The sequence below is a fragment of the Eumetopias jubatus genome, unplaced genomic scaffold (assembly GCF_037043125.1).
Source record: "Eumetopias jubatus isolate StellerSeaLion01/CBP00866 unplaced genomic scaffold, mEumJub1_p1.0 scaffold_15, whole genome shotgun sequence".
NCBI classification, from domain to species: Eukaryota; Metazoa; Chordata; class Mammalia; order Carnivora; family Otariidae; genus Eumetopias; species Eumetopias jubatus.
In genome coordinates this window covers 16927573-16982579 of record NW_028274821.1, presented here as the reverse complement: position 1 = coordinate 16982579, position 55007 = coordinate 16927573, and the positions used below count along the sequence as shown (strand labels likewise).

The 55007-nt window shown below is 39.1% G+C and overlaps 1 protein-coding gene and 1 pseudogene across 2 annotated transcripts; both read left to right on the top strand.

Moving 5' to 3' along the window:
* Positions 1-8670: 8670 nt before the first annotated feature.
* LOC114202326 (coiled-coil-helix-coiled-coil-helix domain-containing protein 2 pseudogene) lies at positions 8671-9350 on the top strand (annotated as a pseudogene).
* A 3820-nt stretch (positions 9351-13170) lies between these two features.
* On the top strand, positions 13171-53006 carry CARNMT1 (carnosine N-methyltransferase 1). Of its 2 annotated transcripts, none has more exons than XM_028095492.2 (8): positions 13171-13557; positions 20596-20791; positions 21628-21791; positions 38519-38659; positions 39613-39791; positions 42015-42128; positions 49579-49682; positions 50337-53006. In XM_028095492.2, the coding sequence occupies exons 1-8, from the start codon at positions 13322-13324 to the stop codon at positions 50436-50438; spliced, it is 1236 nt and encodes a 411-aa protein (XP_027951293.1). In that variant the 5' UTR covers positions 13171-13321; the 3' UTR covers positions 50439-53006. The 2 variants fall into 2 exon arrangements, with proteins under 2 accessions (XP_027951293.1, XP_027951294.1); XM_028095493.2 differs by lacking the exon at positions 13171-13557 and adding an exon at positions 13702-14140.
* Positions 53007-55007: the final 2001 nt, after the last annotated feature.

Genomic DNA, 55007 nt, shown 5'->3' with positions numbered 1-55007 from the left:
AGTAATAAGAAACAATAAATCCTTCTTTCTGTTTGGCTTAAACCAATTTAAATTTGTTTGCAAAGAGCATTCCCACCTCTTTACCTCTTCAAGTTAAATTCATCCTTTGAGATCTACCTCTCATGCCACTTTTGAACTGTCCTTCCATTTCCTTAATTCCCATTACACCTTACTTCATCTATACTACATTAACACTAAATCATCCCAGTTGTGCAGTATTTTCTAGTTTTGCTCCCCTGCTGTACTTAAAAGCTTGGACCATGAATTACATTCCTCTTGTGTCCATCACCCTGAAGAATCTTTCACACATAAGATGCAGACTGACTGATAACTTCTTGATTAAATTACTTTGCTCTAGGAAGTCAACAGTCAGAATCTCAAAGAGTAAATGAAAAGTGGGCAAATTGTTGCCAATCAGAGCCCTGCTCTGTGGATAATTCTGTTCCCATCTTCCTGATTATGGAATCATGGTTATATATGGGAGGAAGAGAAGAAGAGAACGCACATCAGTGACCTTGGTATAAAGTCACACTTTGCACCACCTTCTGAAGCTATCTGTTCAGGCCTTTGGAGGGGCCCCATAACACCTACCTGTTCTAGAATGTGGGTTTGGTTTTTATTCAGGAATAGTAAAACCAATAAATCAGGAGGTGACTGCCACTGAAAAGATAGTTACTCACAGTTCCCAAGAGGAGGGGGCACACCACACCATGCAGGACCACATGGGGAAGCACAGCGGTGGTTCTGCAGATAAAAAGAGCAAGGGGAAAGTCTATCACGGTCTCCAAAGGAAAGGCAAGGCAAGCAAAGCAAGGCAGAGTAAGCAGGTTCAGGATTGGCTAGTTTGAATAATTTCAGCGGGCTCTAGGGTGTACAGGCAGTCCCAAATTATCTGGTTCCTGGTCCTGGATTGACTAGGGGAGGGGAATATTGGTTTAGTGTGTAAGAGTTTGATAAAGGAGACAGTTGGGGAGATGTGGGTTCTGGATTTGTCAGTTTGCATATGAAAGGTTCTAGAGAGTTATTTGTGGTCTCCGGGAATTAGCTAGCCCTGCAGGGGCAGTCTAGCCCCAGTCAATGAGGTCCTGGATGGCAGAGTATCACGAAACCCAGAAAATAAGAACATATAGTTGACCCACACCCTTCTTTTCCACCCGAGTTCAGAACACATTGAACAATAAGACAAAGGAGAGGCAGATGGTGGACAAAATATCCCCTCTATTACTGAGAAAGCCTACATGTGAGAATGTGACTTAATGTGAGAGTCAAACAGGCCTTCTAATCCCATCCAGAATTAGTCAGACTTACTCATGTGGTCAAAGGCAGCATTGGATCAGGACACCTTTCCCAAGTGGGAAGAACTTTACAGCATGAGCAACAGAGAAGAAATTGTGCTTACTGCCAGCAAATTTACTTCCAAGACGGGGGGGGAGAAATCAGGTCAGGAGATGAGTCAAGCACACCCAGTTTATTCTTCCCAAATGTATCAATCAGACAAGACAACCCACCTTGCCCGGGCAGAGTGAGTAGAGTAGGGAATGTCAAGGGGATATTGCTTGACTAAACTCCCTTTTCATGGAGGGACACAAAAACCAGATTTTTCTAGAGATCTAGGAAGACTGAAATTTTGGCACTTTCATAACCATGATTCCAGCTTCGTGTTTTATATTTTAAAGCAGAAGTTTCAGCTAGTTGATACTACAGGTTGATTCAATTCCCCCACCGTTCTCTGTAGAAGTTTGCCAACATTTGCTCTATATATGCTCGTTGAATGCTTATAGATTTACCTACACATCCTGGGAGCAGGGCCAGTCTGTGCCTTAAATGAGCTATATATATATATATAGTATTTATTTATGTCTTTTATTTTTTAATTTTTAAAAAAATTTTTAAGGGCGCCTGGGTGGCTCAGTTGGTTGAGCGACTGCCTTCGGCTCAGGTCATGATCCTGGAGTCCCTGGATCGAGTCCCGCATCGGGCTCCCCGCTCAGCGGGGAGTCTGCTTCTCCCTCTGACCCTCCCCCCTCTCATGTGCTCTCTCTCTCTCACTCTCTCTGTCTCAAATAAATAAATAAAATCTTTAAAAAAAATTTTTTTTAATTTAAATTCAATAAGCCAACACTAGGGAGCCAGATATTTTAAAAATTACTTATAAAGCAGTGTGAGAAACACAGAACCAGAGGAAGGAGAACTCTGAAGTTGTAAAGGAAGGAATGACTTTTGGGGGTGATAAGGTGAGGGATAGGAGGTGACTCCTGGGACATGACAGGAAAGACTGCCTTTTGCCTACTGGGAAGGATGTTATGTTATGCTCAATAACTTAGACTTTATCTGAAGGGTAGTGGAACACCACTGAGGGATTTGAATCAGAAAAGCAACATTATCAATTTACTTTTGGAAAAGAAAATTATTTATTGAAAAAAGAATCATATGAAATCTCTCCTATATCTAATAGACAGGAGGGAAGTCTGAAGGCTGGCAGATAAGTTAGAAGTATTGCAATAGATCAGATTTTTTTACCTAAGCCAAGGCCTGCCCCAAATAATTTTTATGTAAGCCTATTTATTAGCAAGTAAAATACACATCAGGGTTTCATTTGGCATAGAGCATAGAGTGCAATAAAGTAAACTGAAGCCAAACATTAATTATAGGCACATGTTATGCTTCTAACGTGGGTATATATTAAATCAGCGAGGATTCATTCCTTAGAGAGGATTTCTGTCATCCCTGCTCTATTCTTTTTTTTTCTGTTTACACATGAAGATGAAGTTATTATCAGTTACCCTCCCTGCAAACTCCCCCCTCCCCATCTCCACCCCACCTTCCACCTTTCTTCTTGATAAGAGATAAGAGGCCTGAGTGGTTTAAGGATCAGGTATGTGTTTCAGGATTATGAAGAGGATATTAACTAGTCTAAGCCTGTCAGTTAATTCTGTGTCCTTTGCCTATGGTCATTTTAGAAATGGGAATGTGATGCACTAATGGCAAGTCGTTGGGAGGCTTCCAGGAAAGGTGTACCTACCGAAGAAAAGGGACGGGGCAGGAAACAGACTATCTGCTTTGCTAGATTTGGTGTGATGCCTGGAACTGTGGCAACCATCTTGATTGTGAGGGACTACACTAACCTACTGAAAATTGCAGCGTGAAGGATGGCAGGGACTGGGTTGATGATATGGAGGACTCAACCTGGAGCTGTCTTACTTGGAACTTCATGTTATTTAAGACAGGAAATGTCCTTATTACTGAAGCTTCTTTTAGTTGGGTGTTCTGCTCATTCTGGTGTAGGCTCCCAGAGAGAAAGACACGTATGAGCTTTTGATTTATCAGCAAAAGGATTCATAGATACATGTTCTGTGTTGTTTCTAAAGCAGTACTTGTCAAATTTTAATGTGCCTATGAATCACCTGGGGTCCTTGTTTAAAGGCAGATTCAGATTCAGGAGATATTACATTTCTGAGAAACTCCCAGGAGACTGGATGATACTGGTGCAAGGGCCACACCTTTGAGGAGCAAATGTAGGCAACAGGTGTAGCTCACTGAAGGGTAGACCATGGGAAAACCTCCCAGAAACTGATAGGACTTTTAAAGGGAGAGCCAGGAGTCATGGTGTAATAGTGATTCTGATCATTCAAATAGAATAGGCTGATACTATGTCTTCTTTTTTTTTTTTAAAGATTTTATTTATTTATTTGAGAGAGAGAAACAGCATGAGAGGGGAGAAGGTCAGAGGGAGAAGCAGGCTCCCCGCTGAGCCGGGAGCCCGATGTGGGACTTGATCCCAGGACTCCGGGATCATGACCTGAGCCGAAGGCAGTTGCTTAACCACTGAGCCACCCAGGCACCCCTGATACTATGTCTTCTTAATAATTTCAGAAAGGTTAAGGGACAAATGGTGAAACAAGGACAAGCTTTTAGAGACTGTCTGGGCAGAGAAGAGAGACATAGAAAGTGTCTTTCTTAAGAGGTCCCCAGACAAAGCACAAATCCATGGTTCTGGCAAGGCTTTCAGATGACTGCAGAGGCCTTTCGCCCTGAAAATTTGGTGGCATTCCTATCTTCATCACGGTAGGTAATTTAAACCAACAACAACAACCAAATCTATGAAATAAGTGTCAGGAAGCCCAAACGAACTCTGATTTTTCCTCCCGTGATTACTACTTTGATGCTTTTTTTAAAATTTTTTTAAAGATTTTATTTATTTATTTGAGAGAGAGTGAATGAGAGACAGAGAGCATGAGAGGGAGGAGGGTCAGAGGGAGAAGCAGACTCCCAGCTGAGCCAGATGCTGGACTCAATCCCGGGACTCCAGGATCATGACCTGAGCCAAAGGCAGTTGCTTAACCAACTGAGCCACCCAGGCGCCCCCCTACTTTGATGCTTTCTTTGGAAGTAATAGCTATATAATTCTTCCCAAATGTTTTTGGGGGGTACATTTGCTTGGCTGGTACCTTAATCATGCATGAGTATGCTTATAGGGTAACTGGACCCTAGATTTTAGGATGGGAAAGCTTGGAATAATGTCAGTTCAAAGCATCTCTTTAATTTGAAATGTTCCCCAAAGGCAGCAACAAAAAAGATTTAGAGCTTGTGGGATGGGAAGATAACTTTGTAAGGACTATTTTGTGTTCTTGGGAAGAAACCGTGACTCCTAGCAGTAGATAATCTACGATATATTTTGTAAACCAACTACCACTTGGAATTTACATAAAAATCCATTTTACTTTACTTTTTATTTCAAAAAAATTAATAATAGCAATAGAATTTTCATCCCAATTTTGAGAATAACTATGGGGAACATTAAAAAAATGTGCATACAAATATTACAATTGGCTCCTGGTTCCTGTGATTAACAATATAAGGAATCACAAAAAATACAAGGAAACCATTTATAGGAGTCATATCTCTAGTTTTATAGGGGAGAGTGTGCTTGTTATTTTAAGACCAAGTGATGGTATACTTTGTCTAGATCTAGCTATTAGAAGAAAGAATACAAAGGCAAAACAAGCTAGTTCTGAGACAAAGACTGGACTCATAAAGAGCAGAATTAATAGAGGAATTCCAAGAATAAAAATTATAAATCCTAGAATAAGGATCATTAGTATATGGGAACTCTGTTAGTGAGCCAAGGAAGTCCCAAGTGGCCTTTTCCTTTTTCCATGAGATCCTTAGGTCAATAGCAGTTTGAGTCTGTGTGATATAAAATCAAGATATTTCACATAAAGAGTAAGAAATATTTTGTCTCCACAAACATATTCCTGGGGCAATCTAGTCTCTCAATTCGGGTTAGCAAAATCTGTCTCTCTTCCTGCCCACCTAGAATGTTAAATCTCTGTAAATCATTATTTGCAAGTTAATAAGGTTTTCCAAAGTAAAGGGACTTCATGAAACTTGTCTAAGGAGAAACAAGACCAACTTCACTACAGGCAGTAGATTCAGTGGTTAATAGTTTTTGGGGGCTTTGTAGACTTGTTTCCAAATCAGGGCTTTCCCATCTAATAGCTGCATGACTTGGATAGAGTCACTTGAAGTCTTTATAGTGTTCTCATCTGTTTCTTTTAAAAGGATGGCAACGCTATTGTATTAAGTTATATGCAATTATATATGTGCAGTGTTTAGCATGGTATTGGTAGTTATAAATTCATTTACTTGTTTCACAAAGTGGTTATAGAAAAATCTTTATATGCCAGACACTGTACCGGATGTTGGGGATCTGGGCATGAACAAAACAAATATGCCTCCCACCCTCAAAGGAGTTTTACCTCCAAGTAGGTAAAGCAGCTGATCAAAAGGCAAGCCAATATAATATATAAATATAAACTTCCAATGAAATACCTTCTCATTGTATAAGTATAATCCTGTATACTTAGGCTTAGTAGATGAGTAGGTCCGCAGATTTCTGAGCCTGTATTTTCAAACATTCAATTGTTATGAAACCAACTTGAGAATAATGAGGGAGTAACTTCAATGGCACACTAGGACAACTAAGGGATGCTTTCGTTAACCATTTTACCAAAAGCAGGAAAGGAAGTTTGGACTCTTTGTTCAGATAATAGAGTATGGAATTTCCTTCTTTCAATTCATTGTGTTTATCCACTGTATACTTCAGTGGAAGGTCAGCTTTGGAAATGGTATACAGGAATTCCATGCTGGATCCCAAGGTATTTAAAAAAATAGTTTAATAGGCAAATTGAAAGCACAAGAAAACAACTAAATATAGATAACTGCAGCTAAGGGACACCTGGGTGGCTCAGTGGGTTAAGTGTGTGCCTTTGGCTCAGGTCATGATCCCAAGGTCCTGGGATGGAGCCCCACATCTGGCTCCTTGCTCAGCAGAGAGCCAGCTTCCCCTCTGCCTGTCGCTCCCCCCTGCTTGTGCCCGCTTGCTCTCTGACAGATAAATAAAATCTCAAAAAAAAAAAAACCTGCAGATATAAAAATTGCTGACTGACGGCTTTTTCTTTTTGAAGAAGAAGACTGCTTGAAATCGAAGGATATTGCCTGTTAAATTATTTTTGAATCATAGAATGTTAGAACTAGAAGGATCTTTTAAGAACAGTTGTCCAATTGTTTCATTTTATAGATCAGGACAAAGTCCAGGGAAGTTAAGTGATGTCCCTGAGGTCATATACCTACTCAAGTCAGTGTCAACATTATAACCCAGACCTCCTAAGCCAGATCCGATGTTTTGGCTCCTTGTCACTTGGACCCAGTCAACCAGCGTTGACTACACTGTTGATTTGTGACACGTAGATAGTCATTCTCGCAGTTACATAGATTAGCCCTCTAAAACCACCTCATTCCACTTTCCTGCATGCCTTCCTCTATTTTAGAGGTTAGAAAGCCAAAAAGCACATGCTCCACACTCCTTTGTAACTAAGATTCTAACTTGGAAGGCAGATGTGAGCATGAGTTGGGTGTGGCCGTGAATGGGGAAATTTGATCTTATGGCAGAAGCATTTGTTTTTGTTTTCAGGGTAATTGTAGCACAGGCTTTGTTATCTGTATTTGGTCCTTAACATTATAAGTGATGAATGATGGGCAGTAGTTGGATTAGTGTCCATTGAAACACTTTCCCTTGGAACAACAGGTATAGCATTATGTTATTTCTATATGACATTCAAGCTGGGTTGCCACATTTTCCTAAAAATTTTGTGTGCCAGCATTTTAATAAATCATTTTCTGCTTCAAATAGCTAGAATGGATTCTGTTGTGTGCAGCTAAGAAATCTGACTCGGGTTGAGTAGCTTCCAACAGAATCTTAGTGATAAAAGATAGTCCTTTAGCAGATTCATAATTGAGAAGAAAATTGAAATTAAGCAAATTAAGTCTGAAAGCCTGAGACTAGGGCATTGATGATATACGTCCAGGTCTGAGTCTGACAGGCTTAGAACCAAGAGCTCTGATGTCCAAGGGTGGGAGAAGCTGATTGTTTCAGCTCAGGAAAATTCACCCTTCTTCTGTTTTTTCGTTCTACTCAGTCCCCCAAAGGATTGGATGATGCCCACCTGCATTGGTGAGAATGATCTTCTTTATTCAGGCTACTGATTCATATGCTAATCTGTTGTCGAGACACCCAGAAATAATGTTTTACCAGCCAACTGGTAAAACATTTTTTTTTCTTTTTTCTTTTTTTTTTTTTTTAAGATTTTATTTATTTATTCATGAGAGACACAGAGAGAGAGAGCGAGAGAGAGGCAGAGGGAGAAGCAGGCTCCCAAGGAGCAGGGAGCCCGATGTGGGACTCGATCCCAGGACTCTGGGATCATGACCTGAGCTGAAGGCAGACGCTTAACCATCTGAGCCACCCAGGCACCCACTGGTAAACATTTTTTACCTCTCTCTTTTTTTAAAGATTTTATTTATTTGACAGAGACACAGCAAAAGAGGGAACACAAGCAGGGGGAGTGGGAGAGGGAGAAACAGGCTTCCCGCGGAGCAGGGATCGATCCCAGGCTGGGATCATGACCTGAGCTGAAGGCAGACGCTTAATGACTGAGCCACCCAGGCGCCCCCTAGCTGGACATCTCTTAACCAGTCAAGTTGACATATAAAATTAACCGTTACGGAAGTGCAACGTCAGGTAGTGCTAAGTGCTCTGAAGAAAAATAAAAATGGATAAGGGAGCTGGGGTGTACATTAAAAAAAAAAATAAGATGTCTTCTAACAAAAAATAAATTGTGATATGTTCACCCAAGGACTACCTCATGGGACAAACGATAGCTCTATACAATGTGGATAAAACTTTGAAACATAGTATTGAGTAAAAAAAGCAAGAAATGATGCCATGAGAAAACAATCAGCCAAATCCAAAATATGGAATATTCTGCAGGTCAAAAGATCTAGCTTTCTCAAAAAAAAAGGCAAAAAAGGGCATGATAACAAGAAGAGAAGAGGGGAAGAAGCAACAGTCAACAAGGTGAGGTGAGCTAAAACTAGATTACTAAACTTGAGAATTGGTGAAATGGGGTGAAGGATTATAATAATGTAATAGATTGCTTATGTAATTGTCTCTACTTTTATTTCAGTTTGAAAATTCCCATAATTCAAATTTTTTAAAATGAGAAAAGTAATTTGCTTAGAAACTTCTTCTGGGCTGAAAAGTAAAAATGTATCTATAAGAATAAAGTAGAAGTCACAGGTTTGGCAGAAGCCGCTGGGGTCTCAGCCGAATCTCGGATTTCTAGACCCTGAGCTGCTCTGCAAGTCACCATGCCGCGTGGAAGTCAGAGCCGCACCTCCCGCATGGCCCCTCCGGCCAGCCGGGTACCTCAGATGAGAGCGGCACCTAGACCAGCGCCAGCAGCTCAGCCTCCGGCAGCGGCTCCACCAGCTGCTGTTGGCTCACCTGCTGCGGCGCCCCGGCAGCCAGGGCTCATGGCCCAGGTGGCAACCACTGCAGCTGGCGTGGCTGTGGGCTCTGCTGTCGGGCACACGATAGGTCATGCCATCACTGGGGGCTTCAGTGGAGGAGGCAATGCTGAGCCTTCAAGGCCTGACATCACTTACCAGGAGCCTCAGGGAACCCAGCCAGCATACCAGGAGCAGCAGCAGTTTGGCCCATGCCACTAATGAGATGAAACAGTTTCTGGAGTGTGCCCAGAACCAGGGTGACCTGAAGCTTTGTGCAGGTTTCAGCGAGGTGCTGAAACAGTGCAGATTTGCAAATGGATTAGCCTAATCAAGAAGTTCAAATTGAAGATAAGGAAAATCATCTCTCATAACCAAGTTAATTTAGCATAAAAATATAATTGATGGTGAATGGTGAATATATAAAGTGTAAAACCACCAGTTAAGCTTCTCCTTCATCATTAAATACAGCTTTCTTCAGAATTGGAATAAAAAAGGTTGTTCTTACTGTATGGAAGTTCATTGAGTTGGTTTGAATTTGGGGTTGGGCAGATATTTGTGTGCCTCCTTAAATCACCTTTTGTGATGTTCTCATTTGTGAATTAGAATAAAGTGATTTTCTCCCCCCCCAAAAAAGTCACAGGTTTATGTGTCATTATAAAGACCTTTTGTTTTGAGATTATTTTAGGTTCATACACAGTTGTAAAAAATAATTCAGACAGATTCCCTATACCCTTCACCGCAATGGCAATATCTTACATAACTATAGCACAATATTGCAATCAGGAAGTTGCCATTGATACAATCAATGGATCTTATTCAAATTTATCAGTTTGGTATGTATTCATTAATGTATATATGGCATGTATATTAATTTCTTTTTTTAAGATTTTATTTATTTATTTGACAGAGAGAGACACAGCGAGAGAGGGAACACAAGCAGGGGGAGTGGGAGAGGGAGAAGCAGGCTTCCTGCAGAGCAGGGAGCCCGATGCGGGGCTCGATCCCAGGATCCTGGGATGATGACCTGAGCCGAAGGCAGATGCTTAACGACTGAGCCACCCAGGCACCCCCATGTATATTAATTTCTATGCAATTTTATGAAAGTGTAGATTTGTGTGACTTCCACCATAGTCAAGATAGAGTTCCATGACAAGATTCTCTTGTACTACCTTTTATAGCCACAGACACAACCCTTCTTCCCTACCACCCCCAAACTCTGGCAGCCATTAACCTGTTCTCTATAATTTTGTCATTTCAAGACAAAATATATAAATGGAATCATACAGTATCTGTAACCCTTTGAAATTTGTTCCCCATCAACCATAATTCTTTTGAGATTCATTTAAGTTATTAAGTATAAAAATAAATCATTCCCTTTCTTATTATCAAGTAAGTATCCCATGGTATGGTTATGCCCCAGTTTGTTTAACCATTCATCTGCTAAAGGACATTTGGGTTGTTACTAATTTTTGGCCTTTACAAATAAAGTGACCATGAATTTTCATGTAAATTAGGTTTTTGTGTGAACACATTTTTTTCATTTCTCTGGGATAAATGTCCAAGAGTGCAATTACTGGGTGTAAGAAACTGCTATACTTTTTTCCACAGCGGCTGTCCCATCTCACATTTCCATCGGCAATATATGTGTGTGAGCTGTAACTGCTTAACTAACAGTTTTTCAAAATAACCGAAGAAAGAATGATGGTTTTTGGTTATTAATTCCTAGAGATTAATTGACCTCTTTCTGATGAAAATGTTTCAGCCCAAATGACCCCATGGTTTGGGAAGATTTCTATAGGAGAAACTCATTGCAAAGAAGTTAGGTCAAGGAAGTCCTAAAAGTGTTTTAAAACAAGGCCAAAAATTTATCCTAAAGACACCTGAAAGGAAGAGAGAAAACCAACATTTAATGAGCAGATATACCAGGCATTTCCCGTTCTTTATCTCGTTTATTCCTCCTGATGATCCTGTAAGAAGGGTTATATGTCCATTTTAGAAATAATGTAATCAAGGGGCACCTGGGTGGCTCAGTGGGTTAAGCATCTGACTTTGGCTCAGGTCATGATCTTGGGGTCCTGGGATTGAGCCCCACATCAGGCTCCCTGCTCAGTGGGGAGTCTGCTTCTCCCTCTCCCACTGCCCATCCCCCTAGTGGTGTGCTTGCTCTGTCTCAAATAAATAAAATCTTTTTTTTTAAATAATGTAATCGAAGTCTCAAATAACATTTGAAACAGTCACAGTTACCAAATGGCAAAGTGAGAATAAAAAACCCAACTTCTAGCTGCCTTTAGCTCAGTGCCAGAAACATAGCAGGCAATCAGCACATTTGTTGAAAGGAATGAATGAATAGATAAATGTCAGCTCTGCTATTTATGTACCCCATGGCAAGACTATTAATTTCTCTGAGACTGTGTCTTCATTTGTTAAAGGAAAATGATAATAACACCCCCTTCAGAGTCGTGAACAAATAAGGTGATACAATAGGAAAAAAACAATTTGGAAAATGTAAAATGTTAAACAAATGTTAGCATAATATTCAGTCAGTGTTATAGCCAAATACGGGTAAAATACAGGCAGGGGACTTGGGTAGGTAAGCGTAGTGCCAGTAATGTACTGTCCTGTGGATCACTTAATTGCTGTTTCCCTAGTTTCCTCATCTGTGAAATCATAATTGAGATTAAGGTTGAGCACCTTAATGACACAGACCCTAAGATTCTCACCAACTAATGAGACAGAACCAACAAAGCCTCTCCATAAGAAATTAATTTGAAAATTTGGGGGCACCTGGGTGGCTCATTTAACCATCTGACTGGGGGCCTGATCTCAGGGTCCTGAGATCTAGCCCTGAGTCAGGTTCTGCTCTGATTGTGGAGCCTACTTGGGATTCTTTCTCTCCCCCTGCCTCTTCTCCACCACCCCCGCTCTCTTTCTCTCTCTCTCAAAAAAAAATGTTTATTATACTTCCCAGGATGATAAAAAGTATGTTGCTGATTATAATTATCCATGGCATTCTGGCCTATATCAATTAGGTCATCCAGAACTATATCAGTGCATCAAAATTATTATATATATAATTTGTGTATTGGTGTGTGCATTTACCAACAGTATTGGTAACAGTTAATAACATGAGAATATATGCATAATTTACAAACAGTGGTCTCTAAGAAAAATCTGCACTGGATATAAAATGTGGAAGAGTGGGCAAGAAATTGATATTTTGTGTCTGTGTAGGGGATAAGGCTGCCTAGGGAGAAGGGTAAAGAAACTTCACATTTTTAACCTTTTGTACTTTCCTTTTGAATTTTGGACCATGTATTACTGCATTACTGTTTTAAAAAAGACTTAAAATTTTATAAAAATCTTGTATAAAAATGGAACATTAACATAGAATAACCACTTTTTAAAGCATTGCCTTTAAATTATTAATTTAAATTATGAAAATATGAAGCTAGTTCCTTTTCAGTATGTTTATATGTTTTTACAGAATCTTTGCTTCCTGGGAATGTTTAATTCTTCCGAATAAAGCAATCTTTAGTAAGACTGATATGCAGAGTGGTACATAAAATTGAATAAAATGAGTTATTTCCTAAGAATAATAATAAATGTGTGTGAGGCACCTGTTTTAACTATGAGCTCAGAGATAAATGAGGCAGAAAGTGTATGTAGGTGAAGAAGAGGAAGAAGTCTGGCATTGCTAAGGGCCACCGTTAGATGCAACTAGCGCCAATGCTGAGGCATTACAGCTCCTGTGCATTTTGGTGGTCTTCCAAAGCGCGGATACTAGAGAGAGTTTGGTTTTAACATCTTCTTCATCTGCTGCCATCACCAGTTAGGGCGGGATTAGGATTTTCGCAAGCCCCTGAACACTGAAAAGATGATGGTGACTCTCCTCCCTATGTAATTAAAAATGGAAATACATTTAGAAAATAAAGCTTAAATCGGGGTGAATGCAAGACCTTCCCTCTCGATTTTCTTAAATAAAAATTCCTAATAAATTCATCAAAGCTGAACTTTTTTTCTGCTTTTCCCTTCTTTAGACTTAGTTCAACTGCCTGTTCCACAATCCAGCACTCGCAGGCTCTTAAACCCAGCCCACGCGGCTTCTCGCAGGTGCCAGCCCCACCCCACGAGGGATCTCCTCCTTCGCTCCTCCCACCTGACCCTTCGCCCCGCCCATTGGGCGCGTCGTCCTTACGGCAGCGCGCCGTCGCCGAAGGCCGGCAGCAAATGAGCGCAGGCGGCGGCGGCCCTCCGTCGTACCCTCGCAGGCGCATGCGCGCTCGTGCCGGGCGCTCCTGAAGACCTGGCGGAGCCCGGCGCGGATGGAGGCCTGAGGGCGGCGGGGGCGGAGCGCACCGCGAGCTGGGGGCATGTCCGCGGCGGGCGCCGTCTAGAGGAAGGCCGAGCAGCCGCCACCACGCTCTCAGTCGCGGCGAGACGCAAGCGAGCCAGGCCTAGGGCCGCGGCGGCGATGCAGCGACGGCGGCGCCCTCCGCCGCCAGCTTCTCAGCTGCCCGAGGGCTGCGGGGGAGGCGGCGGCGGCCGCGGCGGGAGCGAGGAGGTGGAAGTGCAGTTCTCCGCCGGGCGTTTGGCCTCGGCCGCGGCGGTTTCGGCGGCGGCGACGGCCGCGCGCAGCACGGAGGAGGAGGAGGAGCGGCTCGAGCGCGAGCACTTCTGGAAGATCATTAATGCCTTCCGCTACTACGGGTAAGAAGCCCGTGGCGGACCCCGGCGCAGCCCATTGAGGTGCCTGCCGGTCGCGGCGGACCCGCCGGAACGGGGGCGCCCGCCGCGCTCGCCCTCGGCCGCCACGCCTCCGGGGCGCCCGGACCGGGCCGCCAGATCTGACCTCCGGGCCCCTGAGTCACCTCGTACCACCTTAGCCCCTCCCGACCCTGCACAGCCGCGTGTCTGCCGCGCCGTCTGCTGCTCAGCCTCGTGTCTTCTAACCTCAGGATCAGATTAGCTCTCTTGCCTTCCATCCCTCGTTAAAGGTTTGGCTTGGAGGCCGGTGGGGGTGACCGGAAAAGTGCTGTTAACAATTGCAGATAGAAGATGATGGTGGTAAAATCGTCAGTGCTGGGCATGATCTGTATGTGTTGTCGATGTCCTCCAAACTGAACACACGGAGAACCCAAGTTCACCTACACGTGGGATGCCGTAGGACGAATTTTCCCAAACTGTTGCCAGTTCTTGTGAGAGCTGCATAAGATTTCCACCCCAGCCCCTTTGGCGCTTTGAACGTACAGGCACATTAGTGGTGAATGATGGCGCTCAATGTCTTTAACTGGTGGGTGAAATTAAGGTCGGAGGTGGTCCGGATGTTCTAAAATTTGCTAAATTATTAAAGAGGGAAATGAGAGAAGGCACAGTAAAGAATCGCTTTTATGATCTTTTATTCTGCAAATATGTATCGAATTCTCACTGTGGGCTGGGTACGGTGGTAGGGCTTTTAAACTCCCTAACTTCCACTTTTTTTCTTTCTAGATAGATGTTAAAATACCATAGTCACAAAATTAGAATTCCAAGACCTGAAAGGAACTTAGATTTTCAGGTAAACAGAGCACTTTTATTTGTGTAAGAGTGGAGTCCACCGACGGCTGTGCTCTGAGTCTGCGGTTGGAATGGGAAAGACAGGACCTGCCCACGTAAAACTGTGCCCTTAGATGGGCTCCTGCTGTGATTTATGCAAACTTTTTTTTTAATTGCTTGACTGTGACCTCTTCAAGGGCAGGGACTAAGCCTTATTTATTTTTGTGTCACCAGTGCTTGGCATATGTTGTTGAAGCTCTATTTTTAACAAATAAGACAAGTAGTAGCAAAGAAATACGTTTGTCCTTCCCAGATAGCATGTGAATTTGTCACAAGTCGGTAGATTGTTACTATTTCGAATTTGTAAACTTGCTTAGTGAAAGCCTAAAGTTATTTAGAATCTGATGGCCTTTCTGTAACATGAGCTTTTAAGTGCAAAGATCTTGATGAAATAATCTACTGATTAAACCCAGGCATAGGAACTGGACTGCATTACCTATGGAGCCCAAAAGGGAATTAACTAAGTGTGGGGATTTTATTTAGTATCAACAGAGGGAGGAAGGCAGACAACCACAGAATTGAATTTGATGCAAGTATTGTGTATGAAAGAATCACACAGGGAGGAGAAACAACTAACCCTAGATTTAGATAGCTAGGAGAGGTAGGTACAGAAAAGTCTGGTACTTTCTAGAAAAATCTAGAAAAGGATACTGGACTGTGTCCTGGAAAGATAATGGACCCAGTTAGTTAAAATGTGTGTCTGTGCTGGTTCTAAGATATTAAGACTAATTTAAAATTGTTATTTAAGATTAGTTATCAAATGGGCCTTTTTGTGGGCAGATAGGGACCTCTGACATGGAAGTAGGGCTCGAGTGTGGCAGTGTAGAAAAGAGTGCTTGTGTGCATATTCTAATGGTTGTGATCTAGTTTCCTATACCCTAATCCCTCTTTAGCAGTTTAATGTGGGATTGAGGATAATTTCATTTTTTAAAAACAATCCTTTTTATTTGCATGTACTCTTGACGAAATGCTTCCAATAGACTGAAAATAGTATTCAAAATATGCTTTTAAAAACATCACTGGAAGGACTAGGGGTATGGAAAGCATCTTGTAGCAGAAAACACACTGGGTTGTTCCATTCCGACATTTTATGATCTAGACCTCTGCTGTTCAATACCGTAGTCACTAATCACATCTGGCTAAATTTAAACTTAATTAAAATTTAATAAAATTTAAAGTTCATTTCCTCAGTCTCACTAGCCACATTTGAAGTGCTCAATGGCCACATGTGGCTGGTGTCTGCTATATTGGACAATGCAGATGTAAGTCTTTCCATCACTGCAGTGAGTTCGGATGCACAATCCTATTGTAAATCTTTAGCAAATACTTCTAAATTTTGGAGAGCTTAGTTTCACTGCTAAATGTCTTTTAGTCATTTTATAGGGGATTTAGATTAACGGTCACAGGGCAAAAAATGTCTTAATATTTTTCCAGTGGCTTCTAATTTTGTGTTTCCTATGGGTTTTGCTTAGATGAAATATTTTGATTAAGGCAAAAATGATTGTAGCATTGTAGCGAATAGTAAAAAACAAAACGTTGTTATCCTTAAAATACCAATCTTGTTATGAATGAAGATACTCACATTAGAAGATACTACAGTTGAAAAATTAAAGGTCTTGTCAGAAACATCCTACTTTTAGAAGTAGCAGTTAGGTAAGATTTAAAAAATTGAGATGTAGAGTTCTTTTGTACAGGTGAAGGAATAGGCATATAAAGAGGTGAACAGCTTGCCCAGGCTTACACAACCAAATTGTGGTAGAGTCTGGTCTGAAATCCAAGATGGTTCGGTGCATTAGTAAATAGTGATATTAGTAAGACAATTTTAACTTTGTGTTTTAATAAATTTTTTAAGTGGATTGAGACAGATTTTCTTTCTGAAAAGATACGCTTTCCTGTTTGGAATACTAGAGTAGTTCAGCAGGTTCAGAGGAATGGGTCTATGACCTTGGTCCTTGGCTCAGACCCAGTATCAGACCCACCCTGATGAGACTAAGAGTTGGGGTCACTGCCAAGACCACCCTTCTGGAGAGAGCTGAAGGTAGATACCCATGAAATACGGCTGGTCACTCTATTTTCTCCCCTTAGTCACCAGAGGATAAGCTCTTGCTGCTGACCGAGTAGAACCACGGAGAGTCTGAAGCTTGTAAAACATTCCTTTAAATAAAGCAGCTTTAGGAAACTCTTTAAAGGGCCAGGCAATGAATATTTTAAGGTCAGAGAGCTAGGTAGTCTCGTTACAACTATTCAACTCTGCTCCTGTGTGGAAGCAACCATAGGCAGTATGTGAACAAATGGATATGGCTTTGTTCCAGTAAAAGTCTTTATAAAATAGACCTAGCAGCCAGGGGGTCATAGCGTGCCTACCCCTGCCTTAAAGTACATTGGTAGTATAAGCATTTCCAGAATAGAGAAGTTAGCCCCATTTAAAATAGTAAAGATTGGACTCTTATGTCAGCTTCAGTAAGATCTCACTTATTTCGGGAGACTCACTGTGGATGTACGTTATGGACAGTTTTGCAGACCATTAAAAAAATCAAGGGTTAACAGATACGCAGCGACTCGTCCTGTTCTGTGTAGTTACATCACTTCTGTATCAGTAATTGACAACAAATATGTGTGGGCTCTTCTGACCAATCCATAACTTACCTCAACTACCCGGCAATCATGGAAGTTAAGTAGTCCTCATGGAGAATGAAAAATGGCACCTAGGGGGTATATAACTGAACATTTATTGATTGTTATTTGCATAGGCTGAAATCTGGAGATTCAGTTAGGACAAACACAAGACTTGTATTTCAGAAGAATTCATTGGGAGTGGCAGACTTCATCTGGGGACAACATTCCTAGGGAGCAGGCCTCTTAGGGATCTTTGAGAGACCTAATGAGGGCCTGGGAGAGGTAGTGATTTGCAGAGAGTTTATGAAGTAGAATCAAAAGGATCTGGAGCTTGTGGTTGTGGGGTCTGTGAGAAGAGGCATTTTAGGATGACTCATTTCTTTCTGACTTCAATGGATGTACGGCATACCATTCATCAGTGTCAGCCATATAGGAAGAAGTGCAGGGTTTTTTTCGGGGGGGGGTGGTGGTGATCATGTGCTAAGTTCAGTTTGGATATGTTGAATTTTGAGGTATGCTGAGAGGGAGGTTGTGGGGCATCCAGTGCCCAAGAATAGTAGAAATGAAGTACTGTGAGACTATTTAACCAGTTGACTCTGAGTTGTAACCCTTCACAACTCTGCTGTTTGCCTAACACATTATGGTCACCTTAAATAGTTCCTTTAGTGTTCTACTCTATTTTATAGGAATGTAAATTGATACAATTCTTCTGAAAATCAGTTTGTATCAAGAAGCTTAAAAATACCCTTTTTTTTTTTTAAGATTTATTTATTTTAGAGTTAGCCAGGGGAGGGGCAGGGGAAGAGGAAAGGGAGAGAAGCAGACTCCCCACTGGGCACTGAGCCCACTTAGGGCTCAGTCCCACAACCCATGAGAGCATGACCTGAACCGAAACCAGGAGTCAGATGTTTAACCAACTGAGCCACCCAGGCACCCCAGTACTTAATCCTTTCTGACTTGGTAATTCTTCTTTTGGGAGTTAGTAGTATTTTTTTTCCCTAAAATACAGACGGATTTAGAACACAGAAGGTTTATCATATAGACAAGTGAAAGTATCTAGATGCCCAGCGTTTGAGAAATAACTGAGTAAATTTTGGTGCATAGATGGCATAATGAAAAGTCATTACAGTCATTTGCCCTATAAATTAGAGAAGTTTTTTCTAATCTGGGAAAATTCTTTGATAAAGATGAAGAATTACAAGAGCTTCTAAAAAGTTGACGTGCATGTGAATCATTTTGAGATCTTGTTAAAAGGCACGTTACATTTCAGTAGGTCTTAGGTGGGGTGTGAGATTCTTCATTTCTAGTTACCTCCAAATGGTGTGCTGTTCTGTGTATCACGTTTTGACCGGAGAGGCACTTCAACAACAACAAGGAGAAATATGCCAAAAAGTTAGAAGTGATTGCCTTTAGAAGAGGGACTATTAGTAGCTTTTTTTGCTGGAGTACTTTTACTTCTCCACATTTTTTGTATTTTCACTGTGAACATATTAGTTATATAAATTAGGTATTCCTACCATGTTGGAGTTATGTTTCAGGCCCTGGGCTAAGTGATTTGTGTGCATTATTTTGTTACATTTTCAATGAAATCCCATTGGGTTGGCAGAGGAATATAATGGTACCTAACCTTGTGGGGTTTTATGGAGATGTTTCAAAGTAATCCACGTCAGTGACTTGGTGTAGGGCCTGGCTTTTATTAAATCTCAGTGATAGCTTCTGTAATCATCATCATCATCATCATCATCATCACTGTAGTTATGTATTACCTTGTTTTGTATGTGAGATAGTGGGGGCACAGAGAAAGGAAGTAACTTGCCAAGCGTCGCATATCAAATAGGTGGCATAACCTGGATTTCAATCCAGATCTGTTTGACTCCACAGCTCACTATTACACTGTCTCTAGGGAGACAAAAGCAAACATCAGTGTAGCCATTGACAACTTAATCTTTTCACGTTACCCTCCTACCCACCCCCCCTGCCCCGCCCCTGACCACCACAACCACCACACACAAGCTTCTAAAAACCTGGTCAGGTTATTGCTTTACTCAAGAGCTCCTTCAGAACTTCTTTATTACTATCTAGAAATTAGAGAGTAATTTGGCATAAAAAGGAGACAATTATTTGGGTGAATAGAAAGATTCAAGCAACCAAATGAAAAAGCATTTTTCGTTTTCATTTAGTATGGAGTAAATGCCAAAGAACATTGAGAAGAAACACAAACACTTCTTTGTATATATAAAATGTAAAGAACGATACAGTGACTACCCATGCACCTAACACCTGGTTTAAAAAGAGTCCTTTCCCCTCAAAAAAATCACTTTCTTAAATTTTCATTTCCTTTCTTTGTAGTTTTTTTTTTTACATGTGTTCAGTCCCTGTAAGATATTATTTTTATATAAGATGGAATTGTATATTCTGTATTTTTCTGCAACTTGCTTTTTTCAACAAATATTTACATTCATGAATTTTATCCATATTGTGTATAGTTGTAGTTTATTTAATTGCATTCCATTGTATGATTATACTGTACTTTGTTCATTTTACTGGTGATGGACCACTAGGTTGTTTGCAGATTTCTTGTTTGTTATATATAACAGTGCTAATAAGAAGATAGTTTATGTTTCATGGTGCCCATTTGCAAGTTTCTTGAGTATGTGTCTAGGACTGTAATTGCTAGGGAGTGTGCATATTAAGATTTACTGGGTAATGCTAAATTATTTTCCAAAGTGGTTGTGCTAATTTATGCACCTCTCATCAATCAGTGTATATATTCAAGTTATCCCATATTTTTCAGTATTTCCTAATATTTTTTCCGTATTTCCTGTAGTCAGGCTTTTAGATTTTGTCCATCTGATTGATGTAAAATAGCACTCAATGCAAATGTAATAATCAGCTTTTGAAAATGATGGGGTTTTTTGTTTGTTTCTTTTCAGGTTTTATAAATAGGTAATCTCCAGAGTGACCTTTAGAGTTATCTGGCAACTTCTGGAATGCAAATTGTGAATAATATCATGTAAAATGCTATAGAATTACAATTTTTCCTCTGTTTACTGCTTTTGTAGTACATAAGATCTTTTGTGTTTTTTAAAAAAATGCAGCTTGGTTGGTTCTTAGTTAATTTCAAAACACATTTTGTATATTCTAAAGTAACTTCAGAGCAGTATTCTGCTACTTGATGGAGAAATTTAAAGTATTCATCTAGTTCGATGAAAATTTTAAGTTTGGAAATTAAAATCATAAAAATAAACTAATTGTACATTAATCCTCTTTGTTTCCTTTTTCCCTCCTAACTGGTGCAAATATTTACTTTGCTAGTTATAAACTATTTGTCTTTTGTTTGGTTGCGTAGAGAATTTGTAATAAGGTGAAAACATAAAACTTTTAAGATAATATCCTTTAAGAAACCAAAAGATTGTAAATCACAGGACAGTATCCCAACATTATAAAGGAATAATTGTACAGAAAGACAACCTTAAAATAAGATTGGCCCTGGTGAGAATTCTTTTGCCAATTTAAAAAACACCTTTTATGTTTTAGCACCAGTATGCATGAGCGAGTGAACCGAACAGAAAGACAATTTCGATCACTTCCAGATAATCAACAGAAACTACTTCCTCAGTTTCTTCTTCACTTGGACAAGATTCGGAAATGCATTGATCATAATCAAGAAATACTACTGACCATTGTGAATGATTGCATACATATGTTTGAAAATAAAGAATATGGAGAAGATGTATGTGAAAGTTTGTTCTATTTTTATTTTAGGGTTTAACCTCTGTATTTTGAGGTCTTCATCTTTCTGGATTTCATTTTTATATTTTGCATGGGCCATTTGCTCTACTCAGAATGTTTTCACTTTTATGTTCAGGTATTTGAGTAGGCTTAATAGAATAGTATGTTAGAAACTGGATTTGTTGACAGATTTTTTCTTTCTAAAAATAGTAAGATAATTGTTGGCATATTGCTGTACGTTTCACATAGTGTTCTGACTATTCTAGCATATAGAGTTAGTGACTTTAATTTTTATAACCAACTTTACTAGCTGTGTAAAATTAATTTCTCATGCTAAATTCATTTTCAGTATTTTGTATCTATTGATATTTATCTTTTACTTTAAGAAGTTATTTTCACTTATAAATCTCAAGGGACTGGCAGTAATAGAAACTGAAGTCCTCTTTTTGTATCCACAGGATAGATACAGTTGGGCCACTCCAGGGTGAGCCTCTCCATGCTGCCCCATCAATGACCTGGAGGGACTTTCTTCCCTCTCTTAGAGAGAGAAGATGTGCTGTCTCCATAGCAGCTCAGTTCTGGTCCTCTCCCGAGTAAAGACTGCTTAATTATATGGTGGTTTCATGATTAATGGACCTTAAATCTATTGAGGGTAGAAGTGAGACCACCAAACTCTTTTCATGTAGGATCTCAAGCTGCACTTGAACCCCGGTTGAGGTGAGAGGCTAGTGATTTATCCACTAAACCATCCATATAGCCCCTTAGTAGCACGTGCCCTTGACCCTATTCAAGATTGATTCCTTGGTCAGAAGCTAATTGATTTCTGTTTTTAAACAGGGGAATGGAAAGATTATGCCAGCATCAACATTTGACATGGATAAGTTAAAATCTACACTGAAACAGTTTGTGAGAGACTGGAGTGAGACTGGGAAAGCAGAGAGGGAAGCCTGCTACCAACCAATCATTAAAGAAATTTTAAAAAATTTTCCGAAAGAAAGATGGTAAATAGTATCTTATTTTTAACAAGTTTCTTTAAGATGCGTAAGCACTAAGTTTCTCTGTAATAAATTTCACAGTCGTGATTCATGTTTATAGTTGCTGCATGCCTGTATTTTTCCACATGTTGGTGTGTGGTGTTGTATGTGTTCGTAGATGCTTTGTATGAGGTTGCAGTTAATATTTTTGAATACTCTTTGCTCCAGCAGTTACGGGAAATCACTCCATCTGGAAATTAATAAGGTTAGATTGACTGTTCATTATCAATGATGGGTTCTTTTATAATTTGCTAATGGCAATGCAAAAAGCTACAGACTTTGCATTTTCCTCATTATGACAAACTTGTAAGTAGATATGGGATCTATAGCTGAGAGCAGAGTTTCTTTTTTGTGCCATGAAAAGCCCAAGCAGTCCACTTTTCAGAATAACACTTATAAAAGAAAATGCATAAGATTGCAAAGAAACCAATTTTGAAGAATAGTTATCAAAATATTTAAAAAGCAGATTTGTGCTATAACATGCTTCGTATCCTGTATCACATTAAATAAGATCTAGCAGCAAGTATAATTACTGTATTTTTGAAAATACCAGTGCACATGTTATTTTGAGACTCTCAGCAACTTCAGAATAACTTCAAGATAAGTTGCATGCATTTTATAGTGCTATATATGCTCTACCTAATCAATTCTTAACGTTTTACATTTTATTATTTCTTATTCGTACTTCCCTCCCTCCTCCCCCTGCTTTATGATTATGTCTAAAACTATATATATATGCACAATTATTATTTAAACCATTTGAGAGATCAGTTTGTATATATCATTTTTTTTTACCTCTTAATACTTCAGAGTTTATTTCTTAAGAACGAGGGTATTCTCTTAACATAAACACAGTGCAGTTATCAGATTGAGAAAATTTAACCTAGAACGCTGTTTTCTAATCTACCGTCTATATTCAAGTTTTATAAAATTATCCTGAAAATGTTCTTTATAAACACTTCTCTGTCCAGTCTAGAATCCAGCCCTGGATATTATATTACATTTCATTAGAACATTTTAGTCTTTAATCTGGAGTAGTTCCTTGGCCTTTCTTTGACTTTCATGACATTGGCATTTTTGAAGAATACAAGGAAGTTATTTTATGGAATATTCCCTCAGTTTGAGCTTATCTGATGTTTCTTTATGATTGGATCTGGATTACATGCCTCTTTTCAAAATAATACATAATTGATATGTAATTGATTGTTCCTCTCAGGATATCACATTCAACAGTGTCTGTTAGCCCATCATTTTTTTTTTAAGATTTTATTTATTTATTTGTCAAAGGGAAAGAGAGAGAGTGCACAAGCAGGGGGAGTGGCAGGCAGAGAGAGAGGGAGAAGCAGACTCCCAGCTGAGCAGAGAGCCCGTGCAGGGCTCGATCCCAGGACCCTGAGATCATGACCTGAGCCGAAGGCAGACGCTTAAGCAACTGAGCCACCCAGGCGCCCCTGTTAGCCCATCATTGACAATTTTAATTTGATTACCCATTCAGAATGTCACTTAGTTTCTCCATTGTGTACTTACTATCTCTCCTCTTGCAACTAATAAACAATTTCTTAAGAGACACTTTGAGACCATACAATTAATATCTTGCTCCTTCTCAGACTTTCTCTGCCTTAGAATTGTCAGCCATCGATGATTCTTGCATGAACTGGTCTGTCCTGTGCTGGTTATGGAATGGTGATTTTCTAACTTTGCAGTTATCAGTCAGCATTCTACTGTATCTATAAACTATTACCCGAAGGACTTACGGTTCCTGTTTTATTCAGTGGGTTATGATCCATTACTGTTGGTTTTCTTGTTGTCGTTGCCTCAGATTTAGCCAGCAGGAGTCCCTTCAGGTTGGCCTCTATGTCCTTTCACATGGCCCAATTCCTCTTGAGTGCTTTCTTATTTTCTGGCACAATAAGATATTTCAATCCCATCATGTATCTTCCCTACTTTAGTCCTGAAATTGGAATTTTTTCCAAGGACCTCTTTCCTTTAATGTGGAATGATATGTAGAAACCAAGATCTGGCACTAGGCATGTTCATTGTTACTGAGATGTCACAGCTTTTGAGGCTTACAGTGAGTAGAGCGTGCGCGCGCACACACACACACACACACACACTAGAAAGCATTCGTTCATACTGATCCCTTCAATTCCAGTCCAACCCCAAAGGTCTCTTTCTTGGCTTCCCCTGTTCTGTCTGTCTGCCTTCTTCCACAGTGAGAACCTGGCTTCTGACAACATCAGTACATTTACTCATTCACTCAGTTCTACAGTAGTCACGTAATGGTTTCAGAATTGCTACCTCCATACCACTATGAAAAACAAACTACCAGCAGGAGTTTAAGATTTGCTAGCAATTATTTTTTCCCCTAAAAGAAGGGTATTCACAAAAATATTCTTCACAAGTTACTCAAATTAGCTTTGCTTCAACCCCCTATCCTCAGTGTGGTTGTGTTTTTTATTTGAAATTCAGTATATTGGGGTTTTTTTTTTGTTTGCTTTCATTTTTAGGGTTCTATCTTGCCCCCACTCCCCTTCCTTGTTGATTTATATTTTTTGATATGTGGGCTATCAGTTATTAACTTGTGATACTTAGAAAAAGTGTTATTCCCTTCCCTGTTCCTTTGATAGCCCATCTCAACCCCTCATTCTCAATCCTCCACACCATGTAGGTAATCAGTATCATTAATTTCTTGTTTATCCTTCTTATTTTTATTTTTTGTTTCTTATGTAAGCAGATATAGGGTTTTTCTTCTAAATTACCTCCTTTTGTTTCATACACAAAATGTAGCGGCCTGTGTATTTTATGTTGCAGTCTTTTTCACTTAACAAAATATCTTAGAAATAGCTACATATCAGTGTATGGAGATCCTCCTCAGCCTTTTTTATAGCTGTAGAGTACTTCAACCAGTCTCCTGTATTTGGTTATTTAAGTAGTTGGCAGTATCTTACAATTATAAATTATTTTACAATTAATAACTATGCATGGGTATTTTTGTATTTTGGGAAGTATCTCTTTAGTGTAAATGTTTTTTTTTTTAAGATTTTATTTATTTATTTGACAGATAGCATAAGTGGGCAGAGTGGCAGGCAGAGGGAGAGGGAGAAGCAGGCTCTCTGCTGAGCAGGGAGCCGGACATGGGGCTTGATCCCAGGACCCCAGGATCATGACCTGAGCCGAAGGCAGCCGCTTAACCGACTGAGCCACCCGGGCGCCCCTAGTGTAAATTCTTAGACATGGGATTGCTGAGTCTGAAAGGTAAATGCATATGTAGTGTGGTAAGTGTGTTAGTTAACCTATTGTGTGCAACAGATTACCACACATTTAACTGCTTAAAACAGCATAGATTATTTTTTTTAAGATTTTATTTTTTATTTATTTGGCAGAGAGAGACACAGTAAGAGAGGGACACAGGCAGAGGGAGTGGGAGAAGGAGAAGCAGGCTTCCTGCGGAGCAGGGAGCCCAATGCAGGACTTGATCCCAGGACCCTTAGATCATGACCTCAGCCGAAGGCAGACGCTTAACCAACTGAGCCACCTAGGCGCCCCAAAACAGCATAGATTTATTATTTCACAGTTTCTGTGGGTCAGAAGTCTGGGCATAGGATCTTAGAAGGTTGCAATCCAGATGTCTACTGGGCTGTGTTCTCATCTGGAGGCTTGGCTGTGGAAATACCTGCTTCCAAGCTCACTCATGTTGGCAGAATTGATTTTATTGTGTTTGTAGGACTGAGGGCCCTGGCTTTGTGTTAACTGCCTTGGTAGAGGCCAGTTGCAGTTCCTTGTCTTGTGAGCTTTCCCAAAATGGTTGCCTACTTCATCGAGTGGGCAAGGAGAGTCTTTAGAGCAGGCAGGCTTTCAGTGGAGTCTGATAATGTGATGCTATCACAGGGGTGGCTGTTGGTTAGAAGCAAGTCATAGATCCCTGTGCACACGAAAGGGAGGGGGTTATAAAAAAGTATGAACACTGGTAGGTGGGGGCCACTTTAGGGTCTGTGCCAGTTATTGCCACATATGCCTCTAAGGGTTGTAGTGTTTTGTCTTCTTGCCAGTGATGTATGAAAGTGCCTGTTTACTCACAGCCTTGCCAAACATTGTTCTACCAAGCTTTTGAACTTTTGCCAATCTAATGGGTGGAGAAGCATATCTTGGCCTACTTCTCATTTGGATTTCTCGTTATGAATGAAATTATATGTTTGGGGGCCATTTTATACCTTGTTTTGAGAAATATATATTCATGCTTTTCCCCTCATTTAAAAAAGTTGAGTGAGGGTGCCTGGGTGGCTCAGTCATTAAGCATCTGCCTTCGGCTCAGGTCATGATCCAGGGTCCTGGGATCGAGTCCTGCATCAGGGAACCTGCTTCTCCCTCTGCCTGCCGCTTCTTCTGCTTGTGCGTGCTCTCTCTCTCTCTCTCTCTCTGACAAATAAATAAAATCTTAAAAAAAATAAAAAATAATAAAGTTGAAGTGAAATGCATAGAGCAAAAGTGATGTTTTTAAAGTAAACAATTTGATGGTATTTAGTAGATTCACAGTAGTGTATCCATCATCTCTACAGAGTTTGATAACATTTTCATGAACCCGGAGTAAATCCCATAACCAGTAGGTGGTTACTCCCCATTCTCCTTACCCCACCCCCAACCTCAGTTTGTTAGAAGTTTGACTATGAGGTGCCTAGGTGTGGTTTTCTTTGAGTTTATCCTGCTTGGTGTTTGTTTTGCTTTGGAGGGTTTGGGTAGATATGTATCACCAAATCAAAGACTGCTCTTTTTTTTTTCCCCTTCTGGGACTTGAGTTACTTGTATATGAAACAGCTTGACATTGTCTCTCAGGTGTCAGATGACTCTTTTCTCACGAACTCTTTATATTTTAGTTTGGATAATTTCTATTGACCTTACTTGAAATTTACTGATTGTTTATTATACCGGTCTGTTGATAAACTCATTGAAGGACTTAACTCTGATACCAAAATAAAAAAAAAATGCCTAGGACTTGCATATACCCATACATTTCCATGTGTGTATTCTCTCTGTGCTCACATATCCTATTTGTGCATGTGATCTACCTTTTCTACTTGATGCTTTAATGTATTTTTTATGGTTAGTTTTAAATCCCTGTCTGATGATTCCAACATATGTGATATTTGTGGGTCAGCTCTGATGCTGGTTTCCTAACAATGGGTTACATTTTCTTTCTGGTTTGCATGTCTCATTTTTTGTTGAATGCCAGGTGATGTATGAAAAGAATAGTAGAAACTGAAGTAAATAATATTGACAACTAGAAAAAAAGGCATGCCTCTTCTGCAAGCTGTGAACATGGGGGGGATAAGTGAAAGTTGTGTTTTTAATTTTTAATATTATTACATGTGTTAGCTGCTCCAATTACCTAAGAAAAAATTGTCTATAAACCTTTCATCTAGAAATGTGGCAATGTAACAATTGTTGCTTTCTAGAAAATGAAATAGTTTCTAAGTTTTCATCTGCATCTCACCTTTTACTTCATGTACATTGATTTTAGTATCTTTCCTATGGTAGATTAATAGGAAGATCTTTGCAATATTAAGAAACACTCGGACTCTCAGGCATGAAAATATAGTTACTTCTTCAGCAGTAAATGAACTACTGTGTCCACAGGAAACCATTGGTCTATTGGAATTGTCATCTGCAAAGTAAAGGATTTGGGCTCTTGTATCATTTAGTCGGCCTTTAACAGGTAATGGCTGCTAATCCACCTGTTTTGGATCTCTACATGGGTATGCCATGTAGATTGTCTGTAGCTGGGTGCCATGAAAATCACCCATTGTTTTTTCCTTGTGGCCAGTACATTTTTGACGTGCTGTGCTATAATTACCTGCTGAACACACAGTTGAGGGATAATAGATTCATTATAGACTTCTGATTCCTGTATCACTTAAAGCTTTCATTATCTTCATTCCATTGTTGGTGACAGTTGTGACACTTCACTGATTTTGTTTTTTTTACACAAATTTATTTGACAGCACAAGCAGAGGAAGTGGGAGAGGATGAAGCAGGCTCCCCGCTGAGCAGGGAGCCCCACTTGGGGCTCGATCCTAGGACCCTAGGATCATGACCTGAGGTGAAGGCAGACCCTTAACCTACTGAGCCACCTCACTGATTTTCAATTCTAAAAATATTTCTTTAGTCTGATTTGTAGTGTTCTGGGTCTGAGGCCCAGAAATAACTCAGTGAGTAACATTGGAAGCACAGGTGAAATTATTATTCCAGCCATGTTATCACTCAAAAAAAAAAAAAAAAAAAGCAGTGCTTCTAGTTCTTGTTTCTACATGTCCAAATATCTGATATACAAGATTGAGAAGTAATATAGGTAATAATTCACTGACTTTTTTTTAAAGATATAATTTAGGAAGTTTTCTAATGACATGTTTTTCTGGAAAGAAGTTTATTCATAGGCTTCAAATCTTCAAATACTTCAACTACTAGAAATGCTTGACATGTATAGTACTCATTTGAGAAGCTTTTAATTTACATTTTTACTGTCCACAGACTTGTTAATGAATTTTGTATTCCCAGTTTTATCAGTGAGGATACAGTATGCTTGGGTTTCCTAATTTTTTATAACACTGACTCTTTTCTTTATGCTTTCTGTAGTCTTTATTATGGTTGGGTTGAAAATGATTTGTCAGAGATAAATTGTGCGGTTTTTGTGATCTTTGCCCCCCCTTTTTTTTTGCTTGTATTGATTCTTTGTTGGATATATGATTTACAAATATTTTCTCCCAGTTCTGTAGGTTGCCTTTTCACTTTCTTGATGTCCATTGATGTACAAATTGTATAATTTTGGTGAAGTCCAATTTATCTATTTTTTCTTTTGGTGCTAGTGCTTTTCATGTCATGTTTATGAAATCATTGCCAAATCCGGTGTCATGAAGATTTTCCCCAGTACTTTCTTCTAAGAGTTTTATGGTTTTAATTTTTAAGTTTAGATCTTTGATCCATTTTGAGTTCATTTTGTATGTGATATCAGGTAAGGGTCTAACTTCATTTTTTTACATATAGATATCTGGTTTTCCTAGCACCATTTGTTAAAAGACCGTCCTTTCCCCCATTGAATTGTCTTTGTACTATTGTTGAAAATCAATTGACTGTACATGTGAGGGTTTATTTCTGGGCTTTCTGTTCTATTCTGTTGGTGTGTACATTGGCCCTTATGGCCAATAGTATTTTAATTTCTGTAGCTTTTAAGTTTTGAAGTCAAGAAGCATAAGTCCTTCAATTTATTCTTTCTCAAGATAGTTTTGTCTATTTGGGGCCCCTTGCAATTCCCTATGAATTTCAGACAGCTTTTTCATTTTTGTGAAAAAGGCTATTGCAATTTTGTTAGGAATTGTGTTAAATATGTAGATTGGTTTGGATAGTATTGACATCTTAACAATGTTAAATCTTCCTGTCCATGAACACAGAATGTCTATTTAGATCTTTAATTTCTTTCAGCACTGTTTTGTAGTTTTCAGTGTACAAGTCTTTCTTGACCTTGGTTAGATTTATTCCTTAAGTATTTAGTTCTTTTAGATGTAATTGTAAATGGAATTGCTTTCTTAATTTCCTTTTGGATTATTCATTGCTGATGTATAGAAACACAGCTGATTTTTATGTGTTGATTGTGTAACCTTGCAACTTTGCTTAATTTGTTTATTACCCAGAGGAGCTTTCTTGTGGATTCTTTGCAATTTTCTACATACAGATTCAGAGCATCTGCAGATAGAAATGGTTTTTACCTCTTCCTTTCCCCCTTGAGAAGGTCTGGCCAAAACTTGTAGTACAGTGTTGAACAGCAGTAGTGAAAGGGGGCATCCTTACCATGTTCTGGGTCTTAGAGGGGAAACTTTCCTTCTTTTACCGTTGATTTTAGCTGTAGGTTTTTCATAAATACCCCTTAACATATTAAGGAATTTTCCCTCTATTCCTAGTGTCCTGAGCATTTTTATCAAGAAAGAGTTACTGCATTTTATTAAATGTCTTTTCTGTGTCGGGTGAAACAATCATGTTTCTTTCCTTTGTTCTGTTAATGTGATATATTACATTGATTGATTTTCTTATGTTGAACCACTCTTGCATTCCTTACATAAATTCCTTTTGGTTATGGTGAATAATCCTTTTAATATGTTGTTGGTTCAGTTTGCTAATATTTCGTCGAGGATTTTTACATCTGTAAAAAGGGTATTATTAATCTGTTCTCTTTTTCTTTTGTGAAAATTCTTGTGAATTTTCTTTTCCTGTGATATCTGATTTTGGTATCAGGATAATGTTGGCCTCATAGAATGAGTTATAGGAAATTCTTTAATTTTTTGGGAGTTTGAGAAGAATTGGTGTTCATTCATCATTAAATATTTAATAGAATTTACCTCTAAAACCATCTGGTCAGACTTTTCTTTGTTGGGAGACATCTCTGCCTCTTTAATGATGGAATATTGAGGTGGCAATGTTGAAATATGCTTTTAATTTTACTTTAGGGTATGAAGTCTTTCTCAATGCTTGTTTTGAAAACTGTAGGCTTTTTTTGGAATAAATAGTTAAAAATCGCACAGTTCTTAAAAGCTACCTTTCTTTAATAAATGCTACAGGTCATTCTTTTTTATTTTTTATTTTTTTATTAAAGATTTTATTTATTCATGAGAGAGAGAGAGAGGCAGAGGGAGAAGCAGGCTCCCTGCTGAGCAGGGAGCCTGATGCAGGACTCGATCCCAGGACCCTGGGATCATGACCTGAGCCGAAGGCAGATGCTTAACCATCTGAGCCACCCAGGTGCCCATAGTCATTCTTTTTTTTTAAGAATTCTTATTAATAGTCCTACATTAAATATTCTACAACTGTTAGAATTATGATATAATTATTATGGACTTTTATAAACATCGATATATTGTAGGATGTATTGTTATATTGTAGGATGTTATATTCTTAAAGTTTCTAGTTGGTACTCTCTGTCAATGTATATATTCAGTGCTCTGCTCTAAAAATAATATAATAGTTGAATAGCTTCTGTGAACATGAAGTCCAGGTCTTTCTCAAAATTCAAAATATTTCTGTTTTTGAAATGTGGGTTATGAAGTAAGACATTACAATTGGAATGTACCAAAGTTTGCATATATTTAGAAGGCTAAAATGCCAGATGCTTATGTTAGCATCTTTCTAACACTTCCTTTCTTTCTCTTTTTTAAAGATTTTATTTATTTGACAGAGAGAGACACACAGTGAGAGAGGGAACACAAACGGGGGAAGTGGCAGAGGGAGAAGCAGGCTTCCTGCCGAGCAGGGAGCCCGATGCGGGGCTCGATCCCAGGACCCTGGGATCATGACCTGAGCTGAAGGCAGACGCTTAACGACTGAGCCACCCAGGCGCCCCCTAGCACTTTCAACATGACTTTGTTCATAGTCATTGAATCATGATCATTGAATCATGTATATTACCATGGTGTCCAAACAGCATAACAATGTCAGCTTTGCCAAAGGGCATGCATGCTATTGTTAAAGGTACTTAGTGGACTGATACAGAGTATTACTTTACTGTTATCTATCTACTATTTTATTATCCTTATTGCTACCGACAGATAGAATGTGGACTGGTGAGGAAAGAATGAATTAACTCTTAATGAATCTAATAGGTTATTTTAAAATAAAAGAATAATTTTTTTTGATTAGGTAAAACATACACAGTGTTAAAAATTTTTTAAACTTCACAATAAAGTCTCTTATAACTGTTACCCAGCCACCCATTTCCCTTCCCTGAAAATAATCAATATTATAAGAGCAGATAGGCAGATAAACTTGAAGTGAAGAGTGCCAAGATCTCTGTCAAACTTCTTTTTTGGTGCCATTCTTGGCCCCAATGGAAAATTTTCGTTATCTCTTCCTATGTCATTTGTTTTGCTTGTTTAATTTAGATTGGTTTCCTTATAGTTAATAAGATGAGCTATCAAAAAACCTTAAAAAAATAAAGCTAAAAAAACAGTAAAGTCCAGGGGCACCTGGGTGGCTCAGTTGGTTAAGCGACTGCCTTCAGCTCAGGTCATGGTCTCAGGGTCCTGGGATCGAGCCCTGCATCAGGCTCCCTGCTCAGTGGGAAGCCTGCTTCTCCCTCTCCCACTCCCCCTGCTTGTGTTCCCTCTCTCGCTGTCTCTCTCTCTCTGTCAAATAAATAAATAAATAAACAATCTAATACACACTGTTACTCTCTTAAAAAAAAAACAAACAGTAAAGTCCATATCCATGTTAAAGGCATAATTTTGCCATAAAGAAGTAAACCCTTAGACCTGAAACAGGAACATTAATTACAACCCTTCAGTATCCAGGTTGATTCTTAGGTAAATCCTGGTCAACTTTGGGTCTCAGATGAATTTCCAGGATCCTCTTATGCCACAGTAAGCACATGGGAATTTGATGTCCTTAAACTTGGCTGGATTTGACTCAAATTTATGTCAGCTTGTATTTGTTCTTTTTGAAATTTCAGTAAAGGCCCTTTCTAACTGAGTTGTCTATAAAAGATAGTATACTTAAATATGTGTAGAATTAACCATACCTGTGTGCATTAAAATATTTTTTCCTATGAAAACACACTTGTCTTATTAATTTGTCCAATTTGTCTCTGTTTAGAGTTTTTATTTACTTTATTTTACTTTTTATTTTTCTTAAGTAGGCTCCACACCCAGTGTGGGGCTTGAACTCATGACACTGAGATAGAGAATTGGATGCTCTGCTGACTAAGCCAGCCACACCCACATGCCCCTATTTAGAGTTTTTTTTAAATGCCTGAGTTTGCAAGCACAAGCAGCTTTGAAGCCACAGAGTGACATCTATATTGGGGTCTATTTGTTAATTAAGGAAATGCTATTTTAATTGTGCTGAATGCCAACCATTTCAGGAATTATTAGCCTCTAGTCTGTTTTGGTTTTAAATAGATTTGAACTGTACTTTAGTGAGCAGTTGCTCATTGAAATTAGCAATATAATTTTTCTTGAAGTATGAGTTCAAAATTTAAACTTTTTTCTCAAATATGAACATAAGCCCAGTAACTTTTCATTTGATGCTCTGAGCAGTATGTATTGAGAGTTTCAGTTTTTCAAGTGACTGATCATGTTTGTGCTATAAAGTTTATAGTTGCTAAGGAAAGAGATTCTTAAGTTTGAGTCCTACCTGAAATGAAAAATCACAACCATGTGGAACCATATTCTTTTGTGAATCCGGAAAACTGTTGGGACTATATTTTTATATCTTAATTTCATTAACCCAACCCATTTTAGAAGAAAATGAAGTGATACTTTGCGTGTGGGAGAAAAATCGATCATGTCTTTGCATTTCACTCCCAGAAGATAGAGATATATTATTGACCAGCTGAATATAGTTTTTCTTTCATAGAGTTGGACATTAGAAAAATATATGGTAAGCTTTAAAGAAGCGTTTTTTTCTACTTACATTAAAGAATATAAATCGTAATTTATAAAATGATTCTTTTAGCTAAAAGGAACCATTTAAGAAGAGAAAATGGAGGAAATGTAGACTGCCAAATAATGCAAGAGTAGAGACTGAAAATTTAGATTTATCCCTCATCCTGAAAGCCCTCTTAGACCAAAGACAAATATTTATTTCACATCTTTCAAACAAGATTTTAAGCTCTTAAAGTTCAGGATTTCAAGTGCTTATAAATCTAGAGTAATAACTCAGTGGAAAAACAATTCAAGACTAATAACCCAGTAGAAAAATAGTGTAAATAGTTTACAGAAGAAGAAATACAAGGTCTTCAATCTCATAAGAATATGCAAATGTGAAAACCACGCTAAGATGCCATTTTTTCACCTGTTACATTGCAAAGTTTAAAAGTTAAATAACTTACTAAAGGTATGAGGAAACATAGCTTGCTGAAGGAAGAATAAATCAGTAAAGTCTTTTGGAGGGCAACTTGGTAATATCTAACAGAAATTAAATTCATATCTTTTGACTCTTGGAATTCAATTTTGGGGAAGTTTTCTACAGATTCCTGCATGTGGAAGATCATTTATGCTAAGGATATTAGTTTTAACATTATAATAACAAAAGCTTGGGAAAAAATCTAAGTGTCCTTAATTAGATTTAGATACATTATGGTACAGTCATGCAGTGGAATATTTATTTAGTCATAACAGATTAAGGAAGCTCTGTGTACAAATAGGAAAGACGTTCAAGATTCATTAGGTCAGAGATGTCCAACTTTTTCTTAAAGGGCCAGGCAGTAAATATTTTAGGCTATTCAGGCTGTGTAGTCACTGGGTACGACTCCGTTGTGGGACGCAGCATAGACAGTTTGTCTACGTGCACGACTGTGTTCCAGTAAAACCTTATTTACAAAAACAGGTGACTGGCCTGTGGGTCATAGAAAAACTTGGTATATAAACTATAACAGCGGTATGACGTGCTGAAATTATTGAGAATTGAATTCAATCCCCATGCCTGGGATATTTGGGAAAGACTTCAAAGATAACGTGATAATTTAAACTGAGTTTCTGTGGGTGTATAGGAGCTCTAAAGATTAAGGTGAGAAAGTGTTTTCTAGAATTGGTGAGAAGTTATTTGATACATGGGAGTTCTTTGTTGAGAGTGGATGAAGAGGTAAACTGGGATATTTTTGAAGGGGCTAGACACTAAAGGGATTTATAACCCAGTTGTAGTTGGGTTTTTTTAAGATTTTATTTATTTGAGAGAAAGAGCGCACAAGCAGGGAAAGGGGCAGAGGGAGAGGGAGAAGTAGACTCTCCGCTGAGCAGGGAGCCCAACATGGGGCTCGATCCGAGGATCCCAGGATCACGACGTGAGCCGAAGGCAGATGCTTAACAAACTGAGCCACCCAGCCACCCCCCATTTTCTACTTTGAATACAAAATATTTCAACACCTAGCTCTGTTAAACCTTGAAATTTTGCCATACTTACTTCATTCAGGGTTTTGTTTTGTTTGTGTGTGTTTTTTTAATGTATTTTCTAAAAGAAACATTACAGATACAGTTGAAACCATGCCCTGAAAAGCTCAGTATATTCTCTCCTTCCAGAGGTAACAACTAATATGAAGTTGTTACTCTGATCTTACCTTCCTACAATAACTACATGTTTATATACCTTTAAACAAAACATTTTATTGTTTATATTGTAAAAGCTCATAGAACAGGTTGTGGTGTCATTTCACAATTGGCTTGTGCTCAAAATTGTGTTTTTACTATTTCTCTGTGTGGATCAAGCACTGGTCAATGGAAATATAATGCAAGCCATATACGTTATTTTAAATTTTCTCATAGCCACATAAAAAGCCACAGGTGAAATTAATAATATACTTTAATAACCCAGTTTATCTGAAATATTATTTCAGCATAGTCTGTGAGATTATTAATGAGCTACTTTACATTCCTTTTTTATACTGAAATCCAGCATCTGTTTTGCACTCGCATCACATCGGACTAGCCACATTTTAAGTGTTCAGTAGCCACAAGTGCTGAGTGGCTTTTATTGTACTGAGCAGAGAACTGCTGGAATTCAGACAGAACAGAACACTTCGAGTGCTTGAAAGTGTGCACACCCCTAACCGCCAGGGGTCAGCTAAGTGTCAGCTTGTGGACTCAAGAGAAGGTATTTTGTGTGTTGGAACATGCTAATCTGCAGCTGCAACGCAAAAACTATTCTGTGCGCGATAAAGGAAACCTCTCTTAAGGAACCACATTTACTGCTGGTAATTGTTGGAGCACAGAACGTGGTACCAGCGTGGGCCACGGCCTGTTTAGATACATAGGAGCCCCACATTCTGTCCATATAAGTATACTCTCTTTCTTCTTGCTTGTCTGGAATAAACTGTTGAAACTTTTCCTGCTGTTATCAGGGGTGTCACATTTGTAGTAAATATACTTACTGCTTCTCCATAGTTGGACCTTAATAACTAGGTAAACTTGTCTGCTTACTTATTTTTGCTAAGAATCTCCAGCGGCACCATTTGAGTACTGAGCCAGATATTATATGCCTCTATTCCTGGTTTTCTAAGTTTAGCCAAGCTTAAAGTCACAGCACACTAAAGGTCTATATGTAGACTTTATTTCCCTTATTTTCCACAGAAGAACCTTCATAGAAATGCCCTAGAGTTAACATGCAGTCATAGCAGGAACTGCCTATTAAAATGCTTTATTTTTATACACATTATAATTAGAGGGACTTTCCATTATGCTGTTAATGTCCCTCATATAATGACCCAATGAAAAAAAAAATCTGAGAACAAAAACTGAGGGAAAAATTCTCTCCATCGCCCTCATTCATAGCTTGATTTTTTCCTTTTTTTTTTTTTCCTCAATTTTGGGCATTTGTTTTAATGTGTCTCCTTTTGTGTGCTCACAGAAATTCTTTTGTCATAATATAGATAATTGATAGATCTATCATAATCCTTGCTAACTCTTAATCAAGGGCCTTGATAAACAGTCTGCATTCCTCTGCTTGATGACAACCTTTTAATAGTTTTATACAGCACTTTCTGCCACAAGGGGGGGAAAGAGTTCTGTGGGCCTGTTTGGGTACGGAGAATTTGACAGTAGCAGTCATAAAGTTAACTTTGCATAAGTTGACAAAAAAAATTGTCAGTACCATTATTAACACAACTTTGCCTTGGGGTTAGCATGATTTCTCATTTCTTCTTGGTAGTTTTTTACTCAGCTCATCAACCATCCAGATGTTATTAGTGATTATTTTTATGATTTAAATACTCTGAATTTACTTCTAAATCCATTTACTTTTGTTGCATTACTTTGCCTTTTTTTTTTTTTTTTTTTAATCTAAGGTGAGAACAGCCACTTGGGAAAAATGCATGTTTTGATGGGGCAAATGGGAACTGAGAAAAGAAAAGAGGTAATTCTGGGAGAGTACGGGTTTTGGTGGGTCTGATAGGAAGTGGAAGATGAGAGAGAGGCCCTGGGCGGGGTGCCACAGTGGCAGGTCCGTCATACAAAGGGTAGCATAGAGTACGGCCAGTAGCTTTTCAAATTCTCATACTAAAAATATGTATATACTTTATATGCTTGTTAGATAACTGATACAGGTAGGTCTAAACCACATGGGAGGATGTTACCCATTCTCTTCATTAGAAATTTAATCAATTAAATCAATTAAAAATTAAAGTGTTCACACACAAACATTGTGTGTGATCTGAAATGAGAAGAAAGCATTTTATATGGCAGCTTGGCATCAGTTTGCTCATACCAAGTATTAAAGGATGTCTCCTAATCCTAATAAGCCTGTTGATCAGAAATCATTTTTTTTTTTAAAGACTTTATTTATTTGACAGAGAGCGAGAGCAGGAACACAAGCAGGGGGAGTGGGAGAGGGAGAAGCAGGCTTCCTGCCAAGCAGGGAGCCCGACATGGGGCTCGATCCCAGAACCCTGGGATCATGACCTGAGCTGAAGGCAGACGCTTAACAACTGAGCCACCCAGGCACCCCTGTCAGAAGTCATTTTTAACAAATTTTGGTTTATGTCTTACTGTATATTTAAAATTCACTAGTGAAATAAAGTAGACTTTGTTAAGGTTTTTATACAAATACATATATATTTAAGACTGGATGACCTGGGCCAAAATTGCCGTGTGACTGTATTTGTACACTGAATTTCCAAAAGCCCTGTAGTTCTGTTTGTTTCTTCTTGATTTCAGAGTGGGAAATGGCAGCGGTTACGATATGGGCCACTAGTAAAAAGCCCTGTTGCTGTTTGGAGCACACCAAACTTAAAGACCATGTAGTATAAAGATTTAAAAAAAAAAGAGAATTATCCACAGGGTAGATTTGGAAGCTGGTTATGATTTATGAACTAAATTTGGAGAATGCAGATAATAGTGAAATTCTTTGTAATTGATAGGATGACAGCTGATTATACACATTTGCCTTTGGTTTTCTATAAGAATACCATTTTGGTTTCCTTAGGGTTATATTGATTGGCTGGAATTCCTGAGAAAGTCCCTTGCTTTGCTAAGGCTTTTTAGCCATTTGAAAGTGGATGGTGGATCTTAGAGTGAAGAGAATTTGTTTCTGTAGTGTGATGCCAATAAGTGAAGAGCAGTTGGGTTGTGAGTCTGTGATTTGGTGTGATGTACTTGCAATTAATTATGCTCAGTTAGAAGGCAAGTCCTCATTTTCCCCATGAGAATACCCTCCCTCCAAATTCTTTTGCCAGCTAAAATACGTAGGATCTTAAAGATATAACTAATGCATTAAAAATCTACATATATTTCATCTGTTTAGTCACACAAACTGTTGTATTAGTTACAGAATTTAGAAATAATGTTTTGTTTCAGTGTCTCATGATAAAATGATTTTGTTCAATCTTTGTGTGTGCTGGGATCCCTTTGGGATAATTTGTCTTCTTGAGATAGTTGTTCAAGTGACAGCTACTATGGGGGTATGAGTGTCTTCTAAGTCTTTAGATATAAGGCGACTCCTTTTTTTCCTGAAAAGTATTTAGGGCATAAAACCCTCATCTGATATTTGAACATACGATAATTCCTCATGCCCTTATTTTTCATTTATATTTAGAAATACTTCTCAATTTTAAAAAGTCAATTTTGAGTGAGCTTATTCTTACTGAATATTTAAGTTTTTAGTTGTTAATGTGGATTTTGCCTTTTCTTTTTTTTCTTTGAGGGGTTGGACATAATTGCCTTATTTCATTTCAGGGATCCTTCTAAAGTAAATATTCTGGTACCTGGTGCTGGACTAGGAAGACTGGCCTGGGAAATAGCTATGCTAGGTTATGCTTGTCAAGGAAATGAATGGAGTTTTTTTATGCTCTTTTCTTCCAACTTTGTACTCAACAGGTATTTAATTTACTTTTTGCTGGAAATAGTAATTTCTCAGAATCAGATTGACTTACCTATTTTTGAACAATTCTGAATTTGAAGATAAATACAGAGTGTTTAATTATGATATATAATCATAAGTGTTTCTTATATTAAAATCGTTGCTTATACAAATTACCACTTTTAATTAGTTCTTAGTTAACAGAATGTTGAAACAGGATGGATAAGCGACTTTTTAGAAAATGATGGGACATCCCATGAAACTGAAATGTTCCCTGTGCAGAATTTCGAGACTTTGGATGACCCAGGAAGGAGTGTTTTCTCATTGTTCCTTGACCTTCTTCACCCCTTTGTTTCTTCAGTGGAATAAGTGCAGTGTAGCAATCATAACTTTTTCCCTTAATCAAATTCTTATAAAATGGCCAAGTATGCTCATATGATTGAGTTGGAAACATCTCTCAGAATTTCTGTGGCCTCTTTTAGAAAATAATGGAAAAGAGTTGTTATTTTTAAAGCCAGAAGAGGTGCATTGGAAAAAATAACTAGCTGCCTTGTTTAAATAATATGTTGTCCAGTATGGGTTAGGGAATGGTGAGAAGGTAAAATGGAGAGAATGGGAATAGTTGGGCAGCAAACAAAACCCATACCACTTTTTTGAGAAAAGAGTTGGCCTGTTTTTCAGTTTGAAGTTTGGAAGTTTGGAAGTACATTTTTAAAATGTGAATGAACAACACATTTATATCTCTGAATTTACTTTAATTTTTTTCCTGTCTTTTAATTCATGATTGGTTACTCATCTACATACGTGTATATGTGCATTTTCAGATAATTGGTTGGGGTGTAGTGGTAACATCTTAAGTATTAATGAATTATATAAGTAAATCTTCAATCAGATTATATTTTAGTATTTAAAGTAGATTTTCTTGGTAAAATTTTTAGTTAACACTGAATTTTGTGCTCATATTTTGCAGATGTTCTGAAATTAATAAATATAAGCTTTATCCCTGGATCCATCAGTTTAGCAATAACCGGAGGTCAGCTGATCAGATTCGACCCATCTTTTTCCCTGATGTTGATCCCCACAGTCTTCCTCCTGGTTCTAATTTTTCTATGACAGCAGGAGATTTTCAGGAGATCTACTCAGAATGCAGTAAGTCCAAAACAAGCATTTAAAAGTTCTTGTTCTTTATTCTAAATTTAATGAGCTAATTTTATACTAAGCCAAAGTATTGGTCATTCATTTTGATCACAGAATATAAGATATGCTTCAGTGGCAAGTTAGGATATTTTCAAAGGCCTCTATAAGGGAATGATGGGAAATATAAAGAAGTATAAGATCCCACCATTAAGAAATATAGAATCTGTTGGATCTATTAATATAAGACACATGTGAAAAGAGTTCATGAATAATGAATATAAATAAAGGTAAAAGATTAGTGTGGGAAAGGAGATCTTTGTAGAGAGAAGGCTGTGACTTCAAGAATAGGGAGACAGGAGTGCCTGGGTGGCTCAGTCAGTTAAGTGTCTGCCTTCAACTCAGACCATTATCCCAGGGTCCTGGGGTCGAGTCCTCCATCAGGCTCCCTGCTCAGCTGAGAGCCTGCTTCTCCCTCTCCCTCTGCTGTTCCCCCTGCTTGTGCACACTCGCTCACTCTGTTACTCTCTGTCAAATTAATAAATAAAAATCTAAAGAAAAAAGGAAGAGGGAGGCAGAGGTAGGAAAATATAAATGAATAAGGTAATCAGGGATGGTGGGATAGCCTGATTGGAAGGAAAAGAGAGGTTGGTTTGGTAGTTTAATGGGAGATATGGCTAGAAAAGTAGGTTGGTTCCAGATTGTAGAAGACCTTTAAAATCAGGCTATGAAGTTGGAACTTCATCTTGGCAAACTGTTGAAGTTTGAGCTAGCATTAGAGAAAGGGAGATGGCAATGGAGAGATGGGTGGTGGTGGGGGGAGTGGATTAGCTTTAGTAAAAGGAAGAAGAAAAATAGTATCCTAAGAGGTCAGCAAGATCATTCATTCAACACATTTATTTGAGCACCTGCTAAGTCCCAGGTATGTTCTAGGCATGGGAAAGAGCAGCGAGCAAAGCAAAGTTCCTGGTCACGGAATCTGTGTTCCAATAGGGAGAGAGGGGCAGTAACAAATTTAATATTGTAAGGAAGAATACCAAGGCAGGGTAACAGGGATACAGAGTGACTGGGGAGAGGCTGCCATTTATAGAGTTATCAGGGAAGGCTCTCTAAGCAGAACTTTAAAAAAAATGTTGAGCAGAGAACCTCGAAAAAGTGAAGAGGCAAACCATTAGACATTTGGGGGGCAATGTTGCAGACAGAAGCGGTGGCAAGGGAAGAACTATTCAGGGTAGGGAGGATGCTTGTTCTGCTCAAGGAAGAGCAAGAAGCCACTTTGGCTGGGGTGTAGTGAGCAGCGGGTGCAGTGGTGGGAGGTCAGGTTGGGGAGGGTTTGGTGAGGCTGACTTTGATTGTACTCAGAGAGGTGGGAAACCATTGGAGGGACTCGAGCAGGGGAGTAACAAGATAGTCAAGTTTTTGTTTATTTTTCCCTGAACTCTGACATTGGGAAAACCTGTATTCTGAAAGTAGAAAGAGAGAGATGGAAAATGTTAGGTGCTGGGGATAGGATAGAAAGTTCTCAAAAGAGAAGTGACATAATGGAAAACAGTCACTTAGGTGAGTACAGGTGACCTTGTTCTGTAGCAGGGCTTGAGAGAGCAGATGGTGAAGGTCATCCTCGGTGGGATCAGTGCCTTTATGGCACCGAGATTTGTAGAATCCAGCCTCTGTCCCTGGATTGTGCCCTGCCACGACCTCCATGGGGCACTGACAGCCTCGTTCCCCTTTTCCACTGATAATCCGCTGATTATCTGAAGTACTGGTGAACGGTTTAAGTATTTTTATGCCATTTGTTTCTCACTTGGCAACAAGTGCATACAGCCTTTCTGAAACTTGCCAGAATTGGTGGTTAACAGTGGCTTAAATCACGGTTTAAAATTCAAATGACAATTACATCATCTTAAGCAATTTGACATGAAGGCTGGACATTGAGTAGATTATAAACAAAACTCTTACAAGTACCATTTGGTAAAGACACCTAGTTATATAGGCTATCAAAAATGGTTTCCAAAGTGATTATCAAATTATTAGTAAAAACTTCCATGAACTTAGTGAAGCATCTCATAAATGATTGTTTGGTTACCCTAATTACCTTGTTGGTTGGAAGAGTTTAGCTTCTGTATTCCTCCAGTTAAATGAAATATTCGTAATCTGTAAGAGGTAACATTGTAGAAGTAATTAGAAGGAAAGGCAACGTAACATAATGAATGTAGTAATGTGGTTTTCCTCGAATAGATACCTGGGACTGTATTGCTACCTGTTTCTTCATAGACACAGCTCACAATGTTATTGATTATATTGACACAATATGGAAAATACTCAAGCCAGGTGGAATTTGGATAAATCTAGGTAAGTTCCTCAGTGTTTATTAGAGTCTTATACATGAATCTGAGTACTTACAGCTGTCCTCTGTTTTATGTACCAGATGTTCACAAAGGTGATAGGTTGTATCATTTCCTTTAGACTGTATCCCAGTTAGTGTGGAGTTCATCTCAAAGCAGTGGCAGCCCCAAGAGATAACACCTTGTTGGAGTCCGTGGGCGTCAGGATCGGTCTAGTCTTGTTGGGTTATGTCATGTGCTCTTTTTTTAATGATTGGACTTCACTGCAGATTTTGCCATTAGGACTAAGACTAGAGATAGAAATAGATCTTTTCAAACTTCTCTCTAGAATTTCATGGGACAGATGAGAGTGGCTGTAAAATGCAACCATAATACGAAAGTTATCCCAAACCTTAGGTCCTCTTTCAAAGGATTCACTTCTTTAAAGTAAGTTTCCTCAAAAATTTCCCAAGGAATGATTGAAATGTGATACAGTTGACCCTTTAACAGTGTGGGCCTTAGGGATGCTGACCCCTTGCACAATCAAAAATCTGTGTATAACTTTTGACTCCCCAAAAGCTAACTACTGTTAGCCTGCTGTTGACCAGAAGCCTACTGATAACATAAACAATTAGTGTGTATTTTATATACTACATGTATTATATACTGTATTCTTGCAGTAAATTAAGCTAGAGAAAAGAATGTTACTAAGAAAATCATAAGGAAGAGAAAATACATTGACAGTATTGTGCTGTATTTTTATCAACAAAACAAAACGTGTAGAAGCAGACCTGTGTAGTTAGAACCTGTGATGTTCAAGGGTCAACTGCATTACCACTGTGGGTGAGCAAATGCCTTATTGAATCTCAAAACAACCCTATGTTGAGATGGTATTTTTATAGTTGATGAGTCTGAATCTCGCTGTAAGTAACTAGCAGTGGCGTCCCGGAGCTTATATATATGGCAGAGACAGGCTCACAGCTCAGATCCAACCCCTTAAATGCCTAACCAGATAATTCTGCAGGCTCATCCTGGGCCTAACAGTTAGTGTTAATTATGTAATATTTCTGACTCCGATTACTGAGTTGTGGTAAGGTTTCATGTATTTCCAAAGCATTAACTTTCACAGAAAGAACTTTTCTTTTTGAACTTTTAATTGGTTTATTAATATTTTACTTAGTTATGTAATAACAGTAATTTTAACTGCCCGGAACAAATAAAATTGGCTCTTCATAAGCCTACTGTTTGATAAGAGCAGACATGCTGGGCCGCGCTGTGATCTGTCCCAGGCATGAGGTAATAGGGCACTTGGGTTAGGGGGGAAGGTCAATTAGGAGAGCTTCTACTCTTCATACCGCAGAATTCCAAAACAATTCTGAGCATTGGAATAATGGAGAAGCATAGTCCTTAAAAATAGTTATTTGGAAAGTTAGTACTTCCCAAATAAAATTCTTTACATGTATAAGCTGAAGAATTTAAAAAATGATGATTCTCTTAGACTGGTGAGCTCTGGGTATCTGTTCAGAAGAGTGTTCTTACTCTTCATGCGCTGTGCTCATCCCTTACTCCGTGTGATTCCTACCGTGGCTCCTCCTATTCTTTCATTCCCCAATCTGTATCTCTGGTCCAAATATCTGTCATGGTCCAAGCCACTATGTACCAACTTGGATACTTCAAAATCCAAGAAAACCCCTTGTCTTTTCAGATCCATCGTTGACGCAGATTCCCCCAACCAGAAACCTGTGCGTCCTCCTTTCCCCTCTACTTCCTCACCATCTGCACGCAGTCAGTCCACAAGGCATGTCTCCTAAAGCTCCTCCGTAGGTCTGGAATTTCCTTCTGTCCCAGGGTTTCTCAGCAGTGGTACCGTTGACATATGGGGCTGGATTGTTCTTCATGCAGAGGGTGTGGAGGGGGAGGGTTGTCCTGCTCACTGTGGGATGGTGAGCGGCATTCCTGGCTTCTGCTTATTCGATTGCAGCAGGACCACCCCAGTTGTGATGACGGAAACGCAAAATCAACCCAGTTGAGAACCATTGTTCCAACCTCATGCTAGTTCCTTAGTTCAGGCCCTCATCACTGCTTGCCCGGATTACTGCAACAGTTCCATTGGGGTAGCCCCACCTTCAAGTTGTCTCCAACCCTTTGTGCCTCTTTTAGTTCTCTGTATGTTACCACCAGAATGATCCTCCTAACACATGAATCTATTCCTGTCATACTCCCTACATAAAGTTCTAGCTTTCTAGATACCCGAAACGCTCCAGGGTTGGGCTTAGTGCCCTTTGTGATCTTTGTGTCTTAGCTTCGTTATTTCTGTTTTGTCACTGCCCCGGCCCTGACTGCAGATGCCCTTTCTCTTTTCCCTCTGTTCTCATGTTGGCTTTTTCCTGGGTGCTCTTAACACTCAGCTAAGGTGATCCTTTCAGGCTGGAATAAATGTTTGTTGTATTCTTCTTTTATATTCTCACAGAATCCGTGAGCATTTAACACAACATGGTGTTGCCACCCATATGTTTTTGTTTTCTCTAGTAGTCTCTGAGCTCAGTGAGGGCTGGAAGCTAATACTCGCTCTTTACCTCCTGCAGAGCCTGATGACCAGTGGCTCTTCATTAACTTCTGTGTATGAGTGTATTGTTTCAAAATTTGAAGGCAGAAGCAAAGTAATGTTAAGATGCCACAGAAGACTGGCTGCCAGGAGACAGGACAAAGTGGCATTTCTTTAGTAAATTGGTAACATTCCCATGGTTTTGGCGTCAGTCAGATGGGCCTGGAAAAATAATTTTATCTGTAAACTGAGAGTGCATCAGCCCCTGGGGGACGATTTCACCCTAACCATGCTGACACAAGACCTTAACGTCACTATATTCCTAGAGAGTGAGAACGGTCCCTGCTAGCCATAATGGAATACTGGAAAGCTACATTGGAAGTTAAATTACAGTGAAGATATTGTCTACATTCTGTGAAATCACAAGTGGGAATATTGTTAATTTAAAAACCTCTTTAAGGGGGATCTGAAGTACTCTAATATTCCTGAGGTTAGGGAAAGCTAGTGAGAGTGAGCTTTTTAAGGTAACTGTTTGCCTGTGTCCTTTGGGAAGGGCTATGATTTAGCAAAATGTAGAAAAGTGCCTGTGCATCCTGTTCTTCAGTTTTTCGTGGTGACCCTTAAACCCATGTATGTGTAATTTATTGTACAGCCTGTGGTGGGTGTGCATATGCATGCACTGATGCGTTTATAGTCCAGTAGTGGAGGGCAGGCAATTAGCAGACGGAATCTAACTTCATCTGGAAGAATAAACAGGTTAAAGTACTAAAAAGAAAGACCCGCCGTTTTTTCCTTCCTATGTGAGAAAAAACCCAGTTCTTCTCTGTGTGTCTCCTTTATTCCTCATATAATAAAACACTCAGACGTCTGACACGTCTAGTCACCAAATGGGGGTTTTTTCCTCTACAAGCGATTCTCTGTGATACCAGCTGGGTGCCCTACACTTTTAACTCCTGATACTGTCTACCTGGAGATACTGTGAGATACCCCAGGTGAAGGGTTTAGTCTCTCAGGACCCTCTCCCTCCACTCTCACAACTTCAGACGCTAGTCACAGACTGTCACCTGTGCTTCTGACCAACTGTAGATCTATAGGCTGCAGATTGGAGGTTCCAACAACCCCCTCTTTGGGTTTGATTGCTACAGTGGCTCATGGAACTTAGGGAAACACATAGGTTGACCATTTTATTAAAGGATATGAAGGATCCAGATGAACATCCAGATGGAAGAGATGTGTAGGGCAGAGGATCTGGGAAGGGGTATGGAGCTTCCATGCTCTGTCCTGGTGTTGCCACTGTCCCAGCACCTCCACATGTTCATCCCAGTAGCTCTCTAGAACTCCGTGCTTTTGGGATTTTATGGAGGCTTCATCATGTAGGCATGATCAGTCATTCCATTTTAGCCCTTCTCCCTTTCTTAAGAGAATAGTGGGGCAAGGCTGAAAATCCAAGCTTCTAACCATGGGTTGGTCTCTTTGGTGACTAGGCCTCATCCAGTAGCTGTCCAGGAGCCCCGTGTCAGGGACCAGAGTCAGAGGCCTAATATTTGAACAAAAGATGTCCTAGTGTTCTTATCACTTAGGAAATTACAAGGGTTTCAGGAGCCCGGTGCCAGAGACCAGTGTGTATATTTTCTATCATCTCACAAGTACCAAAGGAGAGCTTTATAAAGTGTAATGAGTCCTAACAAGTTTTCAAGCATTCTAAAGTTGGATATTTTCTGAAACATGAGAGGTTTCCTGTAAAAGGTAGATAAGGGACACATTACCTCCTTTACACACTGAGACCTTGTTACAGTGGTTGTAAAAATAGAAAAAGGGTCTAAAACAATGTCAGAGAATGGCAGGGAGGTCATCAGGAGACAGCAAAATGTAACATTTTTTCAGATGGGGTAGCTGGGTGAGTTTTGCAAAAAAACCCAGTGTGAACAGAGCCGGTTGAGCTGCAGTAACCCTGGAAAATGCCTGGCTCTATGGAGGACCTGGGATAATTCTGGAATATGAGTGACTATATGCGGAAGAACAGAAGTTGAAGATCTTGACCCCTATGTAACCAAGTAACCAAGATGCCTACCTTATGCCTGTTCCAGTCCATGCTCAGACAAAGACCAGAAGTTTAATTTACTGGAAAAAGTGAATGGGAAAGAATACAATTTATGAAGACATGACCCAGTAGACAGTGAGGGTGAGATGTAGGACAGAAAAGAAGGAGATTGGAAAATGAGCGGGTGGTGACCACACCCCCCCCCCCGACCTGAACTCACAAGAGCTCCCTACCCAGCCATAGAACTTTTTGCTGAGGTTTGAGTGCCAGCTCGTTTGTTTTGAACAATTGTAAGCCATGTTTCTTTAAGTGGGCATTTCAAGACAGCTACCACAAGCTTTCTTCTAGTTAATGTGTATCTTTTTCTTTATCTTAAATCCTTTCTATATCTTTGTTTTAGATGTGTCTTAAAAACAGCATAGTTACCTTTTGTTATCCAATATAACAGTCTCTCTTAACTGGAATGTTTAGAACCTTAAGGAGATAAATGGTTTAAATTAACTTGTCCCAGATTTGGCATGTGGGACCTCCTTCTCCTGTGTCTGTTTGACATGTCCCTGTCCCTGTTTGAGCGCCTCCTTTCTGGCACCACCAGTGCTCCAAGCTCTTGTACTCTCTCTGTCAGGCCCTGAGAGCAGCCATTCTCCCCCACCCCCCAAGGATCCCTGGTTCTTTTTGTTTGTTTGTTTTTTAAAGATTTTACTTATTTATTTGACAGAGACACAGCAAGAGAGGGAGCACAAGCAGGGCGAGTGGGAGAGGGAGAAGCAGGCTTCCTGCCGAGCAGGGAGCCTGATGTGGGGCTCGATCCCAGGACCCTGGGATCATGACCTGAGCCGAAGGCAGATGCTTAACGACTGAGCCACCCAGGCGCCCCCCCCTGGTTCTTTTTAATAGAGAATGGTATGTAGAAATGTTAGATTGATTATACCTGTAGAAGGCTAAAATATACACAGAGATATTTGTCAAAGAACCATCTGTAATAGACTGTAAAAAATACACAACTGTAATGGTTATATTTGGGTGGTAAAATTACAGATGCATAACTCTACACTGCGATGCTGGGCATTATGGTGGACTCACAAGAAACTGAAGATGTGTTCCTTTACTCATGTAGCTTGTAATCTGGTTAAAAGTGCAGATTACATGAAAAATAATCAGCAATGCCATACTACATTACATGAATTTTAAAGTAGGCTATATTAAGAGAGTGAGCAGTAGGGCTGGGAACTTGGGTGGATTATATTAAAACTTCATTTCAGGGACGCCTGGGTCAGTCATTGGGCATCTGCCTTCGGCTCAGGTCATGATCTCAGGGTCTTGGGATCGAGCCCCGCATCAGGCTCCTTGCTCTGCAGGGAGCCTGCTTCTCCCTGTCCCTCTGCCCCTGCTTGTGTACCCTGTCTGTCTCTCTGTTAAATCAATAAAATCTTTAAAAAAATTTTTTTTTAAACTTGATTTCAGCAGGGTTTTGGAGCATGGCTAAAGCTTGAGTTGGGGAGTTGGAGCCTTCTAGGTGGAACACAACATGAGTAGAGGTACAATATGACCATAGTGTGTAAGAATCATTGGAGTATTTAGACATAATAAGACAATAATGCTGGAGGCTCTTAAAATAATGGAGCAGGAACATCATACACTTTAGAGCTGGGCAGACTGCTATGAGGCTCTTCATGTTTATAACAAGGCTTCAAAGGCCTCGGGATGGTCTAGGACACAGCAGTGCTCAATAAATGGTAGCTACTGTCATTTTTAGTAGTACTAATAAAACAGGAAGTTAAGCTTGGCAGAATAGTTTGATGATGAACCATTGTTTTCTTCTGAAAAGAGTACTAAAGTATATATTCATAGTCATTTTTCCTAGTGGTTTATGTAGGGTAAAAAAGAGGAGAGGAAGAAGGTTTTAACTCTTAGTATGTTGCACAGAGTGATGAGCCTTTTGGGAGGACAAACTGTCCTGTTGTTACTCTCATTTCCTGTGATTAGCACATTGTATGAGGGGTAGGAGTGGTGAGATGGGCACCGGATCTGTAGTTAACCCAATGAAAGGTAAAGAGAAGATTGTTTAGATTAGTCCTGAAGTAACTATTGAATGATAGTGTTGCCTGGATGAGGCTGATGATGGATTGGGCAGAATGTGAGCAATTGAAAGATTGGAGACTCTGGTTTGAGTCAGATGATAGTTCCTTGGATACGTGGAATGAGAGAATAGTAAAGGGGGAATGTCATTTAAAAAGTTGTGATTGCTATCATGTACTGAATGCCTTCTCTGTGCCAGGTGTATAGGATGTTACCTCACACAGAAGTCATATTAGATGGAGCAGAGCTAGTGACTTGCCCACAGGCACACCATTAGTAAGTGTTAGAGCTGGGATGTGAGTTGTGCCCTTAAAAAGCCAGCTCTGGTGTCATGTCTTCCTTCCAGGAAGCCTTGCCTCTAACTTCCCACCATCCCCAGACACTCTCTTAGACCTAGGCTAGCTTGAGGGCCCTTCTGTTTTCATATGATACCCAGTTTGTAGCTGCAGCTGTGCCTTTACTTAAGGAATTACAATTACAGTACACCTTTGGAATTTAGGGACTTCGCATTCTCTGATCCAGTTGCTCCTTCAGTAACTTAAGAGTTCCAGGTGTAAGGCGCATATGTGGAGAATCACAGTGCGACCCTGGTGCACCAGAGGGACTCCCTCCCCACGAGTGTGGGCCCAGCACTTGAATGGGCCAGAGTTTCAGGGGTCTGGACACATGCCCTTGGCAAATGTAAAGGTTCTCTTCTTCCTTTTATGTTTGTTTCTTATACTACCTATCTTATGATTCAACTTGAAGTTCTAACACAGCAACTAGTGCATGTTTATATTTAAGTAATACATTCATAATATCTTTAAACCGTAGGTCCTCTGCTGTACCACTTTGAAAATTTGGCAAATGAACTTTCCATAGAATTGAGCTATGAAGATATAAAAAATGTCGTTCTGCAGTATGGATTCCAGGTGGAGGTGAGGATGGAATCAAGTTTCACTCCCAATGCTCTTAGACAGGAATGGGACTATTATGACAGTTCCTGGCTTTACCTCTTAATCTCTTTGTTTTCTCATCCATAAAGTGAAAATACTTAGCTTTTAGAATTATTAGGATTTGGCATAATGTGTAAGTAAATGGAAAACTATAATCCCTGGTGTCATCAGTCGGCTTTCAGTACGTGGCAGCTTACCGGTATAGGTACCAAGCCGACTAGCGTCTGGAAGACCAGATGAAGGGGGGAGGGCAGTGATACTGTTCACTGTGTGTACTTCTGTAGTGTTCAATCTTTTTTATCATGTGATTATAAGGTTTTATGATACTTTGACTTGTTTTAGTTGTGTTTATTTAAAACCATTTCATTCATTAAAAAAATTAAACAAGATTTGTTCTTAAAAATGAAGAGAAGCAATATATCGGAGTCATGTAGAGCTCCAACTCTTATTAGTGGTGTGACCATGAGCAATCTGTCCTTTGTAAAGTGCAATTACTAATAATGCCAATCTTAAGGGGGTATTTGTATGTAATAAATGAATTAATAAAGAGTATGTTTAAAATAGTACACTGTACTAAACCAGTACTCTGTGTTATCATGGTCATCATCATCATCATGATTATTGTTTGCATTCCAGGTGGAAAAAGAATCTGTCTTGTCAACATATACTGTGAATGATCTCTCCATGATGAAATACTACTATGAATGTGTCTTGTTTGTGGTCCGTAAACCACAGTAACGTTCTCAAGTGGTATCAGCAGAAAAAAGTTTGATAAGAGCAAATGCTGAAATAAACAACTCAAAATCAACTATCCCAATGACAGGACACAACCTCAAATCAGTGGTGCCTTCTTATTCCTAACAAAATTTAGAAATAGCGTCTATTTTCTTAATACGTCTATTGCTTTTTCAGAAATATACTATGCCATGCATATTTGTACTACAGAAGTAAAAATGGAGGAAATATCTTCAAGTATACTTTTTCCTTGAAGCCCAGAATTGTCTTTCAGTAGAAAAAACTTTATCTCCAGTGGTCTTCATGAAGCTGTCTGTTGCAAGTCTGCCATATTAATGACTACTAGTATTGAAGTCCCCCAAATCTCTTTGTTTTGTGTGCATTGCACAGGTTATTTTTAAAAGAGTCTGAGGATCCTCTGTCACATTCAGCATCTGGAATTGGGACTTTTGTTTGTGTTGGACCTAAGCAATCCATACATAGAATGTGTGTCTGTCCTTTTATCATTCAGATTATTTTTTTCTAGCTCAGCTGAACTTAGAGAAGCATCAACCATTTCATTTTTATGAAATGCTGAATTTAATAAGATCACAGGCCAGTAAAATGCATTCAGGCATTCAAGTAACTGAGAAATTAGTCTTTTGGGCACACTAAACTGAACATTATTTGAAAGCATACTCATCATGAATCACTCTGAAATGTATGAGATCTCAGCACTCTTAAGTGAGGCACAAAAGCCTTTATTCAAGGTACTGCTCGGAAAATGGGGAAATGAGAATAAAATCTCCCATTTGAAATGTATGATTTTAAACTAGAAGTGAATACAGTCTGTCAGTGGATGTTTACAATAGTGTCTTTTCTTTAAATTACCTGGATCACAAAAGCAAGCACCTTTTTTTGTTTTCAGTTAAACTGTCATGATGGTATTACCGTGGGGAAATTCTGAATATGAAATTCAGGGATAAATTACTGCCCATGGTCTGTGTCTTCAATATTGTAAGAAGCAGCCGTTCATGTGATTTCAGATTAACACCAATTTTGTTCCCTGATAGCTGGAGTTAAAACAGTATCTGCTGCTTTAAATTTCTACCTCTAGCAGATCTTTTCTATTGGATGGAGTTTTCCTTTGTATTTTTTTTATGTTTATTATTTTGTTTCCAGTAGCTTGGAAAGCAGAGTTGACTAATTTAATGTTTTAACCTTTCTAGGTTAAAACATTAAGGGAAAAGGAAGTACTCTTGTTGGATATTTTCACAGGTGATTATGATGGCATTAAATGACCTCTGTGGCAATTTGAATCAGATAGACTTAATTTCAATAATGTGCTGTAGGATTAATGTCATGTTCTAGTAGGAAAACTTACTTGTGAATCTTTAGGCCTTTTTTGTTAGTTAGGTTGGGGGAGTCTGCGCAGTTTGGCATCTTACTAGTAGGAGCTTTTCTGTGGACAGTAAGGAGCTCTTGTGGCCTTTGGTCCTGTTATGCCGTAAAGGGCTCTATGAAGATTATTTGACTTGCTAAATTGTGGAAGCCTGTAGCCTCTTGAGTTAAAAAAAAAAAAAACCCAAAAACGATTTCTTTTTTGTCTCCCCCCTCCCATACTTGACAGATGTTCAGTTATTAGAATTCTCATTAACTACCACATGAATGAATTTTAAATTAATTGGTGGGGGGAAAAAATCCAAATTTGGTTTTAAGAAAAAAAAGCTTAAAAGGATCCTAAGTATTTAAAAAATCCATTGAAAGGAAAGGAATGCATGCTGTTTTTGGGTACTGTAGAAAGGCTTTTTATTCACTGACTGGTATTCACTTTTTTACTTGTATCAGAACAAATGATCTTGTTTTTCTCAGAGGCAAAAATATGTTGACAGCAGGGAGTTGGCTTTATTACTTAAAATTTTGGCTATCAGGTTTTATTCTTTAATAATGTTACTTATATTTCTAAATTATAGCTTACGTTTTAGTTAATTCTGAAATCACTTATTTCATTTGTTTTTAATTTCTCATATCATGACTACTGTTTTTCAAATATTCTACACAAATTTGCATCACTTTTTTTCTCATTGCTTTTGTAATGTATTCTAAACTTGAAAATTGTGGTATCAATCAATAATAGAAATGTCACTGGAGGATTTAATTTTATATTTCTTATGTGTAGTCCTAGCTACTAAAGTATGTAAGCCTTAAAAATTTTTGTTCTTTTTCCTTATATTAGCTTTATATACAAATGTTTTCATTCATTTTCATAAAGCAGGAGGAGACAGGTCATTGTGCTTGCTTCCCTCCCTCCCCCCAACCCCCCCCATATTCTGAAGCGGTGCAGGTTAGGGTATTTTAATCAAGTGAGCAAGATGGGAAATGTAAAATATAGAGAAGCTGTATAAATCACAGTATAAAATTATGAAGTTTGGGAACTGTAAAATGTACTGTATTTATATGTAATTCTCATTCTAAAAGTTGCCACAAAGGCTGAATTGGAAGCTTCATGTCTGCATGAAATTTCCTATATTTTTAATGTGTATGATGGACTTAATTTTTCTTGAATATTAAAGTCTGCCAATTGCTACGAAACAGTATTTGCTTGGTTGTTTCCATCTAAGTTAGTAGTAACTATAGATGTGGGAATTTGAATTAATGGAACGCATACTTTTTAATCCTTAGATGAGCTTATTCTTATATGCTTCTAGAAAGTAATAATACTTGGTCTTTGAGTATGTTAAGCCTGATACTAATTAATCTTGATCTTTGCTTTTGTTAAATAATAGAAAAATACCTATAAAGAACACAAGTACAAGAGTTCCAGGACCAGCCATTAGTATAGCACAAGCACTGCACTTGGCACTTAGATACTCTGGGTGTGTTTCCCTGAACTGTTGTTTGTGGTATCAGGCAAGATGATCTGAGTGTGTTTCCTCGTCTGTAAGAGGATTGATACCACTTACTTCAAAGGGTTATATGAGGTCCTGTGCTACTCTGTGCAGTATTATATGTGAAAGCACCTAGTAGACTTGTAATTTCAATCTCTGTTGACCACTGTATAGTGATAGAAAAAGATGAAGATGAGTCACAGGACATTAGTTTTAATGTTATGGTGAAAAAAACGTTTCAGTGGAATCCTGGGGAGGTTCAAAGATGACAGGTATGTATGTATAGATTCTTGAATATTAAAGTTTGGTGGGAATGGTAGAGAAATAAAATGGTAGGTAATAGGAGAGAAGGCACAAGCAAAACTTCATGGAGGGTTACTCCACTTTTAGAAACATGCTGGTACGTGCCTCTTATATGTTGGATTATTTCTGTTCAGTATAGATACATAGAATCATTCAGCCAGTGTGTATGTGCATTTTCAGTCAAGTTGCCTTTGAGAATGATGAACATCTTACAAGTCACTGACAGCGTTTTGGAATAACTTTGCATCCATTCTCTGGTCCATACTGCATTTTGCTAAACTTGTCATTTTTGTCAATATGATAGGAAAAAGTATCTAATTGTAATACTCATTTAACTGTTATGGAAGTTGAGCAGTTTATTAAGTCTAATGCCCGGAGAGAGGTATCTTTAATCCACCAGCCTATAGGTGTTGAGCTGGTATACCAAACAAGCCATTGGCAACCATCCAAAAGTCAGTAAAAATGTATCGAACTTCGTCAAGGGGAGGACTGGCCAGTCATAAGCACTGCTTTGAGTTCGAGCCACGGACAGGAAGGACAGGAAGGACCGTATCTGCTTCTGGTTTTACCCGGCTGGCATGGAGGCTGAACGCCCACAGCCCATTGGACCCCACTAGGTTTCAAGTTAGCCAACCAGGGATCTAGACCCGGGACTTCAGGTAACGTCTGTGAGTCAAGAGCCCCACCAAACCAGCGGCTTTGCTTTAGGTGGCAGAGCGGGGCATAAAGTCTGCCCCCAAAGGAATGGCTGCCATTTTATCATAGTACCAAAAGCTGCTAGGGCCAGGCCAGCTACACCCTTGAATATGCTATTTGTTTTGACTTGGGAGGCTTGTTGGGTCCTTTTCACCTTGTTAGTCATCAAGTCCAAATTGACCCACCTCCAAATGAGAATGTCAAACCAAAGAGGCATTCAGTCTCAAAGCTTAGTAGCAGACTAATAACCTCCTCCTCTTGTACAAAGGTGTCTTTGGTGATTGTCAGGCAATTGATTCTATTATAGTACCTGGCTATGGCCTGTGAGAATTTAGGCAGCCATTAAGTCTTTGAAGCTGTGGTTTCTCTCTCCTGGAGTTCAGTATTATTTCTGCTGGGCCACCCAGGAAGGGACAGTCCTTGAATGTGAACTTAATTGGAAGGAAAAGTTCAGGTAAATAATAGATCCGTGATACATACATGTACTGAATTGGCCCAAAGGGCCTCAGTGAGAGGTTATTTTTGAGGTGTCTGACTCCTTGGTAAAAAAACAAAACCCAAAACTGTGTGATTTTTTTTTTTTTCAGGCCTGAACATAGGTAATTACAAAGGCTTTACCTGGCAGGTTCACGGAACAAAGCTGGCCTCCCTGGACCAGACTTGCTGCACTGCAGTCTCTAGTGAGACTTGCAGTCCACAGCTCATG

Bases quoted from the DNA above. Each gene is read 5' to 3' on its own strand.
- CARNMT1 (XM_028095492.2), top strand. From the start codon at position 13,322: ATGCAGCGACGGCGGCGCCCTCCGCCGCCAGCTTCTCAGCTGCCCGAG. The intron at 13,558-20,595 runs GTAAGAAGCCCG...TTTATGTTTTAG, and splicing joins AATGCCTTCCGCTACTACGG to CACCAGTATGCATGAGCGAG. The intron at 21,792-38,518 runs GTAAATAGTATC...ATTTCATTTCAG, and splicing joins AATTTTCCGAAAGAAAGATG to GGATCCTTCTAAAGTAAATA.